The 72,089-nt window shown below is 40.9% G+C and overlaps 5 protein-coding genes across 7 annotated transcripts in view; 3 read left to right on the top strand and 2 right to left on the bottom strand.

Annotated features, from left to right (window-relative positions):
- Positions 1–11,482, top strand: part of LOC135471772 (collagen alpha-1(I) chain-like) — a 14,294-nt gene extending 2,812 nt beyond the window's left edge. For 2 of the 3 annotated variants that reach the window (XM_064751106.1, XM_064751104.1), the window contains exons 2-17: positions 775–828; positions 1,196–1,249; positions 2,402–2,446; positions 4,144–4,197; positions 4,550–4,603; positions 5,041–5,103; positions 5,895–5,966; positions 6,363–6,398; positions 7,030–7,074; positions 7,757–7,789; positions 8,070–8,216; positions 8,979–9,033; positions 9,432–9,533; positions 10,140–10,229; positions 10,562–10,639; positions 10,925–11,482. In XM_064751106.1, the coding sequence (XP_064607176.1) occupies positions 808–828; positions 1,196–1,249; positions 2,402–2,446; positions 4,144–4,197; positions 4,550–4,603; positions 5,041–5,103; positions 5,895–5,966; positions 6,363–6,398; positions 7,030–7,074; positions 7,757–7,789; positions 8,070–8,216; positions 8,979–9,033; positions 9,432–9,533; positions 10,140–10,229; positions 10,562–10,639; positions 10,925–11,121 (1,146 nt within the window). In that variant the 5' untranslated portion in view covers positions 775–807 and the 3' untranslated portion in view covers positions 11,122–11,482. Of the gene's footprint in view, positions 829–1,195; positions 1,250–2,401; positions 2,447–4,143; positions 4,198–4,549; positions 4,604–5,040; positions 5,104–5,894; positions 5,967–6,362; positions 6,399–7,029; positions 7,075–7,756; positions 7,790–8,069; positions 8,217–8,978; positions 9,034–9,431; positions 9,534–10,139; positions 10,230–10,561; positions 10,640–10,924 lie in introns of all 3 variants that reach the window. The other variant, XM_064751105.1, reaches the window with a different exon arrangement.
- Positions 11,483–18,847: 7,365 nt separating this feature from the next.
- Positions 18,848–29,227, bottom strand: LOC135471773 (large ribosomal subunit protein uL13m-like). Its single transcript, XM_064751107.1, is given in 8 exon segments — positions 18,848–19,029; positions 19,673–19,782; positions 19,784–19,795; positions 20,280–20,366; positions 22,043–22,103; positions 25,650–25,743; positions 26,839–26,962; positions 29,078–29,227. Coding segments are annotated over 8 exon segments (567 nt in total). The 5' UTR covers positions 29,099–29,227; the 3' UTR covers positions 18,848–18,971.
- Positions 29,228–31,700: 2,473 nt separating this feature from the next.
- Positions 31,701–35,051, bottom strand: LOC135471459 (uncharacterized). The gene has a single exon (XM_064750706.1). The coding sequence runs from the start codon at positions 33,584–33,586 to the stop codon at positions 32,732–32,734; it is 855 nt and encodes a 284-aa protein (XP_064606776.1). The 5' UTR covers positions 33,587–35,051; the 3' UTR covers positions 31,701–32,731.
- A 5,394-nt stretch (positions 35,052–40,445) lies between these two features.
- On the top strand, positions 40,446–42,378 carry LOC135471671 (uncharacterized). The gene has a single exon (XM_064750982.1). It carries the CDS (start codon positions 41,125–41,127, stop codon positions 41,959–41,961), a length of 837 nt encoding a protein of 278 aa, XP_064607052.1. The 5' UTR covers positions 40,446–41,124; the 3' UTR covers positions 41,962–42,378.
- An 11,239-nt stretch (positions 42,379–53,617) lies between these two features.
- Positions 53,618–68,473, top strand: LOC135469804 (EGF-like domain-containing protein 2). Its single transcript, XM_064748409.1, has 10 exons — positions 53,618–53,669; positions 58,138–58,281; positions 60,481–60,609; positions 61,704–61,924; positions 63,232–63,383; positions 63,760–63,914; positions 64,413–64,497; positions 65,894–66,062; positions 66,502–66,613; positions 68,256–68,473. The coding sequence occupies exons 1-10, from the start codon at positions 53,618–53,620 to the stop codon at positions 68,471–68,473; spliced, it is 1,437 nt and encodes a 478-aa protein (XP_064604479.1).
- Positions 68,474–72,089: the final 3,616 nt, after the last annotated feature.

Here is a 72,089-nt window from a genome sequence, read left to right as displayed (position 1 = left end):
AATATCGACTATGTTTCAAGTGTATTCAGGCTTATTTCTTAATCTGATCACTCTACCATTCCGCTTCCACTGCCTCTTACCTCCCTTGGATCCTCACGGCCACCTATAAACGTTAAAACCGGTTTCCCCGCGTTTCTGATATTAAATGTTGCTCTGAAAGAGCGAGTTCTGTACAGAGGTGTTCACTTTTGACCATGGCAGATTTTTGTGTATACCCAACTTTCTACGTCAATCTGAACAGTTGAGTACACATTCGTGATTTTAATTGAAGCGTTTACAACTGTGAAGTTCGGCAGTTTTTAGTTCTTAGTTGATTTATTTTGTAGAATAATTTATGCTCATTATTATTTTCTTCTTTGCCTATAAAGTAGATTATTTATACAGTCTTCAACATGTATTCCACATAAATTTAGGATAGCTGGAATCTGATTATCATATCGTCGTGCGGCTATCCTTCCACGCATACGCACATTCATCCTTACGCTTCTGTACAGGCCTGCTCCATAAGAGCTAACATTGATTGCTAAATTTCTAGACAAGGGTTGGCTTGGTGTCAGTCTTGTTGAATTCCTGCACTATTTTCTGTGTTTGCCCAAACCTTCGCTTACTTAATTGATCACCACTGTAGCCTAAAGTGATCCCTCATCCGTGAATCCTGGAGTCATTTATTGCGCAACACCCGCGTAGTAGGCGTAAAGAGGTAGTAGACTGTGCTTTGAACATTACAGCTTGCCTGGAAGCTGTGTAAAACATGTCATGTTTTTCTCAATCTAGGGTCCCCCAGGGCTGCAAGGACCACGAGGTAACATGGGGCCTAAAGGAGAACCGGTAAGACTGGCATCCTCTTCAAAAGAAATATCTTAAGGTTAAAATATAGCATAAGTGCATTACAGTGCAGACGGTTTAGTAGTGTTATTTCATTCTTTCAAATTAATGTCACAGTAAAGAAGGGTTCAGGTGTTGTCTATAACCTATATCTAATAGTTTTCCTTTTCATCGCTTTGTTTACCAAATCAAAGGTGCTACATGTACTCGACAATCTATCTTCTCTCTATCCCCCCCCCCGCCCCCAACACACCCGTCCGATCAACTTGATGGATTCACTTTGATAGTATTCAACATGTATTTGTCTGTATAGTTTCTTCTGTTCCAAGAAGAGACCATGACATTAACAAAAGCTCGTTACATGTAACAGGGAATCCGAGGACTTCCGGGCATCCCTGGAGAGGATGGACTCCGTGGCCTGCCTGTAAGTTGACATCACCTTCAGTGGAAATATAAACAGGAAGGACAGGAGGAAATACACAGAGAATCTCAGTTCGAAATCAAAATTTACAGAGAGTAGAGATAATTTACACAGAAGGTGTACTTGACAAAGTGAGGTATAGTTGAAAAGAGAAGGCATAGTTGACCAGAGGAGGTATAATTGACGAGAGGAGACATAATTGACAAGAGGAGACGTAATTGGCAAGAGGAGGTATTATTGGCAAGAGGAGATATAAAAGACGGAGGAGGTGTAATTGAGAAAAGGCGATATAACTGACAAGAGGAGACATAATTGACAAGAGGAGATGTAACTGACATGAGGAGATTTAACTGACAAGATGACGTAAAATTGACAATAAATGTAATTGACAAAGATTAGATATAATTGTCAGAAGAGGTATAATTGACACGGGGAGTATACTTGAAAAAGAGGAAGCATAATTACCAAGAGGTAATATAACTGACAAGAGGAGATATAATTGACTACAGGAGATATAACTGACAAGAGGAGATTTAACTGACAAGAGAACGTACAACTGACATTACGAGATATAATTGACAAAAGGAGGAATGATTAACAAGAGGGGGTATAATTGACAAGAGAAGGTATAACTGACAAGAGGATAATTGGCGAGGAAAGATATACATGAAAACAGAAGATATACTTGGCAATAGGAGATGTTACTGACAAGAGGAGATACAACAGACCAGAAGGGATATGACTGACAAGAAGGGATATAATTGACAAGAGAAGGTATAATTGACAAGAGGAGATATAACTGACAAGAAGGGATATAACTGACAAGAGGGGATATAATTGAAAAGAGAAGGTTTGTTTGACAAGAGGACATATAATTGAAAACAGAAGATGTAGTGGACAAGGAGATGGTATAGCTGACAAGAGGAGATATGACATCTTTCTTGTTTTTATCGAAACAAAATAGCATCTTACAAAATTTGTTCTATATAAAGAAAAGTTCTAGGTTGCTCCAACAATTAGAAATAGCTTTGTTGTTATCACAGAGATTTTATAGAGTACAGTAGCTTTATCGGGGAAAGATTTATTCTACTTTATACCTATTTGTTGTTTTGTGACACAACTTAATTTTTTTCTGTGGTTTTTCTTTTTCCTCAGGGTGCTACCGGTCCCCCTGGCGCGGACGGACTCACGGGAAACAGGGTAAAACGAAAATAATCGGGTTTTGAATAAACCTTGAATGAGAATATCTGATATACATGATGGAAGGGTGAAATAGTATCGCTGTAGTAATATGCCGTAACAAATATGTACAATCATTCAAACTGTTTAACAGTAACAGGTAATATATGTGCATAGCTTATTCCTAAAAGGAAAGTAAGTGGTATCGGTTTAAGACAAGTCTTCGATTTTGGATGATTTGAAAACATTGTATTACCTAAGAAAAGACGCTTAAAAGAGTAACGACTAATCGGTTAATGCATGGGGAAATGCTACATCCGGGCTACTTTCTTGTTATTTTACGCCACAGATTTTCACTCTTTAGATCACTTAAGATGTAAAATGCTAGTGGAAAAGCAGAGGTGTTTCTATATTGATGTATATTTTGGGGATGTGGTGCGTTATCCATGTATGCTACTGAATTAATATCCTAACGGTGATGTACATGATTCTTATTTGGGCTGGAGGTTGTGCGGTCAACGTTAGATCTACCAGAACATTGATATACATACACATGTGCTGACGCCAGAAAGCTGATGAACACCAGCAATAAATTGATGGAGCTTGTCGGTAGATAGGACTTTTAACAATTTTAATTTAGACAAGCTGTAATACATAATCTACTTATATAAAGTAAACTATAATTATGCTCTTGTTCAGAAGTGTAGGAGCGATCATTAATACTTTCATTAAACTCTTTTGTCGTCAAAGGTAAAAACAGTCCTACTGTGCCATATGAATGATGAAAAATGAAAAAAAAGGGCAACCTTGTTGAAACTGATTTATTGATCACCTTTACACCGGCCCCGATAGCACAGTTGGTAGAGCGTCCGCTTCGGGAACGGTAGATCCAGGGTCCTGTGTCGAGTCACATCTAAGACCTTAAGTTATAACTTCCTCACTTGGCGTTCAGCATGAAGGGTAACGACGGGTTGACCTGTATCAATATAATGGCTCGGGCGAGGTGTCTTACTTGCGTTCGGTGAGGCGTCTCAGTGAAGCAGCAGTAGATAAAACAGTGGTCGAAATCCGTCCTGCAACAAAGAGGCACATTACATGCACTTTAAGGATTCCTTCGTCGTCATATGACTGAAAAAATTGTGATGTACGACGTTAAACCCTTAGCACTCACTCTTTCACCTGTCTCACCCTTTTACAGAGGCACAAATGAGATCCTCTTTCGTTTAGGAACCTCTCCAGTCCACAAAAGTTATAATGAATGGGATCAAAAGTAGTTGCCTAACATTTTTGACATGTCACATGACACATTTGGACATTTTCTACCTTCAACGATAAAGGAGTTCGAACTCGAAACTCCCTATTGCCATGGCTAGCCTCAGGACCCTCTCTTCCACCCACCACACTTCCTGCCCCACCCCTGGCCTTGGAAGTGGTTCCCCTGCCCGATATAGTACATGTAAAGCAGCTGCAAAAACTGCAGTTCTAACTATTGACGTTTAGCACAGTGTGAAGAATGGCCCTTTCCATAAATGAACTTACATCTATTTCGTTCTCTTCGTAAGTAACAGTACTGCAGTTATTATGCAACATGGATACAAATGGTTATAGGAACAAGCCTGGATGTTTCTTCGGCCTTGGTCTCTTCTGCACTTCTGCTTACGACCAGTCTCATAACCTTACTAATTCTAATCACTGTGTATACTAACTTTTTGACAAAGGGTGACAAAGGTGATACCGGGGACCCCGGCCCGAGGGGTCCACGTGGACCAGCCGTGAGTAGCAAACACTTTGCAATCCAAATTACCTGTCAGCTTTCATCTATAAAATTATGGGACGATTTCTAATCTGTAAGGTGTACACTATTTTAACAGAGAAATGTTTCAGTATTTCTTCCGGAGTAATATATAAACTGTGCTTTAATGTGTTTATTTACATCGATATACCTTTCGTTAATACATAAAAGCAGAAATATACTTAAACAAATCAGTCTGTTCTCTAAATGCATTAGTAACTTTGTAATAAATCGGAAAGATGCATTAAATACTACAAATAAGTATATTTCTCTTGAATTAATCATTTATTTCGTACCATGTTAGGCACAGTGTTTGCATTTATTTCCTACAGGGTAAACAAGGCTTACCCGGAACTCCAGGCACTCCGGGTCTAGATGGCTCGAAGGTACATATAAAGTATTTTGAAGCACGGATATGAAATCAAACTATATACACGTATTTCCTTCGGTATGCCGAATCTGCTTAAGTTTTAAAATGACATGTTCAAGCTATGAATTTGTAGATCTATTTAAAACAAGTAGGGTCGGTGAAGCTGAAGTTATATTATACTAATCTCAGGCTTTTAAAATGCACAGCTTTGTCGATGTGTAAGCAATAAGAATTAGCCTATCACAATAAGCTTACAGTTGGTCAGTGTACAAACATTAATAATTGACCAACCACAATACATCAAAAGCTTAATTAGTGTGCAAACAGCAGTTACAAACCAGTTGCACTACAATAAATGTAAGTAGTCATCTGAATGCGTTACATTAAGTTTGTGTTATCAGTGGTCCAGGTTATTGGTGTATATATGCATCACATGTAATAATTCACCTACAGGGTGAACCAGGAACTCCCGGGGCCGAGGGAAGGATTGGACCTCCTGGGCTGGATGGAAGAGCCGTGAGTACACATTATACCTCCGAAATATCATCACCTGTAGATATGATAAACCCTAGTAACTCCCCTCACCTCCAGTGTGGTCCAGGTTAGCGTCCGCTTTGTATCTATTTCTTTCGTTGCTGTGCATTTTACTTCCTGCCTCTGGGCAGCTTTTTCCTCTGTCCAGTACACCTATCATGGAACAACTATCGGTATCACTAGTGTTAATTATTCATGCTCAGTATACAGCTATTGCCAGTCAGCTTTCGGAGTCATTTCAGTACAACTATACAGGCAGCTTTCATCCAAGTTTTTGGATTGACTTCAGTGCAGCTATCAATTGAATATATAAATGTAGCGGAATTCCACATGACTCACTGAGTCGGGTGCCGTCCCTTTCACTGGTGAATTCCACATGACTCACTGAGTCGGGTGCCGTCCCTTTCACTGGTGAATTCCACATGACTCACTGAGTCGGGTGCCGTCCCTTTCACTGGTGAATTCCACATGACTCACTGAGTCGGGTGCCGTCCCTTTCACTGGTGAATTCCACATGATTCGGAGAGGGGATTTGTTGAACAGTCTGGTTTCCTCCAGTCATATTCAACGTCACGATAAACACAAGTGGAATCAATAAACAAATTCGTCAAGAATTAAACAAAGTTTCTCTTCGCGGAATGGTTCAGTATTGTTTACAGGATACGCCTGACTAGACCAGTGGAGGTTATCGCACGAATCGATCACAGAAGATGTTTTTTGCACAGGGTACCCTTCTGAAGTCCTTGTCATGGTATGTCTTGTACGTTTTTCAGGGTCCACAAGGGCCGGTTGGTCAGCCAGGACCAATGGGACCAACGGGCGTTAATGGCAACCCCGGACCTCCGGTATGACATCATAGAGGATATCCAAGAGTGGAATAAATCAAGCTCTGAATTACTTTTTATATCAGCCCTCATTTCTGGTATATTGAATGCAATTAGACCAGAAATGATAACAATATGTTATTTACTTTGCTAAATAGTAGACTATTTAATTCGATTTGTGATTCTGTCTTTTTAAGGTTTGATAAACGAATGCAGATGATTCAGGAATTGAAAAAGGGGAACATGGTTATCATCATACATTTCAGACTTAATGTAAATTTGACCTTCCAAAAATTTTAAGAATACAAACTTTACCAAACATCTGGCCAAAATATAAGAGTATGGCCTGTTGCGCTCAAGCAATATGGCTTCAACGCGGGTGATCATTATTTCATACCGTTACTGTTTGAATTGCAGGGTCCCCCTGGTCCTCCAGGAGATCAGGGAATTCCCGTAAGTAGCCTACATCAGAATAATCAGAAAGTAGACAGTTCCTGTCAAGTGACATACATCAGAATGCTCAGAGTGTACATAGTTCCTGTTAAGTGACATACATCCGAATAATCAAAGGGTAGATAATTTCCGTAAATAGCCTGCCTCGGCAGAATCAGAGAGTACATAGTTCTGTTAAGTGACATACATCCGAATAATCAGAGAGTACATAGTTCTGTTAAGTGACATTCATCAGAATTATCAGAGAGTACATAGTTCCTGTTAAGTCACTTACATCCGAATAATCAAAGGGTAGATAATTTTCGTAAATAGCCTGCCTCGGCAGAATCAGAGAGTACATAGTTCTGTTAAGTGACATACATCCGAATAATCAGAGAGTACATAGTTCTGTTAAGTGACATTCATCAGAATTATCAGAGAGTACATAGTTCCTGTTAAGTCACTTACATCAGAATAATCAAAGGATAGATAATTTCTGGTAAGTGGCCTATATTAGAATATTCAAACGAATGATATTTCCGAGCATTCATTCCTGATGTAAACTTAATTTTGTTAAATTAATCTCCGTCAATACAAGATATTGCTGATGATGACAGATGCTATTTATAGGTTATATAATGCTGTTTTCTAGGGAACCGGTGGGACTGGTGGCTCTCGTATGGCGTACGGACCAGCGGTAAGTGGAATACTTTTTTGTCATTGCGGCTTTATGGAGAGACTGGCTCCCATACGCTTGCCTCTCTGTTGGTGTACGGAAGCGTCGCATGTGATGAACACACAACAATGGCTTTTCCCAAAGAAGACTAAGAATAGAGTAACTGTTGCTACGGGAAAGTTCACTTCCCTACATATAGTATTTGACATGTATCTGCTTAATAGCGATTGTGAACGACATGGCTTGTTCAGTAGATGCAGTACTTGATACAAGTGGGGCCTCCGTGGCTCAGTCGGTTAGCGCACTAGCGCAGCGTAATGACCCAGAAGCCTCTCACCAATGCGGTCGCTGTGAGTTCAAGACCAGCTCATGCAGCCTTCCTCTCCGGCCGTACGTGGAAGGTCCTTCAGCAACCTGCGGATGGTCGTGGGTTTCCCCCGGGCTCTGTCGGTTTCCACCCACCATAATGCTGGCCGCCGTCGTATAAGTGAAATATTCTTGAGTACGGCGTAAAACACCAATCAAAAAAAAAAAAAAAAAAAAACTTGATACAAGTAGCTAAACTGCACCAGACCAGTGAAATGTCAATGTAGCTGAAGTTTTAGGCTTTAAGTTTAGATTCAAAATAAAACTATATTTAAGTGGGATCAGCATACCTGGCTGGACACTTTAAATTAATTCACTCTTTTTTTGTTGTTGTCAGGGTCCTCCAGGTCCAGCGGGACCATCTGGAATGGTGAGCATCATGTTGACAGCGAGTTGCAAAGTGTAGTTGTGGTATCAGTCATAATAATAGACATAATAATATGGACAAGATAATGGATTCATCGGCTCAATATAAACGACAAAGAATTGTGTGCTTTGGGAAGCGATTAAATGATTTTATATTAACACTGTGTTTCTAGTTTTGACAATATTCGACTTTGGGGTGCTCCAAAAGCTTGCCCACGTGCCCATGTGCCCACTGACTCGACAGAAGTTACGTAACGCTGTAATTGTTCCTTCTTCCCCTTTAGCCTGGAGAACGCGGTGCCCCAGGTGAAAGGGGTTTGATGGTGCCCCCGGAGCTCCTGGAGTACCTGGTCTTCCGGGGTCAACAGGGCCCCCAGGGGGCAGAGGGGTTACGGGGCTCACCAGGAATGCCCGGGTTGCCCGGATTACCGGTAGGTAACCGCTGCCCAGCTACTTGTATGTACTCAAAGACAGGTTATTGAGATAAATTTATATTATGTGGAAATTTGTCATAATGCTATTTTATTGAATTTCTATTCTCTATTCACCAGCCCTCTCCTTCATTTAGAAGGTGTGTGTTCCTTATTCATCTAGAGACTTACCTGTACAATAATTAGTTACACCTGGTTGCAATCCATTTCTTTGGTTCATTAATCCGCATCAAAATAAATCCTCCACAGATAGATCTGCGTGCATTCTAGTTTGTCATTAATCAGGAAACTGTCACATTCAGTTGGTTTATCTGTTAATTCCTATCTAGGTCTTTTGTTTGTCACAGACACACATTCTTCTTCACAGTATGTCACACTAGCTGCGTACTCCATTTTGAGATCCAATCTGCAGATATGTGACCATGCTAGTTCTGTTCTTCTCCTACATCACTCCATAAGAAAAACTGCCCCAGTGTGGGTCTTTTTTTTTAAAGAATTTCCAGCAGAGAACTACAATCGTCCAACGGATGATTTGTTCCTGCTCTGCTTGTTGTATTAAACATTTATCACATCTCATTGTTAAACTGTGCAAGCCGTCGCCGAATATAGGCCCTAAGTGAAATACGCTTGAGTAAGCCTACGACGTTAAGCCGCCAGCGGGCAGATCTGTTCTTGTGAACGCCATCAGTTGAGGGGTATAGGTATGGCATGCGAATGCCGGATTGGAGGGAGGTTTATATCCCGTAATTATTTCTGCAATAGGGGACCAGTGTGTCACATACGGAGGTGAAAGAAATAGTCTACCAGTTATTGCGAGGTAAGTGTTACAATGCTGACAGAATGGAGCGTCCTCATTTCTCAGGTCTTACAGATATGCAAGGCCGTCACGTTTAGAACAGAATACAAGTTAATCCGCGCCAGCCTGTTCATCGCGTGTAACCTTGTTCCCTTTGACAAATACCTAGTGCACTGGCTATGTACATGACTTTGTATACGTGTGTGTGTTTACATTCACATTATTCTGCAAATAATGACTATTAGTTTCAAGATAATTACAAAATGTACTTTTGCTTTTCAACAAACTAAATGATGTATATATTACTACGAATGTTACACATCTTAAGTCTACAGCTTACTTTGTACATACAAAAGAAAATAAATATGTTCAGAACAGCGGTTATACATGTCACCTTGTTGAGCATTTATTTCCTGCAGAGCGCCTACAGGACTTGGTAGCCGATCTCCAAGGTCCCCCGGGACCCCAGGGGGTGGGTAAACCCGGAAGGTCGGGAAATCCGGGGCCACCAGGACCCGAGGGTAGGATACTTAGCATCTTAAAACATATAGAATTATTAAGTCTTGGACGGGTATAATTGTGCAATAAAAAAGGACATCTTGCCCACATATACCAAGGAAACCCTACACACGTACACATGTGCCATCCAGTATAACACCCTGTTTATGTCCACTTATTTCGTCAACCAGGAAAGCCTGCATATGTCCAGAAATGCTGTCAGTAAGGAAACCATGTACGTTTACTTATGCTATGGGCATCGAAACACTGCATATGTTCGCTAACTGTGCAATCGACAAGGAAAATTTGTATATGTGCATTTATGTTATCGACAAAGAAATCCTGTATATGCCATTGTCTCAAGGCTAGCACACCATATTGGCTGAAGCTATAATGGTCATTCAGTTAAAGGAACCCGGCCAGCATATGGTCTCACGAGTGCCGTCAACGCTTGTGACTGGGGCTATACGTACAATGTCGACCAAATCCTCTCTCGAAGGCCAGGGTTGAATCCACCAATGATTGACTTAGTTTAAAAGAGATCCAAAATATTAATAGTTTATATCTGCAACTAATCAGAGATTTATATCTATAAATAATAGTCACTGAAACTTTCCGTTTATAAATAGGGCAGAGAGGTCCACCCGGACTTCCGGGTGACCGTGGCTTTATGGGACTTCCCGGAATGCCAGGACAACCTGGACCTGTCGGACCCAAAGGTAAAGGATGCTCTTCCTCAAAACATTAAATAGGAGTTCCTCTGGAAGTTGAGTGTACATAGCCGTATTAAATCCCATGGCTTATTCTACACGAAAGGTGAAACTCAAAGTCCGTTATTGCAATGTAGCACGACATCGACATGGGCAATGCGTATTTTTCCTAACATTTTTATATTTAGTAAAGTTAACATCCCATTCTCAATATTCGTGCTTCAAATTCAAGTTAATGGTGGGCTGCAGATGTTGAACAACTCAAAGGCTGTTTCTCATTTATCGTAGAACGTATACATTTGCACTGGCCCTAATTCGTAATTATGTTTCAATACATGCAGGTGACATAGGTCCGATGGGAGAGAGGGGGCCTATTGGTGAAGGCAGACCTGGACCGCCCGGCCCATCAGGACCTCCGGGTACGTTCAGGGGCTGTGCCCAACGAAGGAAACGAAGGAAACCTTTATGGCGTTGTCGAAAAATGATACTATATGTTCATGTACACTGGAAAAATTAAACACACCTTAACAGGAAGTTAAATCTATTTTTTTTTTTGCTCTTGACGTTGAAATAGTTTAAAAGACTAACAAGACACATGTTAACGCAAAAGCTGTGAACTGTTCAAAAATACTGAGCTGATATACTGTTAGATGAGATACAGACTAATCAAGTGTTGTTACATCATGTGTTGTTCTCTCTTTCAGGGTCTCGAGGACCCCGCGGTCAGGGTATACAGGGCCGGCCCGGGGACAGAGGAGCCCCGGGTACTCAAGGAATTCCTGGTCTTAGGGGGTCACCGGGTCAGCCGGGCCCTCCAGGATACTGTGAATTCTGTAACTTTGCTGCTACGGGTCCTCAGTACCAGCAAGTACCACGAAGGAACATCATCAAGGGACCTTAAGAATGAATCAAACCTGATCTGTTCACACTTGCTTATACATGCACCAGGGCTCCTGTAGCCAGGCGACCATTCTCCTTCTCGTGGCGAGTAACCAATCAGAGCCGGCGGTGATATTTAACCCCAGGTCTAACCAATCTGATTGGACGACATCGCATTAACGTATTAACCTTGGAAGGAGAATGGCTCTCCAGCTCCAGGTTTGTCTGTCTGTTGAGGCTGTGGTTATCCCCCCTTTAACCAAAACAATGCCCTCTATCACCAACCTACCTCTTCCCTCCCTTCACCTGCCCTGAATCGCCTCATGTCCTCTTCTTGTCTGCGAAGACTTTCCACATCGTGTCCTTTTGTTCACTGCATGTATTAGTTCGCCAGTAAATTGACATGAGATTTTAACAGCATTAATTATCATGCATGATGAAATGGCGACAGTAGACCTCTCTTGTCTGTTCCATGTGACAAAAACAGAATATCAGGTTAGTATCTGAAACTGCGCGTACAGGGTTTCACTCATAACCGTAGATTTGTCTTCAGGCTAAAACTAAATTGTTTCATTTCGTACACGTACGTTCAGCGTGTAAAATCATTCGAATAGTGCTAACGGCCCTCACATTATCCTGGCACGCTGTCATTAGGCTGGGAATCCCGATGCACTTTCGGTGTTGTCGCCAGTTTTGTTTCATAAACAAGGGCACTAACCCGTACTCTGACTAGATCCAAATGATAAATTCTCACCCCATATCTGATTTAATTTGTCTATTCGTTAACGGCACGTGCATCCTGTAGATCATTAGTTCACTGCTCATTATTAATCCTGGACAGCTCATCAGCAATCCTTGACGGCTCACCATTAATCCTTCCGGATTCATTAGTCCTTGACGGCTCACCATTAATCCTTCTGGATTCATTAGTCCTTGACTGTACGTCATTAATCTCTCGCAGCTTCACGTTCCACACACGCAAGGTGCCTGAGTTTTTCACCCGGGTTTGAATCATTATTAAGGTTCCGTGATTGTTTCCTGACAAGTCCGCCTCCAATGGGTATACAATGGTTCACCTGACTGACAAAGAACCATCCACCTCGTCGAGATAAAGGGTATTTCAAGAAAGGATTAACGAACTTTAAATTATCCCTCAAGAGAGAATGTTTGGTGATTTCTCTGAGAGCTAGTGCCATTTTTTTCTCGGGGCTGCAACAAGGTCATCGCTAAGACAATTTGTCTGAGGGAAGATTTCGCTTGCCTCCAATGACATAGAGAAATCTACCCGAGGAATACAGTCATTTCCACAATATGGTTATGTGGGTGCGCCTTGATGAGGGGGCAGTGAAAATCTATACACTTCACGCGATACGACTTGTGTTACTCCGGTGCTATCAGGTCATAAGCGGATTCCTACCTTCCTTGAGCAAGATATGCCCACAGAGTGGGTTGGTGTGGTGAAGTAATCCTGCCTGTATTCACCACTCTGAGCTCCATGAAACCCATAGTCGTTTTCGCCAAAGTGAAACAGATCTCGGGTAGAGCTCCATGAAAATCTTGATTCATGTCAGAAGAGGCGTATATGAAGGAATCATCATGGTGCAGGAGAACGACATGTAGAAGCAAAATTAGGATAACTTAGCAGACTGTTATATCAGTGAAGAATGGCGATTTTTGGGGGTTTTCTAAGTTTTCTTTGGCCATACTGTAAGAAGAATCAGAACACTGTATTTGGTGTCTGAAAACAGATAGCCAAAAACTTAAGATGCCTTGTGTAATGTCATTTACTCACGTCCGCACGAGCTCTGAATGAACTCAAATGAGACTTTCTGCAATTGCCGGCATTCATTTCCGGCGTAAGACTTGAAAGACCGGAAGTCTTCCCACACAATTCACTGCCATCACCGATCCAGGGAAATAAATGTGCCGATTAAGTCCTCGAGATTTTTGCGCATTTGAAGTACACGATTTGAAACTATGTAACAGCTTTTATCAGACATAATGTTTATATATCTATATAAAATATTTTTTATTGTTTACCATATTGTGCTTATTTATGTCTAGTAGCGTATGGTAGCGCAGGGTAGTGTACGTTAATAGGACTGAATCATGTTTTTCAAACCCTGAGGTAATGGCTATGGCCTTACTTAACTATTCATTTCACTTTCCATCTGTATCGCAATTAATAATCATGCATGTAAACTGAGCAAAGATTTCAACTGGTACCGGGTACAGAATTACTTTTAAAACACAAAAAGTAGATTGGATAATGTAGCATTTATACACCTGTGGGTTGTTTTAAGGCTTACTGTTGTTAATATGTAGCAAATCTACATTCGGAAGACATCGGATACGCAAAGACAGATTCCTATCTGTAGACTAGCGCGGAAAACGGTTAGTGTCGGTGTATATGCTTTATTCACCCATGTATTTAAAAAGCATTTACCTTTTGTAGTCGAAATAGAAGCTGATTTCTTTTAAGTTAGCTTACTGAGTTACGTTTTTTTATAGAGAAAACAGGGCAAGAAATCTGAGTTTGTACGACTTCTTGGTTCAAATTATAAACCATATTACGCCAGAAATATGCTTTATAATAAATCGTACATGTACACAATCTTTATAAATATCTTTCCTTTGTTTGTTGCAAGCGACGGATCCTGTATTTTAATAAGCATGAACCTACTGAAATGGACGTTAGAAAATTATTTTTTAGTCAGAGATCTTCAGACGTGGGAGATTTGAAGGACATCACCACGAACTTTAAAAGCAGTAGAAGACAAAAGCAGTGTACCGGGCATGTCTCGATGAGAGTGTGAAAATGTATTTATTTGGTAGGTTTTGATACTGGAGAACATTTCACTTACATATTGGTCAGCAGGAAACCATCATTATTATTTATTGGTTTATTTATTTGACTTGTGTTTTACCTAGTACTCGACAATATTTCAAGTGTATATACGACTGCCAGCATTATGGTGGGTGGAAACCGGGCAGAGCCAGGGGGAAACCCACGGCCATTCGCAGGTTGCTGTAATACCTCCGCACGTGCGTAAACCATCATTTTGTGGTACCCGACAAGCCACCTGGTTTAAGGATGCATCCCTACCAGTGACAGCTGGATTCCTTCAAATCACACGGTGTAAGGCTGCACCTCTACCAGTAACATCTGGATTGCTTCAAACCACACAGATAAGGCTGCACCTGTACCAGTAACGGCTGGATTCCTTCAAACCACACGGTGTAAGGCTGCACCTCTACCAGTAACGGCTGGATTCCTTCAAACCACACAGGTAAGGCTGCACCTCTACCAGTAACATCTGGATTCTTTCAAACCACACAGGTAAGGCTGCACCTCTACCAGTAACGGCTGGATTCCTTCAAATCACACGGTGTAAGGCTGCACCTCTACCAGTAACATCTGGATTCCTTCAAACCACACAGGTAAGGCTGCACCTCTACCAGTAACGGCTGGATTCCTTCAAATCACACGGTGTAAGGCTGCACCTCTACCAGTAACGGCTGGATTCCTTCAAACCACACGGTGTAAGGCTGCACCTCTACCAGTAACATCTGGATTCCTTCAAACCAGTAGTATAAAGCTGCACCTCTACCAGTAAAAGCTGATTCCATCAACCCGCATGCCGTAAAGCTGCAGCTGTACCAGAAACAGCTGGATTTCCTCAACCCGCATGCCGTAGGGCTGCAGCTGTACCAGAAACAGCTGGATTCCATCAACCCGCATGCCGTAAAGCTGCAGCTGTGCCAGAAACAGCTGGATTCCATCAACCCGCATGCCGTAAAGCTGCAGCTGTACCAGAAACAGCTGGATTCCATCAACCCGCATGCCGTAAAGCTGCAGCTGTACCAGAAACAGCTGGATTCCATCAACCGTAAAGCTGCACTAGGTGCACTAGGTTGATTCCATCAACCCGCATGCCGTAAAGCTGCAGATGTACCAGAAACACCTGAATTCCATAAAGCCTCTATCAGTAACTCCTGGATTCCATAAGGTCACCTAGTGTAACGCTGCACTTCTACCAATAACAGCTGGATTACTTTAAATCACCTGGTGTATTTATTTTATTTATTTGATTGGTCTTTAACGCCGTACTCAAGAATATTTCACTTATACGACGGCTGCCAGCAAAGTGGTTGGAAGAAATTGGGCAGAGCCCGGGGGAAACCCATGACCATCCGCAGGTTGCTGAAAGACCTTTCAACGTACGGCCGAAGAGGAAGCCAGCATGAGCTGGACTTAAACTCACAGCGACCGCATTGGTGAGAGGCTCCTGAGTCATTACGCTGCGCTAGCGCGCTAACCAACAAAGCCCCTCACCTGATGTAAGGCTGAACCTCTATCATCTGGATCCTGACAAGCCACCTGTTGTAAGGCTGCACCTCTACCTCTATCAGCTGGATTCCGACATGCCACATGGTGTAAGGCTGCACCTCTACCACTATCAGCTGGATTCTGACATGCCACCTAGTGTAAGGCTGCACCTCTACCACTATCAGCTGGATTCTGACATGCCACCTGGTGCAAGGCTGCACCTCTCTCACTATCAGCTGGATTGCGACATGCCACCTGGTGTAAGGCTGCACCTCTACCACTATCAGCTGGATTCTGACATGCCACCTGGTGTAAAACTGCACCTCCAGCACTATCAGCTGGATTCTGACATGCCACCTGGTGTAAGGCTGTGCCTCTACCCGTAACAACTCGATTCCGTCAAGCCACCTGGGGGTGGTAGTCTGAACTGAGGCACTGGAACACTCTTGCCCAACAACAATCACACATGGACTGAAGGTTATTTTGTAACACTATTTGTATGACACAATAAAACATGGATTTTTGGACGAATTCATACCCTTATTTCAATGCATGATAACAATGAGAAATTCGGCGGGCAAAAACATTTCTAATTGGAATTAGAGATGAACCATGTCTCTTCAGCCAACAGGTGACTCGATGATGTATCAAACGCCATCAATCTCGTAAATGTAGCTTTCTTTTGGAAATACATATATGGTAGGCAACCCATGGACAGGAAGAAGCTTACTGTGTTAGGATGCACAGTCATATTTCATATGATACACTAAGGCTGTACAGTATATCCACTTCACCTTAGGACTGAAGGTAATGCCCGGGGCTTGTGATCTCTTCATACCATATCAATAGTACATCTCTTTTTGACTTCGTGATCTTCATGTCTTGAAATGCAGAAGCATTTCAGATTAATCCACATCATGCTGTACGTGAAAGCAGCCAACAAATCTTTCCCCTTTTAATCCTTTGATCGTTGTTGAACGTCTCACTCAAAAATTCCTCATGTATAAGACCGTCAGTTTTATGACTCTTCCCACAATAATAATATATAGTAATTTTCATCACATTTGGTAGAGCGTCCGCTTCGGGACCGGTAGATCCAGGATCAATCCTTGGTCGAGTCACACCTAAGACTTTAAAAGAGGAAGTTGTAACTTCCTCGCTTGGCGTTCAGCATGAAGGGGATAGTGCAACGACTGGTTGACCCGTATCAGTATAATGGCTCGGGCGGGGCGGCTTACTTGCCTTTGGTAAGTCGTCTCAGTGATGCAGCACTAAATAAAAGAGCGGTGGAAATCCGTCCTGCAACAAGGAGGCACAATTACACGTGCATGCACCCTAATGATTCCTTCGTCGTCATATGACTGAAAAATTGTTGAGTACGACGTTAAACCCCAAGCACTCACTCACTCACTCATCACATTTGGTTAAAACCATTCTCCCAAGGCACGAGTTGATGACACAACCTGTCTGTGATCAGCCTCAAGTTTACGTAACCGGTCAATGGAGAATAGTGGTTACCTTGAGGCTGATGTAGTTCTGGCAGGTTCGGGAGAGTGATGTAGTTCTAGTGAGTTGGAAACCATGGTTACCGTGAGGGTGATGCAGATCTAGTGGGTTGGAAATCATGGTTACCGTGAGGGTGATGTAGTTCTGGTTGGCTGGGGGCTGTGGTTACCCTGAGGGTGACGTAGTTCTGGTTGGCTGGGCTGTGGATACCTTGAGGGTGATGTAATTCTGGTTGGTTGGGGGCTGTTGATACCTTGAGGGTGACATAGTTTTGATTGGCTGGGGCTGTGGTTATCTTGAGGGTGATGTAATTCTGGTTGGCTGAGAGCTGTGGTTACCCTGAGGGTGATGTAGTTCTGGTTGGCTGGGGCTGTGGTCACCTTGAGAGTGACGTAATTCTGGTTGGTTGGGGGCTGTGGATACCTTGAGGGTGACATAGTTTTGATTGGCTGGGGCTGTGGTTATCTTGAGGGTGATGTAATTCTGGTTGGCTGAGAGCTGTGGTTACCCTGAGGGTGATGTAGTTCTGGTTGGCTGAGGGCTGTGGTTACCTTGAGGGCAATGTACATATAGTTCCGGTGGGTTGGAGACTGTGGTTATCTTATTAAAAGGTGATGTAGTTCTGAGTTGAGAACTGTGGTTACATTGAGGGTAATGTAGTTCTGGCGGGTTGAGAACTGTGGTTACCTTCAGGGTGATGTAGATCTGGTGTGTTGAGAACTGTGGTTACCTTGAAGGTGATGTAGAGAACTGTGGTTACCTTGAGGGTGATGTAGTTCTGGCGGGTTGAGAACTGTGGTTACCTTCAGGGTGATGTAGATCTGGTGTGTTGAGAACTGTGGTTACCTTGAAGGTGATGTAGAGAACTGTGGTTACCTTGAGGGTGATGTACTTCTGGTGGGTTGAGAACTGTGGGCGAGGGTGATGTAGTTCTGGTGGGTTGGAGACTGTGGTTACCTTGAGGGTGATGTAGTTCAGGTGGGTTGAGAACTGTGGTTACCTTGAGGGTGATGTAGTTCTGGTGGGTTGATAACTTGTTACCTTGAAGGCGATATAGTTCTGGTGGGTTGACAACTGTAGTTACCTTGAGGGGAATGTAGTTCTGGCGGGTTGACAACTGTGGTTACTATTTATTTATTTGATTGGTGTTTTACGCCGTACTCAAAAATATTTCACTAATACTACGGTGGCCAGCATTATGGTGGGTGGAAACCAGGCACAGCCCGGGCGAAACCCACGACCATCCGCAGGTTGCTGTCAGACCTTCCAACTTACGGCCGGAGAGGAAGCCAGCATGAGCAGGACTTGAACTCACAGCGACCGCATTAGTGAGAGGCTCCTGGGTCATTACGCTGCGCTAGTGCGCTAACTGACTGAGCCAAACTGTGGTTACATTGAGGGTGATGTACTTCTGGTGTGTCAAGAACTGTGGTTACCTTGAGGGTAATGTAGATCTGGTGTGTTAAGAACTGTGGTTACCTTGAAGGTGAAGCAGTTCTGGTGGGTTGAGAACTGCGGTTATCTTGAGGGTGATGTAGTTCTGGTGGGTTGAGAACTGTGGTTACCTTGAAGCTGATGTAGCTCTGGCGGGTTGAGAACTGTGGTTACCTTGAGGGTAATGTAGTTCTGGCGGGTTGAGAACTGTGGTTACCTTGAAGCTGATGTAGTTCTGGTGGGTTGGAGACTGTGGTTACCTTAAGGATGATGTACATGTAGTTCTGGTGGGTTGGAGACTGTGGTTACCTTGAGGGTGATGTAGTTCAGGTGGGTTGGAGATTGTGGTTACCTTGAAGGTGATGTAGTTCTGGTGGGTTGGAGACTGTGGTTACTCTGGGGGTGATGTAGTTCTCGGGTTAGGATGTAAGTATGAAAAAAAAAGTAAACTAAGAACTGCATTTTTCCCTGGTTATTTTTTTATCTCTAAAGCTACATAAACATGTACGCTATGCAAAATAAAAAATAACAAATCACTCACAGCATGCCCAAATCTGCGCATACATATGTACACCATTCAACTCTAAAAGGAGGTCCCCATACTACTGGCTCGGTTTTCTCTCACTGCTCTCTTTGGATGTTAGCAAAAAGTCTTCTGGCCTGTAAAACACAAAGAGCATAACATATTACTACAAATAAGACAATGAAATAATACACAACCAAATTCCTGAATATAAACTACGGTGATAAAGCAAGAGCAAATTCTCCACACTACATGATAAAGGTAATACATAATAAAGGTAATACCTTAGATACGGCACCGAGTCTTGACAAAACACAAGGGATTTCTCCAATTTTGTACCTTATACCGGGAATATCAAGAAATCTTCAATGTCGAATACTGCGAAATGCTGGGTGGTATGTGAAATTTTGGAAATTGTATTTTTACAATATAAAACTGCACGCCAGCCAGACAAAAATCTGAAGTCATGATCAAAGAATCCATTTCAATGCAAACCATGTTTTCAAAGCTGTGGGAGGAAGGCCATAGCCAAACGGTAATGCTCCTTGCTTTTCAATTTGAAGGGCACACAGGGTACAGGTTCAACCCTGGCCTTGGACTGGTGATTTGTACTATCCCGGCTCTTAGTGTTCATCCAGCCACAACAAAAAATCTGCCTACCATTGTAAATTAAATATAAAAAAGTCCTGAGTATGGTGTTAAACGACAATTTAATGATTTAATAAAACAAGATCGCATTTTTCATTTCAGCATCATATGCAAACAGAGTTGAGTACTGACCAATCAAAGAGCTTTGGGAAATCTTTGATCTCCTGCTCAGTAAACTCGCCCAGTCTCTTGGGTATGATCTGAACCTGGCGGATTTGATCTGACACATTCTTCAATACATCAGTCCGGTATATCCTGAAACCAAATGTACAAGGTATACATGTACATATTTACATTTAAAATATTGCCTGTCATTGTGCTCATGCAAAATGACACATTTTACAGAGATGCATCAGTATAGATATTTGTTGTTCCGACAGTTTTAAAACAGTGTAAAATCCATACATGTAATAACAAGTTTAATGTTCACTTTTAATCTCAAAAAAAGACAGCATTCCAGATTCCTGTTGAAAGTGTAAAGCCCCTGAATTGAGGTTTTGCCTGAGACTAGTGAACTGAACAAATCTGTTGACACACATGATCTCCTACTCCTAACTAAAGATGTGTATGATGCTTGCAGCTTCACTATATGTAGTATGCCTCCCCGAGACTTCTTCTGAAATACATACAGGTCGGTAATTAATAAGTTCTGGCAAAAGAGAAGATACACGACTAAAGAGTAACATGCACTGTAGATGTATTTTACACCTGAAACACTCATCTGTACACTCAAACTTACATCTTCAGGGTAAAGATGAAGGCGTCTCATCATATTTCCTCTTAGAAGGTTTCCTTTAATTCTTGCATAGATTTCTTTGTACATGATCTGGTGAAAGAAGACATTAAACAAATATATAATGCAGGGATATTTAATACAGACACACTAAATATATCTATGGTTGATGCTCTACATGACACAGAAGTGATAGCACAGTGATATAAGCTTGGTCCAATGACCTTGTGAGTTCAAATCCCCATTCCACTGACACAGTTGCAGGTTCTGGTTAGGAGGTTTATCCTCATTATGGGTGATGGTTTATCCTCATTATGGGTGGTGGTTTATCCTCATGATGGGTGGTGGTTTATCCTCATTATGGGTGGTGGTTTATCCTCATGATGGGTGGTGGTTTCTCCCAGGCTCTGCATAGTTTCCTTCACCTACAAAGCTTACCATTGTTGAACCAATGAAATTCCCTTATTTCCAGCAGAAGTTCTGCCTTCTGACCATCTACTGTGTTCCTACATTCGCATGGACATCCACTCATGAAGTAGTTGTTTGCTTAACATGTGTAGACACTGTCCACAATCTAAACCACCATTACAAGTACTTGGCATGCTTCATACGTGTACAAGAGGATGTTCTGCAAGTGTGACTTTGTCACATCTGAATGTCAATGGACAGACTAATGGCTAATCCTGCCAGTAACTGCCTTCTACTTTTTCAAATTGTTAACAGACACCACCTAAAGATACTAGACAGGATGCTTTCACAAAGCCAAACCATTTATAAGACATACTGCATAGGGAGTAAAACCAAAACCCCTGATAAATGGTCACATGCAACTGGTGAAATACATCCTCATGTCAATTTATCTCAGTCAGGGTTTTGTTTTAACTGTTCTTGTGAATGCATAAATTACACGCCCCCAGAACCATGGCTTAAGCAGAATTACGTAAAAAAAAATGCAGTGATGTTAATTACACTTTAATAGTCGTCTTTTGGCCAGAGCCTATCTCTGCATGTATCATTTGTTGGGCCTTAAGCAAACGAAGGCATTTATATGGTCATTTGAATAATCTTACAAAGGACTTTACTGAGGCATTTGCAGTCTTACAAAGGCTTTTACATGACCATTTCCACAGTCTTACAAAGGCTTTTACATGACCATTTCCAAAGTCTTACAAAGGCATTCATAGAGCCATGTACAGAGCCATTTGCAAAGCCTTACAAATTTATTTACAGGGTCATCTGCTGAGTCTTGCAATAATTTATTGACTTACTTATTTCATTGTTATGTAAATGCCATACATAAGTATTTTTCACTTTTTTTAAGATGCCAGGCTGTTTTATTTGTGGAAGAAACCAGAGTGACAGGGATACACCACCGACATTTGGCAAATCCCTGCCGACCTTCACTAATTTTGCCATACAGATAAGCATACCATCTTGGTGGTAGACATGTATCTTTCAGCAAACATTAGACCGTGTTGTTCACTGCTTATTGTTTACGTACCATGGCCCACAGGTAGTCAGAGAGCAGTCAGGAATGCAAATATGCCCTGTCTAATCCCAGGATTGAACCTGAACGGCATCTGTTCTAGTGACTGAAAGACAATTCCCTTTGACCACTCTGCCATAGCCTGTTCCTCATGTCCATTAACAATTACTTGTCCAATAACATGGCCTTCATATATGGCCAGTGGTTTTTCTTTGAGGGCATCTATTTTCCTCCATGCTTAAAACAAAAATAAACACGTGGGTAAAGTAGAAAGGTGAAGTACCTTAGTCTTGTCAATTTCGTGTAGCCTCCAGGCTGAGGTCTGAGAGAATCCTCCTGGGTACCTTTAACCAAAAATGAGACCGTGAATTCCTAAAAATTGTCCTCACCTGAATTGATGCATGATGTACATTTTGAGCATATTAACATGTATGTATGGTGGGCAGTTGTTTCTTCACCAGTAGTATTTTATTTCTGAAAAGCCTTGTAGTTTGAAAATTCTTTGGTCATCCTGGGACATTAAAACTCCACTGTAAGGATTTCTTCCAAAGATTTCTCACCAATGAGAAATACAAGTATATTGTACAAGACAGGATAAGGGGAGACAACTTGTACATCTTTAGCATGCTAAAACCCCTCTTTATGAGCAAAATTCAACATTTTGCCTTGTGTACATGTAGGCCGAAATAGTGAACATATTTACTGTTTTTTTTGATAATCATTCCATATTTTTCTTAGAGATCATTCAAGTTAAAACTCTCAAAAGTTCAAAAATTTGGGAAACGTTGATAATCTTTTATTAACGTATTTAAAACTATAAAATGGTACCGAAAATTTCCGAGTAATTTTTTAGTTTAAAGATTAAGCTACATGCGTGCAAAATTTGAAAGCATTATATTGAAAAAATTTAAAGTAAGTAAATGGAAAAACAAAAAGCATATAGCAAATGGCAAGGTCTTTTGTGATGAAATTCTTTGTTAACATTTCTACAATTTAATTTTAAACAAGAACTCTGCAGTCAGAATATCAATAGATAAACCTAAATGAACTTTTATTAAATTTACCATTCCCTGTCCAGGAAAGCATAGATTTGTGTTTTATCTGGAGAGTTACGCAAAAAAGCCTGTTTCAGCATGTTGATTATCTCCCTCCTGTATGTCACCCTAGTGCCTGAGGTGACGATTTAAGGCTGTGTTTTGTTAACGTGTACGTAAGTTGCCAATGCTGCCCTGGCAGAGGTCTGCACAAGCATTGATGAGATGGTTACAGACAAATGTTAGCAGGAGAGTATGAACATTTAGCAGAGATGTGCATTCAGAGCAGGTCATCCACTTCAGTGAGTTCATTCATCAAGTTAACAACAAGTAATAGTTACAATGTATACCTTTTGTAAAATTTAAAACATTTATAATCTAAGTTTCTTTTTCAACTTTAAGTAAGAGGAATGTGAAATACACGTAAAAAACAAAATGTTACCCCAGAGATCTTGTACATGTAACAAGGTATCCTTACAGAAGAGTATGACAACATATGGGTCTTTTTGATACCTTGCAAATTTAAATTGTCTCAGTAAACTCAGGCCAATCTTTTCCCTGTATTAGGACTGAAAGGTTATTAGCTAAGTAACCATTTCTTATGATTTAGCGTTTAGCATGATTATTTCCTGAGATACGCAGTTAAGAATTTAAAGATTCTCATGTAAAGTATTTAATCAAATATGCAGATATTCACTTATATAAAGAACAAAAAAACCATTTACTAAACAGATATGTCATGTTAGAATCTGACTCTGATGCATAAAATGATATAAACAATTAAAGCCACACATCTCAACACCTCATAACTTTGTGGCATTTTTACCTAGTACAGAGATCTTGGAAGGTGGAGAAAAAGTAAAAATGACAAAGTTCAAATGAAAGAGTAAGAAAACTTAGTCATTAATGTGGCCTTTAATATCTCTTTTGATGTTTCTTTAAAGAGAAACAAAGATATTTAGAAATAATTTTTGTATGGTGGGTATTTGGGGCCACCTTTTGGTAGATATTGTATAGTGGGTATTTCGGACCACCTTTTGGTACATATTGTATGGTGGGTATTTGGGACCACCTTTTGGTAGATATTGTATAGTGGGTATTTGAGACCACCTTTTGGTACATATTGTATGGTGGGTATTTGGGACCACCTTTTGGTAGATATTGTATAGTGGGTATTTGGGACCACCATTTGGTACATATTGTATGATGGGTATTTGGGACCACCTTTGGTACATATTGTACGGTGGGTATTTTGGACCACCTTTTCGTACATATTGTATGGTGGGTATTTTGGACCACCTTTTGGTACATACAGTCGATGCGTAATATTATGTTATAAATGATGATATAACACATGTTTAATAAACATATCTGCAGCAGAATTTGTTCTTCTCAGCTTATAAATGTTTTCGATTTGGATTCTGATCATATTTTCACTTTTAATATATCCATAAATATGACCATAATTCAGATTAAAAGCATATGTTTGGATATCAATAACAAATTTACATTCCGATATATTTATTAGACATGCATCACATCCTTTTGTAGAACATTATTATGCAATGGTGATAAATAGCAATGTGGTCCCAAATATCCACCACACAAAAATATTTTCAAATACCCATTTTTCCTGAAAAACAAATCAAAAAGCACATTAAACCATATTTGCAAAACAAGTGTTGCTCTTTCATCCAATTTTTATGTTTTCTTCCCCTTTAAGAGATAAAATGAATGCAGGTTTAAAGTAAAGCAGGACAGACACATATAAAATGAAAAGTTGTGGTCACAGATTTCTGTTAATTTACAACACTGAACAATGTTGTCTAGTGAACACTGAACAGTCAACTGCGGTAGAGTTCTGCTATGTAGTTTGCTGAGACAGGTTACATCTCAGCTGATACAAAAAAGATGTGGAATCCAATAACATGCTGTTTGAAAATATAATCGTCCATTCATACTGATCATTTGTTTGGAGTTCAACATCATTTTCAACAATACAATGTTGATTAGTCTTAATATAATGGTGTCCCAATGTAGCAGATTGGAAAATGTCTGTAATTATGGTGCTGCCCCAGTGGAATGCCAGGACACCACACATGACACTCTAACCAGTAACATTATACTACCGCCTCCATCCAGCCACTCTACCAACGCACCCTTTCAGCCACTCTACCATCGCACCCATTCAGCCACTCTGCCGCCGCACCCATTCAGCCACTCTACCGCCGCACCCATTCAGACACTCTACCGCCGCAACCATTCAGACACTCTACCGCCGCACCCATTCAGATGACCTTCAGATTACTATATATGTCTCACCAAAAACAGGTCCAATATTTTCTTGCTCATACATGTCATAGCTTTCAGCAGGTTTAATGATGTGAAAAGTCTGAAGTCATCAGAGCTTTTGACGTTTGAGGTCAGGGCAGGACTTGATGCTTGTAGTCAAAGCTTGACGTTTGTAGTTGGAGTTTGACGTCTGGAGTCAGGGCTAGACATTTGAAGTCAGGACTAGACATCTGTCCTCAGAGCTTCATGTTTGTAGCCAGAGCTTGACGTTTGTAGCCAGAGCTTGACATTTGTAGCCAGAGTTTGACATTTGTAGCCAGAGCTTGACGTTTGTAGCCAGAGCTTGACGTTTGTAGCCAGAGCTTGACGTTTGTACTCAGGATTTGACATTTGTAGCCAGAGCTTGACGTTTGTAGCCAGAGCTTGACATTTGTAGCCAGAGTTTGACATTTGTAGCCAGAGCTTGACGTTTGTAGCCAGAGCTTGACGTTTGTACTCAGGATTTGACATTTGTAGCCAGAGCTTGACGTTTGTAGCCAGAGCTTGATATTTGCCGATACTTACTGAGTATGATGGAAATACTTCCACCTTCTCCAGTGATCTCCTTCCATGGCAATGTGTTTAGTATTGAACACTACCACATGGTCCCCAACGTCACCTGTACAGACAAAGTAAAATCACTAGTTAGAAATAAAGAAAACTCTGAAGAACATGCCTTTATACATACGTCAGAGGTTGCACAATCAAATCTGGGTATTCTACATAAACTGGTTTCATAGAGGTTAGCGATGTATTAACAGAGAAAGGAAAATGTTCATCAAAGGCAGCAGATCCTTGCTATGGGACATGTACACCACATAAACACAGGTTGGGGATTATAATACACAGATTAATGACATGATATGTACACAGACACGTTATACCTTTTTTAGTGTGTCTGAACATTGATATTACAGATCAACCGGTAGTTCAATTAAATTAAATGTCAAACTGGAGACTTTCTCCTAATAACTTTAAGAATATTTTCTGATAATCATAATTTGGTATCGCTGCTCTTTGCTTACAATGATTCTATCCTGCATCAGCTAATCTAACTGACTGGTTTGAGGAGAAAAACAGAGCAAGAAGGCTTCTCCATCACTTATTTGTGCCATGTCCTTTCTCATCAAAATGAGTATCAGCTCATCATCATGAATCGGCTGATGGCACACTTCAACAAAGAACGCAAGGATGTAATTCGAAAGTGCCATTTCCAGGTTGCCAAAGGTCTACGTGTTGTCTCTGTAGTTGCAAACTGTCTTGCACCCCATTTCGTACCCACATGTTGAGTGCACTAGTACTCGGTGGTAACAGATTTGGCACAAACTTCCTGCTCTCTGTTCCTTCCAAAGACAGTGGTTAAATTAGCCAATGTGCGATAAAATGATCATAAACACAGGGCAGCTAGATGCAAATTTCTAAGAAGTCACTTTGTTGATTTTTTTTAACAGAAAACTGGCTTGGAATTTCCTTCATTAAACACTGACATTGTCAATATCTCATGACATTTAATTTAAGTGAACCAGCTGAAGGGTAATTTATGATGGGTTTAGTAAAGTTTACTAATAAGACATCAGGGTGCAGCAAACTGGATCAATGGTGACACAGAGCAGCTTTTAAACATGGCTGGTTAGTGTCACATGACACCCCTGGAAATTTCCTACAGACCTCAAAACCTTTCTTATCCCAACAGTGATTAACACTACAGCCTTACTGAGAGGGTGGTAGATAGGTTTGTGAACTCCCATCAGGTACTTGACCAAGACGTCTCCAGATCTGTGCGGACATTGGTGAGCTGCGTCATATATCCACCATGTCCGGGCGAATGTGGCCCATTGCTGCAAACAGGATACACAACAATAAAATGTCAAAAAATAACAAGAACAAAAACAAAAGAAACAAAAAAAAACACACACACAAAAAGTGCACTTAAAGTACTAGTTTTGTCTTCAGGTGTGCTGCTCGGTTTTAAAACTTACAAAGGGTTTTGTATGATGCCTGCAAACACTATGCTAGACTGTGAAGTCATTCAAGCAGAACAGCAAGTATCATACAGTCAAGGCTTGCTTGCTAGAGGTCCATCGTACTCAGTACCCCTGTAGTGGTTGAAGAGCTAGTATCATACAGTTGGGGCTTGCTTACATGTGCATTCACCCCTGTAGTGGTTGAAGAGCTAGTATCATACAATCAGGCCTTGCTTACATGTGCATTCACCCCTGTAGTGGTTGAAGAGCTAGTATCATACAATCAGGCCTTGCTTACATGTACCCCTGTAGTGGTTGAAGAGCTAGTATCATACAATCAGGCCTTGTTTACATGTACCCCTGTAGTGGTTGAAGAGCTAGTATCATACAATCAGGCCTTGCTTACATGTACCCCTGTAGTGGTTGAAGAGCTAATATCATACAATCAGGCCTTGCTTACATGTACCCCTGTAGTGGTTGAAGAGCTAGTATCATACAATCAGGCCTTGCTTACATGTACCATACAATCAGGCCTTGCTTACATGTACCCCTGAAGTGGTTGAAGAGCTAGTATCATATAATCAGGCCTTGCTTACATGTACCCCTGTAGTGGTTGAAGAGCTAGTATCATATAATCAGTCGTCGTCATATGACTGAAAAATTGTTGAGTACGACGTTAAACCCCAAGCACTCACTCACTCATACAATCAGGCCTTGCTTACAGGTACCCCTGTAGTGGTTGAAGAGCTAGTATCATACAATCAGGCCTTGCTTACATGTACCCCTGAAGTGGTTGAAGAGCTAGTATCTTTTGTTTTCCATTCTTTAATCCACAGGTCTGTCCAGTTTAGGTAATTTTTATCAGTTCATCCAGATGAACTGGGTGATGGACTCAGTGTTATACTGAATGTCAGAATATTAAAGCAGCACACCGAGTTCATCAAGATGGACTAGATTTTTAGAATTACAGTCAGAAAGCCCTTTTGCCAGAACACCATCTACCTAAACACCCTCTATATATAATGCATGTTCAAGCTAAAGGCATGGGCTTCCATGTATGTCCGTGATTATATTGTATTCTATATATATATATATATATATATATATATATATATATATATATGGCCCATAAAAGTTGTTAAATGTTGGTATTGCATAATACACATTTTAAAATTATTTCAGGACTTAAAAGTTTGTAACAAAGACATTTCTGACAAATATTACACAGTTAGGGCTACTGATAGTTGTCAAATACTCCCAAAAATACCTAGGCTTACAGGGACGCGTACATGTCACTGATTGACCAGTGTTGTTGTTGTAGACCGTCAACTGCACACACACTGGATCCCTGACGTTTAGGTAGAGGGTGTTCAGCCAGAGGGCGTTTTGACCTGATCCAGCTTTCATTTTCAATTGATGAAAATACTCAGGTCTTGACAGCAAGAGAAAGTGATTTATCAGGATAATATAACAATATGATACCAATAAAGGTATTTTCTTTTTATTAATGTTTTGAAAATTGATCCGTGGGGATTACTGTTACGATGTCAAACATTACACTATAGCCAACGAACAGCAGTGGATTATTTGATTTGGTGAACGAGGGTCATTGACAGCGCGGGGTTTTAGCAGTCTGGCACAGGAGTTCTTATCTACCAGTAGCTAAATCTTCATCAACTCATACAATATGCCTAGCCCCGATGTGCTCTAACTGCTTTTTTAAACTGCCATAAATTATGTGTAGAGAGACTAGGCCTACATGTAGGTTAGACTACGAGTAGATTAGATCTCCTGTGCTCTGTCTGGTACTTTTTGGAGCGTGTGAACAGCTATCATCCAGGCCTAAGCAGGCAGCAAGCTCATAGTCCTCATAGAAAATCACATTTCATCATCTGTGTGATGACTTGCTTGCGATGGCCTTACCAAGTCACCAATTTCCGTGACGACATCATGATAACAAAATACATTTGCGAGATACAACACACTTACTAAAACTCGGTTGTGGGCCATAGCAAACGCGTTGGGATCCCAGTTCCCTCTTGAGTAGACACATTCAATTACATAATTTACCCGCAGAATTAATGTTAAGTTACGCTTCAAACTTATCTCAGTCTCATTAACGAACACCGCATGCACATCTACATTAAAGACTGTCAGTCAAGGGAGACTAATCTGCAGAAGTCTCACGCATCCTCCATGTGTGGCACAGAGACAGTGCGTAGACTTAACCTTAGCCTAATTGATTAGACGTTGTACATGTGCCTACTATAACGATACACCTTGTAACGTCTAGTTAATTAGGCTAGCCTGCCGTTAGACCTACGGCCCGATGTACCTATGGATATGTATGCGTTTATGTATGTATGTATAACAATTTTTCAGTCATATGACGACGAGGCGTACATATAGGCCTATTGTCTTTTCCTGTGTCAATGCGAGTCCATGTTGCGAAAATGCTGTCGCATCTGAAGTATATCATGCCTCTTGCATGATACCGGCCCTGAAGGTAGAGCGTCCGCTTCGGGAGCGGTAGATTCAGGACCAATCCTGGGTCTCACCAAAGACCTTAATGGAGGGAGTTGTGACTTAGCGTAACTATACGGGATAGTGCAACGACTGGTTGACCGTATCAGTGTAATGGCTCTGGTGGGCCGGCTTACTCAGTGAAGCAGCACTAAATAAAAGAGCGGTGGAAATCCTGTTACGATATGCAATCGGTTCCATATTAAGTTCAGATTTTAAGATTAGCCTGTAATGAGAATATGTTAACAAATCCGTGCTGCAAGAAGGAGACACATTACATGCACTCTAAGAACTCCTTCGTTGTCATAGCACGTTAAACCCCAAGCAAGCACTTACACTCTTGCATGGCACCGAGAGTTGTTTGGTCACAGCGTGATCGTAACGGTTGAAGAATTTAGGCCTACACATATTCCTCGATACCGGTAACTAAAACTGTTTTTTAAATGCGTTTCGGTTTTGTGTGTGGAAAGCTTTAGTTTCTATGACTGACCGAAATACAAGGTATCGGGAAGTGCATATGGATGGCTTTCAACGTACACAGAAAAAGTCGTGTATTTTACTCCTCTCTTTGATTCACGTTACCGTTACTATAAAGACAGTACGTTCTCAGGTCAAGGGAGATAACAAGGGTATTGGAACTGGGGAAGAGCACCCAAAAGTAGCGACTGGTGACCGTCTTCGAGACCGCCAACGTGGAATACTAGTACGTCCCATTGGGAATACTTTTCAACAACTCCTCTGCACACCTCATTGTGCAAGGAAACATGACTGGTTGACCTGGTATCAGCATATTGTGACTGGGTTGGGTGTCTTGTCTCGTACCTTAGTGGCGGCAGCACTTCAGTTGACAAGTACGTGTACCTGTGGTTGGTAATACTTGCTACCCATGATGCAGTGTAACAGATTGGTACCTTACGGGTAGCACTGTCAATAATTATGTTGTATTTCACCATTGCCAGTAATTCTGTTCCCATTAACATTTATTTACTTCCACAGATACATATTTGTGTAAACAGACTTCCGTCTACAAATTAATAAGAGTCTCTTCTTGTTATCTCGGTCATTTAACGCCTGTCCTCCTTGATAAGTTCGGGCACAAAAATATGGTTGAAATTCCGATTGAATGCAAATATATCAAGTTACGGGCACCTCGATGCCAAAGGTCAAAAAACGTGTTTGGGTCAGGCTTATAGCCATAGTGTTACACACACATGTATTTATTAATGGTCATAATGCACTCCGTAAAGATTACCCATAATGTAATAATTATTAAACTCGTTATGAAATTATGTTGCCCTACGAATGCTACCCACAGTGTAATAATTATTACATTACGGGATTTTATTGCATTTCGGTCATATACACAGACCCCATAGCAGTTATGTTACTTGTGAGCCAGTGAATTTGGGGCCCGAGGGAAGGCGTTCGTTTATGGCCAAATAAGCTTTATTTTCGAGATGTTTTGTAAATTTATTGTGATGACATGGTTCAAAATACATGTACGGGGCTTCATGATGCTATGAGTGAGCCCGTAAAAATAGGCCTATTCGTTTCCCTATGAAACATAAATACAGTTTGGCTTTACTTTTTACTTTTCGATTAAAATGGGCATCATAAAATGTTTCTACTGACTTCTCCTTGTGTATAAAATAGCACCCTCAGTACGGGAAGCGGATATCCGCAGAGTGACGCCCAGCTCTCTTTGCTGTCATTCCTGTAAGGAAATCGTTATACCGACTGCGACCAATGTGAATAAATAGATGCGCGTGTTCCATGGCTAAAATCTATATTGTATCTTGTGAAGTAGAATTATTTTTATTGTGAAAATGGTTACGCCGATGACGCTCATCTGCATGCCAGCCCAGTTTGGACTTCTGTCATCGGCATCCATGTTTCATGATTAAACTATGCATTATCCCAGATTCTTGGTAAGCTGAATGAGTTGTATTAATTAAACTACTTGAAAGATTCAAGAATAACCATACCGGTATATATATAAGATTCAAGAACACAGGCTTCATTATTACGACGACTTCAATCTACGCCACAGGTTTAATTATTACGACGACTTCAATCTACGCCACAGGTTTAATTCCGAAACTGGTTTTGTCAAGGACATCCCATTAAACATTTTCAGGTTGCTTAAATTACAATCATGTTTTACAAGAATCATCCAGTATGCTATACATATTGACAGAATGTTTTGTGGAATATCCAGTTTATTAATATCTTTCATACATGTATGAATATCTAACAACAGTGGCTATACTGTCAATGTGCTTATATGTACAGCTGAGATAAAAATGCACCAGAGATAGGTTTATACAACTATTTCCCAGTTTGCAACATTTATGGTCAGAATTCAGCAGAAACTACATTTACGTGGCCAGAATTCAACAGATGCTACATGTATGTGACCCGAAGTCAACAGACGCTACATGTATGTGGCCAGAATTCAACAGAAGCTACCGGTACCTTATGTGGCCAAAATGCAATAGACGCTACATGTATGTGGCCCGAATTCAACAGAAGTTACATATATGTGACCAGAATTCAACACAAGCTACATGTATGTGGCCAGAATTCAACACAAGCTACGTGTATGTGGCCAAATTGATGTTTCCATGTACACTGTGCTGTTGATTCATCCATATATGCGCAATTCATATACCAATGGGATTTCTCTAGTGAGCAAGCATTAAGCCATGGAGAAATGTGTGTTATGCTCACGACACAGATCTGCCACCCTGTTATAACCTACGTATTCTTTAAGAGTCTAGGATGGATAAAACTAGAACGATTTCAAGAACAAAAGAAAATATATACCCTAGTGGTTGTCACAAAACGATATACAACATAGCTTGACGTGTTCATGTATCCGTTTTACAAGTCGCGCTTGGCTTTACGTCCAAGACATAGTGGAGACGTAAACGTCACAGTGGAAAATGGATTTGGCAACAACACTGCGGCAACTTTGTAAAACAGTATCACACAATCCTTATCCCAGAATTAAACCTTTAATCATCACTGATCTTTTGCAACGACCAGTTTGATCCCACCATGACATCTTTCCACTCTTGAGCTTGATTCAGTTATTTTCACCCAACTTCATTCCTTAATTCAGGGGACTAAATCCTGTGTCCCTTTACTTTTCGGTTTTCTGTTGGTTTGTCGAAGACGTTGGTTTCGCCCACCTGTCTCAGTACTGGACAGGTATTTCTCTATCGCCTCCGGTCCCATTCGGCAGATTTCCAAGGGAGGGTGAATGAGTGGATTACCCTCCAGAGTAGACGAGGTGTAGCGGACACCCCAGTCCAGTTTACGGAGGTTTCCAAACCGTCTTGGGAGTTGCTGGATACGGTTGTTCCCCAACCAAAGACAGGTCAACTCTGTCAGAGAGCATAGAGTGTCCGGGAGAGATGTCAGGTCATTGTAACACACAAGCAAGGTCACTAGCTGCTTCAGTTCTCCAATCTCCTCGGGTAAACTGATCAACTGATTGTCACTGAAGTCCAGAAACTCCAAGTTTTCCAGTTTACACACTTGGAGAGGAAAATCCCTGAAGTCGTTATTTGCCACATGAAGGCTGGCAAGTTTCCGTAGCTCGGATATTCCAACCGGTAGTGATGTCAGGTTGTTATTACTCAACGCCAAGCGTTCCAAATTTTTCAGCAAGCACATTTCCGGCGGAACTTCCAGTAATTCGTTTGTATCGAGACAAACAACCTTTAAATTCACAAGCTTACCGATTGCTGCTGGGACCAGAGGCAGCTTGAAATCAAGACAGGATTCTCTCTCGGGTGTTAATTCTAACACCTCCACCCTTGCCAGGGTGAACAACGACGGGGGTATATTTGTCAGATCTTTACCTTTGATTTTAATCTTGTTCATACCAGGGAAGAACCTGTCATCTCGCTGTAGCAGCATTCGGAATTGCCCCTGAGAAACCACGTGTCTCGGAGATCCTTGCATCATGGATCTGTAGTATAAACAGCGAAGATGTCGGCGGCAATCAAATACACCTGAACTGGGTTCTCTGTTCAATGTTGCCCTCCGTCGTTTAGATGGGAAGATAAATATCCGCTGTTGGTAAGACCCATGCAATTACTCAGGATGTATGACCCGGCTGGATATTTGCCTTATCATCAATTTGGACTGGAAACTGTACTCATTTATTTCTTAAGCTTAACACATTAAGCTTAACGTTGGCAATATACACACAGACTATATCCGAAATGAATGCTGTAGATGTATGTTCCTATGTGAATGGTATCTTATTTGAGTTGATACACGGTGCATGTATACATGTGCTACAAGCAGTACACGTGATGCAACAGCCATCAATTTTACCACAGGCAATAATCAGGCTAAAGCAAATAATTACATGGCTAAAAGTAAATAACGACTGTACCACAGACAGTAATTCAACCAATTCTACCAATAATAACTAGTGATTCTAACAGCTACACCACATGAAATGATTGCTACAGTTGTACTATCTCTAAATCTCCCAGACGGATTGTTCTGCTATATGGCTGCAGTCGTTCATCAGTGGCACTGTCATAAAACACGACAAACCCGGACGGTTTCGAAGGCGCACAAGGAATAATCACAAATACTATACACTCATGCCACTATATGTCCATGCTTTGGCCAAGAAAATCTCCACTGGGCGAACAGCTCTTTGCATTGGGTGCGATCTTACTGTGGTTCATCCGCGGTTCTTCAAATCACCACACCGGCGAATATATCAGAAACGTATGATTCATTCATTGTTCTGATTGATAGCTTCAGCACATCGTCGTATATAATGGTGTCCGTTTTTAGGTGAGCAACGACTACTGCTGATATTGCCAGTTACCAGGACAATCCTTGGGTGATAATGGGTTTACTACGTCCAGCAACTGAGGAACAGTCTTTCTCTGAATTCTGAAATAAATCACGTCAGCTGTTAAGGTGAAACGGTTGCAATGTGTAAAATGCCGTGGCCACATGTGCATAGGTACTGTCTCAGCAATAGGCCAGTCCTTCCTCTTTCTGAGTAGAGTAGGTTAGATAGGTTCTCCCGGGTCATTTCATCACAGCTTTAGCGTCCTGACCTGATTTGTTTCCTGGAACCAGTTAAAATATTCACAAACATTTCTCCAATAACACCATTTCCGTGTTGTCACGAGGTACAGGCCTCACTGTACATGTACCTAAGTGATTATAGCCTCATATTCTCGGCTCAAATCAACTCGTGACAATTCCGATTGGTTCAGATAAGTTAATCATCTACTTGACAATTGTATTAAAAAGAGATACAGGCCTTCGTCAACATGGTTCCTCTACAAGGCTAATGTACAGAGCCAGTCCACAGGTTGTGCACGAAGAACGTACATTTTGCGTGAATATAGGAGTCCAAAACGCTATGCTGAACACTTATCACACGATATCTGCTTCTCTCTTTACACGTCGCTGGTGTGCTTGTAACCCTATTTAGGTCATTGGGACGTTTTTCTTGTGTGTTGATCAATATGTAACGGGTCTGTTAGACTTTCTATGGTATCTATCCGGTTGCCACTACAGACATGTCTATACACAGGGCACACCCTGCATACAATTGTGGCTATTCATTTACCGCTACAGATTTTTAATATCCGGGTGAAACCGTCTCCGATGACAGGGTTATAATTATGAGATCGAAACATATAGTGTGATCGATACACCGTTTGTCACATGGGCAGTTTCCACAGGTCGGATGTTCACATGTATTTGTCGGAACACTTTGAACGTATTTACATTATTTGCAACGTATTATGGAAGCACTCAGCTCTTTTTTATTCGTTTTGCAGCCGAAGTAAATAAAGCTCCACTAAATGTAATGTTAATTTACAGCAAGGCGTGAACGTGTATAACGAAGGAGCTGTGAAAGATCGTCTCGTTAGCTTCACGAACGTGATGTAAAGTTATAGCTAAAAGCTAAAATGAGAGCAAGTACTGCTACAGCACATCTAAGCCAATAATCTATGGCTGCAACAGGTAATTCTTACGGTAGTCGTACATAGTTTATCTTTGTAAAGCATACAATCATTTTCCCCATCGTATGTAAATATTTTACAAACATGTACAGGCATTTCATACAATGCAGATAATACACGACTATTGTATAGCAGACTATCAATAACTTTATATGTAGAGTATGTGTATTCTAACAAAGAACAATCATAATCTCTAGGGAAACTGTTATGTAAAATATGTCAGTTGTTCTGGGGATTATGAATGTCCTTTCCTGAGTCGGATAGTCTTGGACAGTCAGCAAAATCGTTATTCAAGAAAACGTGGACTAAACGTTCAAAAACTCGTCTCCGGTGATATTACCTCATTTATGTTATACGACGATCATTCAGCTAAGATTCCGACAAAAAAGGAATATTTACAACAATTTTTATTTGTACACACTACTGACATACGCTCATGACTCGCTGTGACTAGAAGCCCTTGACAAATGGGTCCGTGTGTTCGATTCCAGCTGTCGCTGTTTCGGCTGTAGTTTATTTCGGGCAGTCCTGAGTTCCGCTGTCATATGTAAATAAAAAATTCTTCTTAAAAGAAAACTGATCTTAAATAAATCAATAAAACAACATTAATACAACTGTTGGTAAAGGTAAAGTCGCGTTCAGACGGCGCGATTTGTCCTACCGACTGACAGAATTCAAGCCTTAACCTAGGTGTCATAATGATGGACTTCGTGGCCATCGCATTATCATCTCTGACAAGCAACAGACACATGACCAAACGAATTTTGAAACTTACGAATGCACGGTTTGATCTACAGGGCGTTCTTTGGTGACAGAGGCGAGTTTCAGCCTGGGTTATAACCTTTCTCAAATTGCCTAATCGTAGCGAAGATTTATGAAATTTCCTTCAAACTTTCTAAGATGCCTTTAATAAGAATTAATTGTTCCACTGAAAAACAAACGCAGAGAAATGCTGGTAAAGCCTAGATGTTTCGATGGCACTCTTTTTGTCTTTCTTCTAGTTGCATTCTCAGAAATTTAAGAAACTAGACTGTGGCAACAGGCTATCGGTCAAGTCGTCATTACTGTCAAACCGGGCAAGCGCCATGTCACAGTGTTGGATGCATGTCGGGGAAATAGAAACAGTCGAAAGCGAGCTAAACGTGTTGATACCAAGGATTTCACCGTCACATTTCCCTAACAGGGGTGCATCAGACTCTTTTACACGTAGGTAGAGCAAAGTACACTCGTTCCTGTATTCTGATAGCGCCAACTCTTTCCGCACACTCATATGGGCAAGACGAATAGCTTGTGCGCATGATCCAGATTTCATTGATGCGGGACATGCAGATCCACATAACCATGTTAAAGCATTATGATCTCAGGCAGTTGCACATGATTCATCAAAATCCGTGTATTTCGTTCCACTCATTGTGACATCTGAGAGTTCGAGGACAGTTTCAAGTCGAAAATTTAGAAAATATATTTCAACAAATTGGATAGAAGCTGAATTCTGCGCTGTCGCCGAAGACTGTAATGCTGTACGACTGGGATAATTCAGTACGTGCTTTTGCTTATCCCAAATGTGACACGTTACGCACATGCGTACTGAGGCACCGCTCGAAGCAACTATCTGACTTATGGGTATGTGTACATAATAGATAAGATTAGGACAGACCTCCACGGTAATACAATCAGGCCCACTGCATTCATTTATTTGATTGGTGTTTTACGCCTTACTCAAGAATATTTCACTTATACGACGGCGGCCAGAATTATGGTGGGTTTAACCGGGCAGAGAAACCCACGACCTTCCACAGGTTGCTGGCAGATCTTCCCACGTACGGCCGGAGAGGAAGCCAGCATAAGCGGGACTTGAACTCATAGCGACCGCATTGGTGAGAGGCTCCTACGTCATTACCCTGCCCTGGCGCGCTAGCCAACTGAGCCACGGGGGCCCCCAGGTCCACTGTAAAAGTAAGACTTCAGTACACATTTTGCAAGGTAGAATATAGAAGAAAACGGTTGAAGAAGTCTTTCGTTCATTAATGTACAAGTTATTAGATACTTTACTTGTACAGATTAAATCGTCACTTCAGTGTTGAGGCTTTGTGATGTCTTAATGCCATCAGTTTAAGCCAACTGAGTCAATTGCTTTATAAGGTAACTTGATCGATTTTGTTTTTCAGCGGCTTCAGTAAAGACAGAATATGTGTAAATATAGCATCGCTTATCGGAGCGCTTTATTTGAATCTAACCCTGCTGGCATGAACCTAAATGATTTATGGTACGAGGACAAAAGCCTTAAAGGTCTCGACTAATACATGTACTTAATTTGGCTATGAGCATTTGTAGGGTAACGGGTGTGGTTTACGCACATAGGCCACACAAGAGAGATTAACAGGCCAAACTTGATTTATATAGCATGATTTAAATCATTATGTAAGTAAATGAACAGTCGTACAGAAATGAGCAGTAGGTTGCATGGTGGGGACCAGGACTCAGGACAAGGTTGCTGATGTATCTAAGCTATACTTGTACTCCACGTCGACTCAAAGCGCAGTTCGCTAAAGTCACAATCTATACGATCTATCTCATGGCAAAGATGTTTTCCTCGCGTCCGTTTTTTTCCGTACGACTGTGTCCTCACTGGCAAAACAGAAATTCAGATATCAGGTTAATAGATTAAGTGACTGCTCAGAAATGTACATAAATTGATTACCGACCACTGATGGACGAAATTCTCCGTCACTATTTCGATGTATTGATCGTTATTTCATTGTTGTGCAGAATGGGTGACATAAGCCGTTAATGCTTGGTCTTATTGACTATTATCGTTGTATAGATTCAAAACCAATAGGAAGCAGGGACTCGTCGGCTCAGGTTGCTGGGTCGCTGTTACAACCTCCGAGGTCACACGTTCAAATCCAGCTCTCGCTGTTTCGGTTGCGGTTTTGAGTCGAGGGGTTTGCCGGGTACGTGTACCTGGATATAGGTCTGTGTCTAACTCTGGTTTCCTTCACTCATAAATAACGACCGCAGTTATATGTGTGAGCACGACATTGCGCACTGTCTTAAAACTCAAATCTAAAATATGACTTTTCATAATGATAATCCACAATTTTTTATCGACTTTTGGAAAATATGTATAACATTAGGTTAATATTTGTGTTTAAACTTTTACATTTTACAGAAGGATTAAAAACTGTTGTAAGATAACACCATCTTACATGTGTGTCAAATGAACACTATGATGTGTTGCCTTCCGCATTATATATGTTAAAAGTATGGTATTCTTACATTACATTGCAAGACGCAAATAGTGTACAAAAGCAACATGTTAAGATATAGGCACCCATATTTCTACAGCTTTTAACGTGTTATATATCATTTTAGCACAGCAACAATTAGATAAATAAATGCATGCATTTTGAAGGCACTTGGTGCGAGGATAGGTAACAGGAAAGCGCTTTCAGTTTGAATCAGTCCATATAATGTAACGGTTAGGCATACATGTATCTTGTGTTCAGATGAAAAACTGAAATTTTGAAAAATATTTATGAAATCCCACAGGATGAGTATGCAATCATGGATTACAACTACGTGTCTGTTTGTTTACGGCATGCAAAAAAATGCAACTAACTCTTCTCCTTTTGTGAGCTGTCAATATGACCAATGAATTAATAACTTTACAATGTAAAATACACAAAGGACATCTCGGTCTAACTTAGAATTGACAGACAGATTGACGTTATCTGTTTACATAACGCGTGGTAGAAACTAAACTTTGAGACTACTGAGGTGAGTTTAGGTTTCATTTTACTGGGATTGTGTTTGGACTTGTTATCACAGAGCGGGAGTCTCACCCGCTGGGTCTCAGTGGTATTTTAGTGTGTTTTCTACGACCGTGAGGGCGGCATTGTTGCCTTGAGATGAACGATTAAAACACATAACGGAGGCCATAATGTGATCGTAAAGACACAAAGAGGTAAACGACACATGTGAAGCCTGAACAACTGACAAACAATATGTGTTGCCTTTGCCAGAACTTTGATGTGTTGTCATTGTCAGAACTTAGATATGTTGGTATTGCCAATATTAACATGAAGACACGTTGTTAGCCAGTTGTACTGCCATTAGATTATGTATTTGGTCAAATTTAAATACATCTCGATAGCCTATGAATTACTCGATAGGTGATAACTTCTGTGTTTGCGTGTTTTCTCTCATCATAAGACATTTATTGCTTTATTGCAGCGCATTTTACTCCCGTCGGTCTTGAATGTGTCTTGCGCATACTATACGACCGGGTAAGTGTGATTCAACTATTCTTCCCTGATACACACCCAACGCACACGTCCTGTTTTAATCGTCACACTTTCTCGAGGCACACTTCCAGTAATATGCTGCTGTCTTCTTTGTTCAGTTGGTGACTGGTAAAAAAAATATGGTTAATGTGAAATGTAAGCAAAAGAAAAATGGCAAGTTATAGGATTAACAGTACATCTGACACTCGATCCAGCAACTAATGAGTGAATAAGTATGGCTTAGCGCCACATCCACAAAAGTCCAGTCATATCGTGGCGACGAGCCAACAACGAGTGTCCCATTTTAGACTGAGATATGCCCAGTATGAAGGACACAGGTGTGCCGACTTCGGCTCACATAAAAGTGAATCTGGCCGAATGATAAAAAGAGTGTTAGGACCCTCCTTTTTGTGTATTTACTCTCCACTCTTATCAAATAAAGTCCCTCGTGTGTTGTTTGCACCGGTAATTGCCAGACGTGTATTGTATTGGTGGGCGCCCAGAGGCTATCGAACGGACCTGCCAGATTTGCTATTTCTTTAAACTGTTTGTGCGCCCGACTAAAAGGTTTATATCTTTACAACAAAAGCGGTCTTTGACGGCCTCAAGTTGGCAAGGTGGCGACAACTGAAGAGAACCGCTGTTTGTAAGGGTTCTGCTATTTAACATGAGTCTACACGGTTGTGTGTGTACACAACCCGATTGGTTATGTACCTGCGCTTACAACAGCGTGCCGTAATACAACATTGACAACAAACGGGAGGGAAAATCTTTAGGAACGTGTTTGGATTCGTTGTATAGCCTCGACTATCCTGCTAAATTAGGCCTCTGTTATGTGCGTGTTAAAGCCCATGACAACGAGGCGTATCGGCTTATACAGATGGTGCCGGTAACTAAAAATCGAAACCTGTTATAACATTATCCCTAAAGACTCCAAAGTGGATTTCACGGAAGCCAGTCTGCAGTCCCTCGGATACAATCGCCTCGTCTGGAACAGGCAAATATTACCCGAAAACAAAGTATTGGGGCAGGACATTTCCCAGGATATTGTCTTAAAAGAACTCCAGTCTGAAGTGGGTATGGTGAGTCGCATGCGTGCACTGTGAACGACTTCAGCTAACTGGAAGGTAATTTTTTAAGGAATTATAGGAAGAGATTCCCGGTATTTCCTAGCTGTTTCACAGAGCCCAACGTCCTACATGCTGAAATGGCACTGTCTGTGAGGCAGCTTCGGATGAGGATAGACTGTGACGATCCATTGTTCTATGGCATGAGAAAACTTAAAATTCGTGGCCGTGATCTGACTAATATTCCCAACTCTTTATTTAATCTGATAGACTTGGAAGTTCTTGATTTAAGCCCGGAACGTCAGTCCTGTCTTGATTACAAACTAGCTGAAATTCCACCAAATATTGGCAAACTGGTGAACTTAAAAGTTCTTTGTTTGGATACAAACGAGTTACTAGAAGTTCCAGTCCAAATTTGCCTGCTGAAAAATTTGGAACGACTTGCGCTGAGCAACAACAACCTGACATCCCTTCCAGCTGGGTTTGCCGATTTAGAGAATCTAACGAGTCTCCACATTGCAAACAACGACTTCACAGAATTCCCTAAAGAGGTCTGTCAACTTAAAAATCTGCAGTTCTTGGACTTGAGCGACAACCATTTAGTCAACTTACCCGAGGAGATAGGAGAGCTGAAGCAGCTAGTAACGTTGTTGCTGTTTTACAATGATCTGACCTCCCTTCCGGACAGCCTATGCTCATTGACAGAGTTGACCTGTCTGTGGGTGGGAAACAACCGTATCCAGCAACTGCCACGACGGTTTGGAAATCTCCGGAAACTGGACTGGGGTGTCCGTTACACCTCCTCCACTCTGGATGGAAACCCTCTTATCCACCCACCTATAGAAATCTGCCGGATGGGCCCAGAGGCAATAGAGAAATACCTGTCAAGTGTTGAGGCGGGCCGTCGCAGCCAACGCAGTCGGCATACGGAAAGACGCTCGGACAGGCAGACGCCCCCAGCTGCTAATGGGTATTAACTCATTATCTGAACGCTGCTGTCAGTATGGATCAAACTTTCGGTTATAACCCAATTTCAATATAAAGGACAAGAAGTTTCCCAAACCATCCTCTTCCCCTTTTCTAGTGCCGAGAATTAAAATAGATTGATGTTGTTGCTCGTACTTTTTACATAGAGTCTCGGTGCCTGGTTTAATTTTGTTTGTGGTAATATTATTTGTCCGTGTGTGTTTACACCGTCAGCTGAGTGGGAATAAGTCCAGAAGTGGAGAGTAATTTCCCTTGGATCTTTGTGGGCGAAGGTCAACACAAGCCTTTCACAGTCTATAGTGATACCATACGTGTATATTTATACTCCATGCATGTAGCATAGTGCTTAATTCATATTTATTAATGAATACATGTCCATACATGTAGAGATATAAAAATCGATATATAAAGGGAAATTCCAAACATTTTAAATATCACTTCGTTGAATATGTTGTTTTTCTGTTTCTCAGTTCGTGCGTTTTGTCATAAGAAACTCGAAACAATGATTGCGAGTAGGTCTTTATCACAGCATGTCATTTTTGTCATGTAAACAATGATTGTGAGTATGCCTATATCGCAACATGCCATTGTTGTCATATAAACAATGACTGTGAGTAAGCCTGTATCACAACATGCCATATTTGTCATATAAACAATGACTGTGAGTAGGCCTGTATCACAACATGCCATTTTTTGTCATGTAAACAATGACTGTGAGTAGGCCTGTATCGCAACATGCCATTTTTGTCATATAAACAATGACTGTGAGTAGGCCTGTATCACACCATGCTATTTTTGTCATGTAAACAATGATTGTGAGTAGGCCTATATCGTAACATGCCATTTTTGTCACATGCTCTTAGCATCAATCTCGAGACGAGTCTTTCACAAGAAATCCCTGTATTTCTGTCGACCTTATCTGGGCCGCATGAACAGCAACCATTGTGCCAATTCAACTCAGTCCACCTCAGTCATGCCAGTTCATCTCAGTTACGTCAGGTCATCCCATTCACGTGAGTTCATCCCATCCACGTGAGTTCATCCTACTGACGTCAGTTCATCCCATTTACGTCAGTTCATCCCATTCACGTCAGCTCATCACATTCACGTCAGCTCATCTGTCACGTCAGTTCATCCCATCCACGTCAGTTCATCCCATCCACGTCAGTTCTTCCCATTCACGTAAGTTCATCTGTCACGTCAGTTCATCCAATTCACGTCAGTTCTTCTCATTCACGCAAGTTTCATCTGTCACGTCAGTTCAGCTTTCACGTCTGTCCATCTGAGTTAAGTTAGTCCGATACAGCCACGTCAGCCCACATGAAGGCTGGCTCTCGTAGATCCGCCGGTGGTTGAGTGTGGCAGGAACAGCGGTTTGAGTTTGGCGGTGTTCCAGCAACCCGCGGATTGTCGTGAGTTTCCCGCGGGCTCTGCACGGTTTCTTGCCACGATAATGCTGGCCGCCATCGTAAAGGTGAACTATTTTTCAGTACGGCGTAAGACATCTATCAAATAAATAAGTACATAAATTCTTCGGCGCCGACCGGGAAATTGAATACGTTTCAACATCGCTCGCCAGTTCACCTTAATCATTTCAATCCATTCAGTTACGTCAGTCTCGCTCAGTCATGTCAGTCTAGCTCAGTTACGTCAGTCTAGCTCAGTCACGTCAGTCTAGCTCCGTCACGTCAGTCTCGCTCAGTCATGTCAGCCTAGTTCAGTCACGTCAGTCTAGCTCAGTCACGTCAGTCTAGCTCAGTCAAGCTTCCATCCATTTTACTGGACAAGTAAATACTATCATGATTGATTAGTACCAGTATGCCGAGGGAATTTTTCTAAGACAATATACTGAACAAAAAAAGAGACTTCACATTTGGAGAAATGAATCACAATGAAAACGGGTAGAACAAGGCACATGTAGTTAAGTCTAACCTGACACCACCGACCATTGCAATTGTGCTGAAAGACGCGGATTACATGCAGTACACTCTTTGTGGAAACTTGACCCTACCATTGTGCATGGTCACGTGACCAAAATTTTATGTGGCTATGCACCAAGACGTGCAGGTGATTAGAAAAAAAACACGCTAACAATCCTTGAGAGATAAACAATTTTCATGCCATGCTTTGCACATGTGGAACGTCAACGTGGCTAGTACACGTGCCTTGAGATGCAGTAGACGGACAATTCACACCCTAATGACACGTGTGCATCAAACGGGTACGGCATCTGATCGCCTCAGGTCCGGACGGTCACGTGTGGCGACACATACCGAGGACAATCAAATTCGGCTACGTCGTTTGCGTAATAGTTTTCCGACCGCAACGTTAACCAGTAAAGCTTCAGATTTTTCTACTATAACAACCCTCTTCGTTCTATATCGGTATCTTTGGGACATAAAATATAGCATTTGTGGAGTTTCTTTTTCTGTTCAGTATAGCCATAAAACAAAGTAATATTGATCTGTTTGTATTCTAGGGCGGCTGACAAGTCATGTACAACAACAACATTAACACCAGCAACAACAACAAAAGTGTTATATCTCAATCACGCCAACACATTGTGCTAAATCGCATACTACAAATAATATGGGAGGTAACTTTCTGCGTGTGACTTCCCTGGCCAAGGGATTAGTGTGCTTGCTTGCATAACACAGTTGCTCAGGAGTCAATCTCAGCTCTGGTGATCTTCCTCTCCGGCATGTCAGCTATCTGCGGATAGTCGAGGGTTTACTCTAGGTTCCGTCTGCCTTCCCGCTATTATAATGCTGGTCGCCATCCTAACAGTGAAATCTTTTTGCGTAAAGCGCAAACCGCAAATCAAGTAAATAAAACTCTTCGCTGTTTCAGAGTTTTTTAACCACGATAAAGGTTACTGATGTTATTCTCGTAATGTAGCAGCACAAATCGACTTATCACCAAGCTGCTTCACGAATCTCAAAGTAGTCAGCCAGGTAAATGAGAATCGAACACCTCCATTAGCATTATGAGTGTTATTAACACAAGCCAAGGGTTACGAATAGAGCGTAGAGCGGCGTGTCTCGAAATTTGCCGCGTTGACATAAAGCTTGTGGCGTCAATAACGTCACCGCGATGCCCGGCGAATTTTAACTATATGCCGGGTTAAATGCAGGCTGAGACGTAAAGGTATCAATGTAAGTTTAAAAAGAAGTCAAATACTGCCAGACCCATCCAATGTCTAACATTAATCCAGCCAATGAGGCATGTGGTTCGAATATTAAACATGGCGGACGCCTGTTTACCTTCTTCATTCAAGGGATTCAGCGGCCGGCTTGTTATTAGAAAATGGTCTACCGGTGCAAGCTTTACCAAATGTAAGAACGTGTTTGAGCTGTAAGGAGAAATTTTCCTGGTGTGCGACATGGGAACATATGCTGGGCTCTACCTTCGTGTAGGTCTACTGTGTCAAGTGCTTGTCAAGACCATCTCGATGCACACATCGGAAGAACTATCGTTTACAGCCTACAGTGTACAGCCTAAACTAAACAGACCAAGAATTTTTATCACTGTTTAATAATCTGCACAGTGAGCGGGAATTAAATGCATTTCCTCCTCCCCCCAGCCTAAAATACATAGCCTAAAAATCCGTATCCTGTCAAATGTCCGTGTAATATGACTCCCTAGTGTATGGCTTATTTTTTGGTGAGTTTTAGCGAATGATCTTGGTCCCATATGTACATATATAGAGTAAGGTTGTGGATCGTTGCTAATCGATCCAAGCGCGGACGATAAATGTTTCAGGTTGTGATTATTGACCTACTCCAGGCACATGAAAGTTCTGTCATTTGGACATTAGATATTGATTTAATATCATCAATTATTACATGCGCTTAGATACTCTTTCCTCTACTTCATACGAACTATGTCCTTTCAAATCTCAGAGGAGGAATCCACTTTCAGCAGCTCTAGAAACATTTATTTAGGTCGACATTACAAGAACAGCTCATTGCGAACGTTTGATAACGCATCGAATACGTGTACCTGATAATATACCTTTTCTACCTGCTTTATGCCGCACAACATTTGCTACAGTACCGCTCGATCCTAACGATATATCTGATACGGATATGGGTCGGAACATCGGCGAAGAAAGGGCATAATATCACAGGAAGATGTTCACATCATACGCCGATCATACAGCCAATACGAGTGTACCACCTGCGTAGGATGGTCGTAGGACCCAACCATCATCCACGTGTCTACGAGACACTACATGTACCGGCCTATAAAGATCCGCGTAAGACGCAATCAGGATAATGCCAGCAGCACAGATTAAATCATTTACCTTAATGTGTAAACGATGTCAACGTTTCGACATTTTTACAATCTAACAGACTACAGTAACTGTGTGCTTTGAATCCTTCAATTCTTATTTAATGCTGTATAAATGTACATTATGGATCCCGCTCGACATTGCGTCTTTCATTATAGGATAATGTTTCTTCTTCGCAATTGCTTCATGCATTAGGAAACGGTGCGTTTTAGGGATTGCCCATTGCTTCAGGATAATGTTTCCTTGGGACCTGTTGTTAATACAATTATAGATGTTCAGCATAGAGAGTAAAACTAAAGCAGCGACGACAGTTTGATAGGCGTACAGCATAGAGAGTAAAACCAGAGCAGCGATGACAGTGTGATAGACGTACAGCATAGAGAGTAAAACCAGAGCAGCCACGACAGCGTGATAGACGTGCAGCATAGTGAGTAAAACCAGGGCAGTGACGACAGTGTGATAGACGTACAGCATAGAGAGTATGGCCAGAGCACCGACGACAGTATGATAGACGTACAGTATAGAGAGTAAGGCCAGTGCAGCGACGACAGTATGATAGCTGCCCCCCTCCTCCCCCACACACAGTTTTGTGATTTTCTTATGCCCTTACCTCTGCATTATAAAATATGTACAATGCACAGACGTTAGTTGGCGAGTTATCAATTTATTAACAAGCGCGTGACTGACACCCTGTTCGCAGCACGATCCGTCCATCGCTTTATATCGGAGTCTCCTGCATATCCAAACATCAGCAAAATGTTACACGAATCTTTGACACGTTTCTATTTGCGCTCGTTCGGAGAACGTATCACTTGCGATCATCCAGAGTCCAAGACTCTTACGTGTTGTTTGCTCGAACTTACGTCACATGGATGTGTTATTTGAAAACCTGCTAATACCATCAGTGATGGCACAATGAAGTTATGAGGGGATTTCTTAATATATACTATTTTGTTAAGATATATATCTAAGTGTATTCAAATTATTTTTCTGTGTGTTCAAGACACACTTGAGTTAATCTGGTAATCTAAGAGTTTTTACAAAATACACATATCTAATCACGAGCAGACAATTATCCCCATAGACCAACAGTGAATTTGCCAATATATATCTGTTAAACGATTATCGGAGATACATACACGTTTTATGGTCACACTGCATTACCTCTTGAGGCATACGTATTTTCCAGCTGAAACAGATTTATGTCACAAACTCTGTTAAATTATGGAATACGCTTTTTTGACTTTACGTCAGAGTACTTTCTTCTGTTTCATTCAGTTCTTCTCCGTACGTTGGAAGACCTGGTAGCAAACCTGCGGATGGTCGTGGGTTTCCCTCGGGGTCTGCTGGCCGCCGTGGAATATCGGTGTTTTACTCTGGTCACCCTGGTTTCCTTCCCCATAAGCCTGACCGCTCCCATAAAAGTCAAGAATATTGGGCACAAAAGTACGAATTAAGCAATAAATCAATAGCAAAGCTGTTTAATTAACGTGTTTTAAGAGGTTATTTTTTACTGTGCAAACTCCCTTGAATAGAATGTACATGTAGGCAATCAGATCCTGGGTGAGCAACGCTCCCGTACAGAGTATAAATGTCTCTCAGTGGTTTGTGGTTGAATCACCCCGACATCCGCTGTTAAATGGTGTTACAGATTTATTCCCCTTTATTCGATCGGCGAGACACTTAATAGTACACACACACCCATTACGACTTCCGTTTTTCAGGAGTAATGTAACTAATGTAATTCTGTGTATTTTAGGGAGTAAAATCTTTTTTGCTGCCAGCCTACCGTTTCTGGTGTACAGGTGCATGCTTGGAAGCAAAATGCTGGAAATTGTCTAAGCTTTGAGCATGTATGAGTTTTACTGAGGAAAGTTTGAAATTCTGGGTGAGAGGACACAAGGATATAGTTGTGATTAAGCTGCGAGAGTCCTGTTGGCGTTGCAAGGCACCCCTCCCAGCTGCCGGCAATGAAAGGTCCAGATTTTGACGGTCTACCTATGTCAAGATTTTAACGGCTTATTTCTCACAGGCTGGATCAGGTATGCACCAAAGCTTATTGGCCACGGAATGTTTGGGGCTGAGCTACAGCGCCAAACGTTAACATTGTCGATTTATGGAAAATTAATGGGGGTTTGTGGCCTAACAAAGATCAGCTTCGCCATGTTAGTCACCAGAGTGGCGACTCTATGTTGTTTATACTTACAAGGATAAGTCTTTAAAGCAAGTGTCTCACGATATTTGTATACAAACAACAGCAGTGGCTCGATCATTTAGATCATGTACTGACATCTGGTTAACGCTGGGTCTGCAGCAGCTTTATGCCATGAGGTTTGTCAGGTACCTGGCTAAGAGCGGTGTTTTATGCCACTCATAAACCTCATCGTCGTTGTATAACGGAGCACTTTTGAGCGGGGCGCTAAGCAGCTATCAAATAAGTAAATAAATAATTTTAATATTTAGTGAGGTTGAATGTTTGAAACCAGCTCTTGCTGTGTCAGGTGCGGCTTAACTCTGCAGAATTTTCGGGTTAGGCAAACGTCGATGGTTTACTCTGGACATTCTGATTTCCTGCACCCATAAAACTGACCCCCGTATCATGGGTAATCTCCGATTTGCGACGATCTATGAATTGTAATGAAGCGTCAAAATATCGCAAACGCCCAATACGTTATGTTGATGCAAATTATTAACATCGCAGTGTTGTTTTCAGAGAATTGATTTGGCGGCGAAGAATATTTTGAGTTTAAATCACAACACGGATGAAGTCAAGACTAAACCGACAAAATGATTTGTACGCATACATGTAGATTACGAAAACCAAGAATGCTTGATAATAAATGGACTGTGATAAAAAAGAGTTGTTTGAATTAATAGTATGGAAAGAGTTAAAAGAGAAAATCCGCAAAATTCGAGTAGGCATCACTAAATAGACGACTTAAAACTATAAATAAATATACTTTCATTTATTTGTTTAGATTTTTGTGAGACAAGTTAAAGGCATACAAACATATGAATTATAAGGTGGGCTTATAGGAACTCTGACGTCACTGAGAGTTTTCCAACTGTAATGTCGACACTAAGCGTTGGAATGACTGTTTCACCCATGAGTAAAAGATTACTGAAAAAATGTCCCTAAAAATTCCTTCCTTCTGATGAACATCAAAAACAAGGGTACTGTGAAGTCAGAGTTCCTACATAACGTCAGTATGGTTCACTAAGCCCACCACAGTATTCAAATATTTGACTGCCTTTCAACACTCTTAACACTCTTCATATTTTAGCTTTCTTTTACTATAAATAGATACAGCTTTGTAACCTTCAAGAACCTTCAAGTTGATGTTGATATGCCTGCATACATTCTGAATGAACGTTTTGTTTGTTTTGCATCACTTTGAACATCATTTTCTTAATATCTCGATGGCGTATCACTCCAACTGGCGATCCTCATGGCGAAATGTTTATGGTGTTGCCTTACCCCGAAACCACACCAGTCACGTAACGATGTCTCACGGTAGCCAGTCATTCACAATGTTGGCATATTTGTCATGCCCGTTGCCGATGACAACAGACGTGACAGTCGGTCGCAGTGTAGTGTCATAGATCCGATCAATACATAGACCTTTCGATGATGAGAACAGCTCGTTTTTACATTACACCTTATTACAAGATGACTGGTCAAAGGCGCAAACACTGCCTCGCTAAGACGGTTGGTTATACAAGTACTCCATGTCAGTCAGTGCAAATCGGCCAACAGGCAACGCCCCTACATTCACACATCTTTAATGAAAAACTCAGAACAGACCTGCCGAGTCATTTTGCACACAATGCATCCCTAGAATTTTCTTTAGATCTAATGCAACAAAACTCCACGATAAATGTGTGGGATAGGCAGGCAACTCGCTCGTATATTCCGTGTAGAAAGACGTAGTGGCACTACACAAATGAAAACCAGTCGAATTTAATATAGAGATGACGTTATATTTTATTTTCTACGGAGCAGTAAAAGTGACATCGTCAGTGCCATTATGTTTTTGCAAATTAACTGTTGTTGTTTGCAAATAATACCTTCTCAGTCCCAAAATTCCCTCTTTGACGACGAGGAACTCCAACAAAATCCAGATTTATAGCGGTACCTCCAGTAATCTGGGATTATTATTCATAAATTAAACTTTCAACCAAATAATACACTCATATAAACGATAAGATTCCAACTTATGGCTGCAGTTTTTAAACCTTTATACATGTGGCACAAAGTTATGGCCTTTGGCCCTATAACACATACATAGAGCTCGCCAAAGTTCCATCCTGGCTGGACAAGTACACGTATTCGAATGGTTTATTTATTTATTTGATTGGTGTTTTACACCGTACTCAAGAATATTTCACTTATACGACGGCGGCCAGCATTACGGTGGGAGGAAACCGAAGAGAGCCCGGGGGAAACCCACGACCATCCGTAGGTTGCTGAGACCTTCCCACATACGGCCGGAGAGGAAGCCACTGTGAGCTGGATTTGAACTCACAGCGACCGCATATTCGAATGGTGTCTCACATTTAGCTGTTGCAGTTGAGATTGAATGATGTCTCACATTTAGCTGTTGCAGTTGAGATTGAATGATGTCTCACATTTAGCTGTTGTAGTTGAGATTGAATGATGTCTCACATTTAGCTGTTGTAGTTGAGATTGAATGATGTCTCACATTTAGCTGTTGCAGTTGAGATTGAATGATGTCTCACATTTAGCTGTTGCAGTGGAGATTGAAAGAGGTCAACTGTACAAGGGCGGGGCTGCAAGTTGTATTTTGTATTTTTTTTTTATTTAGTCCACATATGTCTTTTAAAATTTGTGAATAAGCTGTCTCGTTGATAATGGGAAATGCCTTGTGCGCCAAGAACAAATTAGTTTGTAGCGGACTACTCTTTGGTTCTTTTAGCACGCAACTGTTTCTGTAAAGGCCTTGTTTTACTCCTCAAGCAAAGACGTACAGGTATATGTATAGTTCACAAGCACTGCAGCGTGGCGGCTGAGAATGATGTGTTTTAAACAGACTGGAATTGACCTTTGCAGTCGACCCGGCCCACTGCAACCCTGTTCTTGATTTAAAATACAAGTTATTCATATTATGGTAAGACTTTAGTTAAAATATGTAGTTATTAGTGAGAGATGCGCGACTGTGACTGTCATATTGGCTGTTGATTAGAAACGACCTGTGATAAATCAGGGCCCCTGTTTTCTCTGTTCCAATTTTTTTTCACCGTGTCATTTCTTTTTCTCTTCCCCCCAAATTTTTCCTCTAATTTTGAAAAATATTTTTCACCATGTTTTTTCTTTCTATTCCAAAAATTTTACTTTCGCCATGTCACCTTTACGGCTGCATAACTTTCAAGCCAAACATGAGCAGAAATAAAAACAGAAAGTCCCTCGTGAAAACTATTCTTTCTCAAAATAACACAAGTGAGGCAAAGCAAAGGGCACAGCAAAAAATTTTCTTGATCTCTTAGATGTCCAACAACCTCAGTTGAAACTCGTTGAATTCTTGTTTTTCACGCCATATTAAAACAGACTACAAGTGGCCACTTAACAATTTGCAGTGAAATAATACAAACATCTAAAATTTTTGGACATAAACGTCACTCGGGAAGAGTGTCCAGTCCAAATCTGAGGCTGGAATATTTCCAAACTAATTTGAATCATTTGCCCTCGACATTTTGGTAATAAGAAACTGTCAATAGATATCTTTTAGGGGATCTTAGATGAAGTTTGCTGAAGACCGGCTTTCATCAAACTATATGAAGTGTTTCACGCGCGGCCAAGTTTGTCAGTAACTTGCCAAAGGCCAGTGGTTTACTCTGGGCTCTCTGGCCAAACTCCAAAGAAGTAAATAAATAAATGACAACAGCCTAGGTGAGCATCAGCGTTCGTTCGTTTCGTATTTGAATAAATGCTCATCAAGTCCACACCATAAGGAAATTTATGTCCGTCAACATCTAATCTAAATATAGCTGCTAAAGCAGTAATGCAGGGGTTCAAGTTGTATTTCTACCCTACACAACTTCACTTCCGGTTTATCAAATGGCGTCTTTATTCATTGGGAGATGAACAACTAACTTAGGAAGTATACATTGTTCCTTGCCATCAAGCACATGTCGATATTTTACAAAGTATAAGCTTACATTTATGCCAAACATAGTAAATCGTCTTTAAACATATTCAAGTCCTGTATTTACTGATACAGGTTAACCATTTAAGACATAGACAAAAGATACATGGCCTTTTGAACGAAGCAAATTTGAACTAAAACAATTTGCCGTCACCTGACCCCCAAATCTGAGAAAATTTTACTTTTTCACACGTTTATCGCAATTTGCGACAATGCCGTAAAGCACAGAAAAGAAATAACACCCAATTTGTGATCAGCAAGTCAAACTCCATCAGGTACGCATAATAATGAAAATCAAATATTTCGATCACGTGATAAATTTGGTAATCTGTGCTTTTTCACAGTTTTCAAGATATAATTGTAATTTTTGCAAACTCAGTTTATATGAACGTAGTGTACATGTATCTATTCAATCGAATTAGCCGTTCTCGAGGAAAAAAAGATTCTAAACGTTCTTTTTTTTATCGATGACATGCATTATTGTGGCCAAAATAGATAACCCATCTATGCATTGCACATTAAATGCTGTTCTTCTAGGTCTCTAGGGTCATTTGTAAAGGGCATTCCTTTATTTCCATTATTTCGACGATGTCATTTTTGAGTTGCACAAATGGTCACTCCTTGCCGTGGGAAATCTAATGTTGTTTCTCCAAGGTCTCTATAATTATTTGCAAAGGAGATGTGAAAACTTCCGGTTTTGATCATGTCACTTCCGGTCTGTTAAAATGATAAATAAGTTTATATGCAGTTTATTATTAATCCACAGTGTGTGTAAATCGTATGTGGCATTATTTTTTGCTTTGCTTTTCTATTTTGTTCACTGCTATCTTAAATTCCCACCTGGTCATATCCGGGCGCATTTGTAGTGCAGTTTCAATCCAATTCAAATCTCTGTGCAAATTAAGCCATCCATTAGTTTAAATACGTTTATTGGTCACACTGTGATGTTTACAAACATTTTGCGGTATTATTGTTTTTAGTTCTACTTGCATATTATACTAGTTTTGGCCTTTTATCGAATGATCTCTTTTATAACTGTATTCACCACTCAAATGAAAATTAACGACGAGCGGAGTCTATCTTGCCAAAAATTACTAGGAGAAAAGTTCGGGATACAGCAATTCGTGTCTGTAGGTCCAGTATACATATTGGTAATAGTAATAACAAGTGAAAAGAGATCGAGTAAAGATGGCGGCAAAAAAGAAGAGAAATGTATTGGATTTAAGCCGGAACCTTCCAGGTATCACACACATTAACTCGGCTTGGTCTTCTGCTCCTAGCCAAAAACAAAAGACAGAAACAATACATTGTTGGCTAGGTTCATTCCGTTCCCGCGCTGAGCTGCAGTAAATATATTCACACGGTCTTGCACGAAGATCCCATGTTAAGTAGGCAAGTTAATTTTGGTTTCTGTTTACAAGAAAACTACACACAACAGCGAAAAAGTAATTACACACTCGTGTTCCCGACATCAAACTATACTGGACAACGTTTTATTCTGGTTGTCTTAAAAGGTTATTAAAATTAGCCTACTGTTACTTAACTTCAAGTCATACCCTAAAGCATACTAAAGTTTCGTGAATTTGTGAGCGACCGTTTTTGCCAAGAGCGTGCCACAGTTTTGCCCAGAATATTTATAATCTAACAATAACAGTAGGACCTCCTAATTATTTTGTTTCACTAGAAAACGAAGACGATTCCATGAAGTCATCAAGTGCCATTTACACAAAGATGTCGTACCTGATCAATAATCGCACATATAGGACAATAACACCATAATAGTGGCACACAAAGTATCGAACGACAAGTGTACAAGAAAAATGTTGTACTCCGCTCAGTGAAAGTTGGCCCAGTATTTCACCATGTGACATATTTAAGATAATACAATCTTCTATAAAAAGGGTGCCTTTTAAAGGACGAGTTAACAACGTTTGCAGATGCTAAATGTATTTATTTATTTACTTATTTTATTGGTGCAATATGCACGACGGACTGCATTGTGTTGAGAGGAAACCGGGCCGAGGGATCCCACGACCATCCGCACGATTGTGGCAGACCGTCTCACGTGCGGCCGGAGAGGAAGCCAGGACAACCTGACAGCTATGGCATTGGTGAGAGGCTTCTGGCTCCTTGCACCTCGCTGGCACGCCAGCAGTATCACTGTTGCAGCTCTATCAGAACCAGAATGATCATATAAACAGCTTTGAAGTCAGTAGATTATTTCCTTAGTTAATGGGCGCATGTATTTTGACACTCTCCAAAATTCAAACTTGTTCTGGTCAAAACTAAAACTTATTTATCTTGCTAGGCAAATATTATCGGTTTAATGCACACTATTACTAAACAATCCAATCTGAAGAATTTGCTGTGTGAGTAAGCTGAGAATAAAACATGAGAGAAATTATCATTATCCTAAACAATTATTAAATATAGTGTTATTAAACTTTAAACACACGATAAGCCTAGCCATGGCTATATTATAGATCTCGCAATTGACCACTGAAGTCACGTGTTGCTGCAGCTTTAAGCCAGGAGATTCTACAGGTTCGTGCCGAATTACGGCTGCTCTCCACATGCTTTGGTATGTTTTCTCTATTTATAAACGTGACTACCGGGCCATAAGTGATGGTTTTCAGCTGTGGCACATACACGCTTGTCAGCTGTGGCACATACACGCTTGTCAGCTGTGTGCACATACACGCTTGTCAGCTGTGGTACATACACGCTTGTCTGCTGTACCGTGTTAAGTGTTTGATGTGGTTAATACATAACAAACAAATCATTTGTTTCCGCTGGAAACCAGCAAGCAGATGCAACTGGAATGTTATCGTGCTTGGAATTACCCTCCTTAACGTGATACTAGATTTAATTATTCTTAACAAACTGATTTAAGTACTAACCCAGTGATTTTCAACTTCAGGTCACTCTTTATCAGACCTATAATACCAAACAAAATTTATCACTAATAGCTAACACTGAAATACTACTAGGTTGGCGGAGCGTTCTCTCCCCAGACATCAATAACAGATTAGCACGTGTATGTATAGAACCTCCGTGCTTAGATTATCTGTGAGTCCTTTGTCCATACCGTACAAAGTTAACAAAGGCTTTATAGATAAATATGAGCGGGTAAGAGTTGTCCATACATGGTAGTGCTGTACTCTTGGAATTATCGCCGTACACATTTATACGCACACACACACACACACACACACACATATATATATATATATATATATATATATATATATATATATATATATTTGGAACACAGTATGGGTATGAGCGATTAGTGTCTTCAATAAGTCATTAACATGATAAATGTTGTTAAGGCCCATGGCCGTTATTTTCAGTGTATGTCTCATTATAAGTGTAAGCGAAAATCGGAAGGCTTCAGTTCAGCTCCGAATTTTGGCACTGTGAATACGGCGAAGCCTGACTCAGAGTTAAAGTAAGTTAATTTTAATGTTTGTATAAAGCGGAAGCTTTAAGGAAAACAAATGGTTTAATTTCTTACGAAGGCAATATTACATGTACGTACATAATTCTCAGAGATCTATCATACCGCATAATTTTAATTTCATTTTCTCTTAATTTGGAACTGTTTTACTTTTACTTAAATGGTCAATTCTGTGTGGAGCACTGGGTCACTGCGGCCCACTGTACCCTATCGCCAATGAGGTTAACGGATCAAATCCAGTTCGGGGTGGATAGGTTCGGGTTTAAGTTCGGAGCTTTTGCATGTACCTGAAAGTGGGCAGTGGTTTCCTCCACCCATAAAAGTGTCCACATATATATATGTGAAATATTATAGAGTACCACGTATACATAAAACAAATGAATACATAAATCAGTCGAACTGGAACAGTATCATGTTAAATAGATAGAGACGGATTTAGGATATCAACAGAAGCTAAGAAATCGTTTAATTGAAAACGTCTTGCTCAACAACAAATCGTGGATCGCCACTGAATGTGAAATCATAGAGGATACACTCATAAAAGAGTAAAAGGGTTTCAATCAGCAACATTGAGCTCATTATGTGAATTATAACGCGTGGAAACGCCATTAACCGCTCGGCCATTTGTGATGTTAAAATGTCGCACATATTAAAAGGTGTTGACATGAAAATGTCGTGTTAACGGGTATTTTCAAGACTAAATTATGTATTTTCAGAACATCATGAGGGTGACGTCAGTCTTTATCATCCTTCTAAGCCTCATAGTGGGTAGCGGTAAGCTGGTTTATTTATCAACAATTTCTGTCAGATTTTCATCATTATCGTAAAATGAAATAGTTGTCAGTTTTTCAGGATTTTTTGGGCAGATTTTTTTTTAACACAAAGACGATTTCGGTGGAACGAGGTAAACTAGAGACTTTAACGTCTGAAATAAACACCTGCCTGTTAATTTCTACGTGCCTGGAAAAAAAGGTTTTAGTTTTGGGGGTATATAATTATTACTTATCCACTTTAGATTTTGTTTTCTAGTTAAAATAAAATAGGAATAAAATAAAATAAGTATTGGGCAATAACACTATTACTATTGATGAAAAATTAGAGTTCACTTATTTTATGTTCTATACATTGTGCAAAGCTGAACTAAACTGAACCCCGACACACAAACGGGCTGTGGAATCCGAAGGAGGATTGGATTCGTTATGCATTCACTTTGTACCATGGGATAAAAGGGGCGATACGTTCGCTTGGATAAATGCTTTGATTGCAATGCCTTTAATCAAATTCCACTGTCCGTGGGAGACGTTTTCTACACACTAGACCACTATATATGGCGTTCGTCTATACGCACAAGTTCAGTTAAAATAAGCTTTGTGTGTCATGACTTTTCGGGCACGTTTACCTTCTGACCTCAGTCAGTAACTCGGTGAAACAACAGAGCCAATGTGGCTAGTCTGCCAAGCAACCGGCATGGCTTCAAAAAATATTCCATTAACGAATAATTGGAGCAATACCCGCTGGTGTATCAAAGGAGAAAACTAGACCGCTCCTTACATGTTAGCAAATTATGGAGTTACCTAAATATACTCAAAAGAGGTCAATTTGATGGGTCGTCTTCCTTTCAGAGTGACATGACTGTGCCACCTAGAACTCTCTTTATGAACACAGAGGGCAATAAGTATATAGGCGACCTGGGATAAAATTAAAAATAAACAACGAAAGATGATGAGATAATTCTTCTAATAATAATGCTTGACTATAAGAATAAACATTTCAGAATGTACTAAATCAAAGGCGAAACATAGATTAACAGATTAGAATCGCACTGTTGACACGCATAACCGGATAGATAACCGGAATTTGCTCACTTCTTAGAATAAAGGGCAGAATGCCTGGGTGCGGGTAAAAGGTTGGAAGTGCTCGGTCCGCCATAAATTAAAGGTACTGAGAAACTGGAACACAAAATCAATGAGTCTAATGACTCTTCCAAGGAAATTTACACTTGCTGCCTCTACAGATGCACAGCTTTTCAGATAAGAAGAGTATTCTGAAGTGAAAGCAGCATCCATGAATAATAAGCAGGGAACGCTTTTCAATTTCAAACAACTTTCGAACTCTTCAATGATATTGCCTTTAATTTCACATCATTCTGTGTGACTGGAAAAAATATATGGATTCAATGTATATATTCTATGGAAAGTTATATTCTTACGTGCATGCAAATACTTGTATTTTAAACACGCTCCATTAGCTGCCCAGCGGCCTTACAAGCCATTCAGCTGCCAGCGCGTTAACTCTCCATGTGTGGCCGCCAATGGGGGCCAGTGTCAGCCGGACGGGGTTTGCACATGCACAAACAATGCCTTTGAAGGATACAACTGTGGACTGGTCGCTGGTAAGTACAGAGATGACGAAATGTCCCAAAGAAATTATTGAAACATTTAAGCAGGATGTGACACAAAGTCTTGAAAACGGTTGTGCGCACATCAGGAAAAAAGATCAATATATACGTTCGCAATTAGCCCTTTTTCAAAGATTAAAGGCAAAGGCTGTCTTCGATCGTTTTTAGATTTCAAATCATGGTTGTGGGGAGTGTGCTTGTGCGCCTTTTCCCCAAGCCAATTAGAAGATTTAACTGAGGAAACACGTTTTGACTATATAATCGCCTGCAACAATTGCTTTAGCTCTTGTCAGTACAAAACTCGAAGCCTTGTTAAAATGCATATTTATTTGTTTGTTAAAGCCGTTGTAAGTAAATTACAGGTGCTGTTGGCTCTTGTTTGGCATCAATCTCTCACATCAGACGCTGAGTGTTTAAGTCCAGCTCATGCTGGCTTCCTCTCCGGCCTTACGTGGGAAGGCCACGCAGCAACCTGCCTATACGCGTGTGTTTCTCCCTGCCTAGTCCCGGTTTCCTCCCACAATAAAGATTGCCGTCGACTTATAACTCAAATAGTATTGAGTGCGGCGTAAAACACCAATCAAATACATAATTAGAATAAATTATCGTTTGTCAAGGCACTCTGTGCACCTGAACTTCTCTGTTGTCAAAGCCTATGTAAGCTAATCCCTCGTACTGGTACTTCTCTGTTGTCAACGTTAATTCTCCGTACTGGTACTTCTCTGTTGTCAACGCTAATTCTCCGTACTGGTACTTGTCTGTTGTCAACGCTAATTCTCCGTACTGGTGCTTCTCTGTTGTCAACGCTAATTCTCCGTACTGGTACTTCTCTGTTGTCAACGCTAATTCTCCGTACTGGTACTTCTCTGTTGTCAACGCTAATTCTCCGTACTGGTACTTCTCTGTTGTTAACGCTAATTCTCCGTACTGGTACTTGTCTGTTGTCAACGCTAATTCTCCGTACTGGTACTTCTCTGTTGTCAACGCTAATTCTCCGTACTGGTACTTCTCTGTTGTCAACGCTAATTCTCCGTACTGGTACTTCTCTGTTGTCAACGCTAATTCCCCGTACTGGTACTTCTCTGTTGTCAACGCTAATTCTCCGTACTGGTACTTCTCTGTTGTCAACGCTAATTCTCCGTACTGGTGCTTCTCTGTTGTCAACGCTAATTCCCCGTACTGGTACTTCTCTGTTGTCAACGCTAATTCCCCGTACTGGTACTTGTCTGTTGTCAAATCCGATGTAAACTCATTCCCCGTCCAGGTTCTTCTCTGTTGTCAACGCTAATTCTCCGTACTGGTACTTCTCTGTTGTCAACGCTAATTCCCCGTACTGGTACTTCTCTGTTGTCAACGCTAATTCCCCGTACTGGTACTTGTCTGTTGTCAAATCCGATGTAAACTCATTCCCCGTCCAGGTTCTTCTCTGTTGTCAACGCTAATTCTCCGTACTGGTACTTCTCTGTTGTCAACGCTAATTCCCCGTACTGGTACTTGTCTGTTGTCAAATCCGATGTAAACTCATTCCCTGTACTGGTACTTGTCTGTTGTCAAATCCGATGTAAACTCATTCCCCGTCCAGGTTCTTCTCTGTTGTCAACGCTAATTCTCCGTACTGGTACTTCTCTGTTGTCAACGCTAACTCCCCGTACTGGTACTTGTCTGTTGTCAAATCCGATGTAAACTCATTCCCTGTACTGGTACTTCTCTGTTGTCAAATCCGATGTAAACTCATTCCCCGTCCAGGTTCTTCTCTGTTGTCAACGCTAATTCTCCGTACTGGTACTTCTCTGTTGTCAACGCTAATTCTCCGTACTGGTACTTCTCTGTTGTCAACGCTAATTCCCTGTACTGGTACTTGTCTGTTGTCAAATCCGATGTAAACTCATTCCACGTACCGGTGGTTCTCTGTTGTCAACGCTAATTCTCCGTACTGGTACTTGTCTGTTGTCAAAGCCTATATAAGCTAATGCCCCGTACTGGTACTCCTCTGATGTCAAAGCCAATGGAAGCCCATTCTGCGCACCGGTACTTCCCTTTTGTCAATCTCATTGTAAGCTAATTCTCTTTATCGAAAACTACTTTCCATTATCAAACCCATTGTACGCAAAGTTCCCGTACTGGCACTCTACTGTTATGAAAGCAAATGAAAGTTTATTCTCCCTACCGGTACCTTTATTTTCTTTGATCCAGCGCAAAGAGTAACGACTGTGTGTGACATCAATTGTGAAAATAACGGTATTTGTTACAACGATGGGGTCAATGGCCACCGATGCTTCTGTCAACCAGCGTTTTATGGAAACAGGTGTCAGTTCAACAGAGGTAAGCATGCGTGCTATTTTCATTGCGCTGGACTTTTTGTGGAAATGACGTGTTAGTCCGAGAACAGGACGAAATACAGTGGTACCACTGTAAAATACATGAATCCATATAGGGATCCACTCTCATTGTAGTCTATTCTCAATGTCAATATAATTAACAAATGTCTGCAAGAAAAGATAATTTCATACTATTAAATGTCTATATTGCTACATTTCCTCCTTCGTTGTTTGGGCCGGTAATATTTAGCTGCCTTAGATGAGCGATCTAAGACGTTCTCCTGATAACACGACACGTAACGTGCCTGTAAACAGGTTTACCTGAAGGTTTGGTGTCTTTATCAAGTTAGAACAAGCCATGTTTTCTCTCAACTTTGTCTCATTTTCCCCAATTTTAATTTCCTTATTTCTATGATTGTCATAACAAATGGCAGAAAGAGTTCATACCTAAAGTTCATAGTTGCCTGTGCAATACTCGCAGTTAAGTATAGTATTTCTTTAAGCTACTGAGCTTATAAAATGTTCAACAAGATTACTAAACAAAATATATTCAAAATTCTCAGGAGTGTTATCTTTATATTACTTAGTTATTACTAATTTATTTCATTGCTGTTTAGTCCGATATTTTGAAATGGAACACCAAAGACGTTTCCACAACAGAGTGACGGCTAGTGTTAAGGGCAGAGGTAACCGGCCTGCCGCTGGTAACATCACTGACAATTTGGCCATTGATTTACAAACTTTCCCACTTACCGAAAACTGCTCCAAGAGAAATGTTTACTGCTGTTGTCACTAACACTCCACGAACAACGAAATGACTTTATTAACATTTCAAATGTTATGTGTGCACGGCAAATAAGTCTTCTTTGCTCCAGTGTCTTATAATTATGAATGAATGAATGAATGGATGATTATGGATTAACGCCACATTGGCAATATTTCAGCCATGTCATGGCGACTTATAATTAAGAAGCAGCAGTATGTGGAATGTATCTTACGAGCCATGGTAATTATTATAGCATGTGAGGACAAATTTAAATACGGTTTCTTTTGGGTAGAATTTCAAGGGCTAAGATGTTTATTATGTATTACTTTCAGTGGCTATCCTCGGTTGTGACGACCAAACGATGACCATATTAGTCAATCCTCACGAGACGGGTTTGTTTAACGGTCGAATTTACGTCAGAGGTTTGTCTAATACCCCCCAGTGTGTTGTGGACGTCCCGGCTGTGAGCCCCAACCAGGGCTTCACAAAGACGCTCAGCCTCGACACGACCGTGGGCACCACTAACCCATGCCGATCCGGCATGGAAATTTTGGTAAACACTTGTGCATTGCAGCTTGATATACCCGTTGTTTGTCCCCCTGTTCTTCCAGAAACGTTGTTAGGATAATTTGGAAGTTGGTTTTATAACAACGTTCAGGCACCGGGCTATATTTTCCACATCATCGGTACGTCTTAAGGACATTCATGAAATAACGCCACAATCATTTATTACTTCCCAGTGTTATGTTGCCACGATGTCTCTGTAATAATGATTGATTGGTTCATTAATTTATTTATTTCATTACTGTTTAACAGTAATACTCCGTACCCATACTCCGGCTGTAAAAATGCCCATATGGCTTGAAACCATACACATTCAATCCTGCTCAGCGCGTGGTACATCGCTACGATATGTCTGTAAACATTTCCATGTGGCATGAGCAGTTACCATTTCATCGCGCCTCTGCAGTACGTGGCTACGATATGTCTGTAAACATTCCCATGTGGCATGAGCAGTTACCATTTCATCGCGCCTCTGCAGTACGTGGCTACGATATGTCTGTAAACATTCCCATGTGGCATGAGCAGTTACCATTTCATCACGCCTCTGCAGTACGTGGCTACGATATGTCTGTAAACATTCCCATGTGGCACAAGCAGTTACCATTCATCTCTCTTCATCAATTCCTCCTCTGTGGAACACGCATGTCAGATATAACGCCAATGTTGGATGGCTTCAATCACTTCGATTCTTTTGGCTTTTTTCGGACTATAAGCTTAGTTTTTCAAGCATAGCCAATTAATGCACAACGTGAGTCACTGAAAGATGAGTAGGCCCCTGTCTACACGATGTGTACGATGGACGCACTTATCTTTGTTTTAGCTTAGAGCGGCGTTAACTAAGCGAAAAAGAATTAACATGTGCATGTGGTTTGCGAAAAGATGCAAAAGATAACTTTTCTGTGTGGCTGCGGAAGATCATACCACTTATAAGCTCACTCCATCCTACTTTCAAATGTCGTTTTTGTCACTGTTCATAATTTTTATATGTGACGTCATAGATCCCTGTATACTGCTAACCATGTTTTAATGGCTATATTTCCACATCAAAAATACAGTCCAAGGGACAGCACTACGAATATATTCATCTTTAATCAAGACATGCAGCACTAAAAGCTAGTTTGTGAACTGGAAAAAATCTGTAATGTAACAGTGCCTCAACTTGTTCATTATCATTTATACGGATTTTACTGAGTTATACAATGTAACGTGCAGCATGAAATGGACGCTGCGTATATGTACTTTCCTGCCAGAAACTGAATGAAATATTTAAATGAATTACATGTGCTGTGTTAACAGGACAGTGGTAACATCAAGCGCTACACTGTAATTGTGCAGTACGACCCAGCGTTTATAGCTTGGCCTGATGAGATCCATACCTTCCAGTGCTCTCAGTCCGGTTCTGGCCAATTCATTGGTATAGTCCTGAATGGTCTGACATTTAACACCAAGTAAGTGGACAGTTACACAATCCACCAAGGTCCTGTTTGTTGCTTGCATAAGGTCTATATAACGCAATTGTTTTCTAACCTATGATTTATTTACCTATATACATCATGGTAAGGAGTACATGAATGTCGCCGTTCCACCGTTTCCAGTAATTGTACACGATTTGGGTATCATGCAGCGAACGTATATTGGCTCTTTTCACTTAGTTTTTCACCAAAAGCATGTACTTTTAAATATATTGTTTTGTAGTTTCAGGACTGTGATACTCATTGTGAGCAAGATATAGTATTAGTTTTATTTTGCCTTGACGCACTTTTTAGACTAAAGTTTTGTGAGAGATTTCCCTGTGCATATTCCATAGCTTTATTCTTTTCGCAGCACGGACGATCGGTTAACGGGATTGAATGTCCAGGCCAATCATATCCCGGCTAACATAGCAATCACTCGCCAGCCGGATCGTTCAGTACTGAATACCGGTATCCTCATGGTAGGAGATGACCTCTTCCTTGAGTTCTCCCTCATAGGAACCACGAGTAAGTAGAGAATCGTAAGAACAAGACATTTATGCTTGCTTCGAACAGACGAAGCCGCCGGGAGAGGACATCGGACCCCTAATCATTCTCACATCAACTCAAACAGAATAAACTTTGTTCCGTTTTTTTTTTAATGTGAATAAACTAGTTTTTTCATTTTTAACTTTCTGCAAACCTGCATTGTGTATTATGGAGGAACATTGCACATTTATCGTGCCTATAAATTGTGTGTCAGGATTTGGTTGTCAGTGAAGTTAATAGACCAAATGTGTATCTAAATGAATCTTGACAAGCAACCACGTCCACCCACACCCAACAGCCACCCCTGTATGTCATATTTGTGCAAATTAGTTCCCTAGACCTTTATAATGAAATGCTTTTCCATTAAATGACATAAAATCTCAATGTTGAAACAAGAGTTAAATGTAAATATTCTCGAAATATTTATAAAATTTACGTCTTCTGGTGTCTTTATAGTGTTTTCCCTTGATGTTACAGCCTACACCACGCTGCGGGTAGACGAATTGACGGCATTTGACTCCAACATCAACCCTCAAATGGAAAAGGCCTTAATCAGAAATAGGTATCTATAGGTTGACAACGAAGCCCCACAAGCAAATAGAGCGGGGGATCTACTTCTCTGTATGAGGCCACTTTTGTACCCGAATCTCGTGTAGGATATAGTGGTTGAAAGGCAGGCGTTTCTAACCACTAAGGCAAGGGCTTCTCCCAACCTCAGGGTTGTAAAGCAGTCATCTTGGGTAAACGTGACATGAAGGAGGCTTGGAATGCGAGTATCACTGTGCGCAGGTTTTATACTGGTAACAGGTGGGCCTTCAAGGCCGAAGTGTTTTATAGCGTGCCAGTGCGTAATAGCCCAGGAGCCTCTTACCAATGCGGTCGCCGAGTTTAAATCATGCTGGCTTCCTCTCTGGTCGTACCTGGGGAAGCCTGTCAGCAAACTGAGGATGGCCGTGGCTTTCCCCCGGGCTCTTTCCGGTTCCCTTCCACCATAATGCTGGTTTCCGTAGTATAAGTAAAATATTCTAGTACGACCTAAAAAAACCCCAATGAAATAAATAAATATATTGGTTAAATTAACCGTGGTATTTAATTGAAATGAATTAGAAAATTTGCTTTATAAATTAGAAAAGCAAAGACGGCTTAATAAACCTACACGTATGCTATGCCTTTTAATCATATTCCTAGAGTAAAAAGTGTCCATTTCGTAACTAGTTCCTCCATCCCCTCGTGACCTCCAGACAAATTATCTCCCGGCATTAAATACAGGACAACCGGGACTGATTCTTCGTCTGTCCATTTCATTTTGTCAACGCAACGATTTCAAGCAAACTTTCATGAACATTGTCACTGACAATAGGTCCCAATAACTTGAATTATTGTGAATTCTTGAAAAACGTGCGATTGTCGTACCGCACGTACGGGGACACGCTGTGTACTGAGGAAACTCTTGTGGATTTTTATTATAACTGTTTTATTACGCACGACCCAGGAGTCGTCCTTTAGAATCTATGTATTGTGACATCTATATGACGGCTTTCCGGTTTCTAAATGCTCTTGAAAGAAACCATGTCCAGAAAGTTAACAATCCCCTTTATTATCACACATTATCACAATATAGACGATCTTATAAATATATGGTGTATTGTTGCTCTCCGACAAAGTTATATTTTAAAGTTTAGTTTTGTCTGTTAACGTGATATATTCGATCATTAGGAATTTTTACAAATATTTTGGTTTACATCCTTCCAAATGTGAGGGGGCATGAGGAAATTGAGAAGTTCTTAGATGTTATATGTCGATGAAATTGAGTTCCGGCATGCAGAGACATTCCAGATGAATAGCGTTGTTAATTCTAATATGGCACTAGTGATAGCTGGTAAGCTTTAAATGCACCCGAAACCCCACAAGTGGTACAACTATTATTAAACTCAGTGGACTTCTTGTTCTATTTCCAGCTGCCCTGTGTCCCTGACAAATGGCATCACAGTATCACCTCTGCAAAAACCCAACCCAGGCCTGGTTCTTGTTCCCTTCAAGATGTTCAAGTTCATGACAACAAACTCCGTGTACTTCTTGGCCTCAACCACAATGTGTACAAGTGCCAGTGCTGCCAACTGTGCCCCGGTGAGTCGAAATGACTGATTGCCGCTGTGGATCAGAATGATCTGCTGGTCAAAATGCACCATCAACCAATCAGAACACTTGGTACATGTTTGACACGCCTATTCTACCCGACAGGTTACCCTGTCAATCGAAGAGGTTTGAATGAAAACACGTTTGGTGTGTAGGTTTCTTACAGGTGTGTCGACAGGTTATTGCCAGGGACAGTTATCATTCAGCTGAAAACACAATTTCAGCCATGATTGATAAATCCGATGTCTGCAGTTTCACTTGTGGTATCTGCAGTACTTTTGACCCAAACTCTCATCAAACATTGGCATCAATTAACTTACAGTGTTTACAGTACAAATGATTTTGTGTCAGTTTGCAGTTACGAACGACTGACGCTGTATGTCCCTATTCGTGTCTGACACCCTTTGTTCTTGTGTTTTTCTTTCCACAGTTGAACTGTAATGGCGTTGCCAATGGATTCGGCAGAAGAAAGCGAGAATCTGGCACGGAGCGCGGAAATCTCACAACTCGCGTGTTTGTGGTAACACAGGGTGATACCGAAGGTAAGTTTGTCATCCAGTGATGCGTGCGAAGCACCTGGGTGGGTAACTAATGTGTAGAACAATGGGAACAGTGTGATGGAACACCATTGATGTTCTACTCGCACGAGGTGGGATTATGCCCTGTAATGTGTCTTGGCTAAGCAAAAGTCGTTCTGTCTGTCTCCAGTCAGTCGATTGGTCAAACTTGTGCGTCAACGGGGACAATTCATTATTTCTATAAATTATATATTAGGCTGTATCTCCACCACTACTGCATCTACAGACATCATACTTAGTACATTAAGTGTCATTAATGTACCAAGTATAATGTCTGTAGGTGCAGCATTAACAGAGATAGGGACAAGACTGCTGTTCAGACTGCTATTCACAGAAGCGTCCAGTGGGGCTGGAATCGAGAGTTATTGGCATCAAGTTATAGCACACATTAAGTGTCATGGATAAACCAAGTATGATGTCTGTAGGTGCAGCATTAACAGAGATAGGGACAAGACTGCTGTTCAGACTGCTATTCACAGAAGCGTCCCCTGGGGCTGGAATCGAGAGTTATTGGCATCACGTTATAGCCCACATTAAGTGTCATGGATAAACCAAGTATGATGTCTGTAGGTGCAGCATTAATAGAGATAGGGACAAAACTGCTGTTCAGACTGCTATTCACAGAAGCGTCCCCCGGGGCTGGAATCGAGAGTTATTGGCATCACGTTATAGCCCACATTAAGTGTCATGGATAAACCAAGTATGATGTCTGTAGGTGCAGCATTAACAGAGATAGGGACAAGACTGCTGTTCAGACTGCTATTCACAGAAGCGTTCCCTGGGGTTAGAATCGAGAGTTATTGGCATCACGTTATAACCCACATTAAGTGCCATGGATAAACCAAGTATGATGTCTGTAGGTGCAGTATTGGTGTAGATATAGCCTAATATATAATTTATAGAAACAATGACTTGATCCCGTTGAACAGCTAAAACCACCTACTGAACTTCACTCGCGTCAAACACGTGACATCTTATCTTTCAGCATGACCTATTCTCTTAACGGCTGGCCTAAGTGCAAGATGACATTGATGTTTGCGGGATATCGCAGCTATAGTATGGGATTGGTTTTTGTTTGGTTTTCATTTTTCATTGTATAACTATACTATGTCAAATGATGCAAACTAACTGATTGTAACATTCCCTAATATCAGACAGCTTTTTTAATCAGGTACCTTATTTATAGGCTTGTGTTATGTACAAACAATTGTCAGAAAGGTGAAATAACCAATTATGTCGGAATATCTGCAATGGTGGAGATACCTGTCCAAATATAGGTTCATTTAAGATGGACCATGTTGTCGGCAAGTAGAGTATGTCTCTTTCATCGCCACGACATTAGAGTTTTGTTTTAGGATTCAAGTGTTTTATGGTATATCATGGTGTCCCTCAATCTTACCATTTTCCGGCTCAAAATTGTGAGGATGCATAAAAAGTCTAGGCGTATAAACCATGTAGTTATACTAATTACAAGGCTATTAGATAATTACAGTAACCATTATGTGTGGCATCCGGTTGACCTACATGCAACGACATTGATTGGGATTATTCAAAGGCGTGTCCTTGATTACGTGTCGCCCTTTATACATCTAAGTTATTTTTCCAGTTGATTTGGGGACCTGTGGCCGGGATCCTGTGAATAGGTTAAACACTGCGTCCTGCTTCCAGAATTCCACCTTCCTCATCGTGGCGTCTCTGTTCGGGCTGTTGCTTATCGTGGCTATCATCATTCTGGCTTTGGTTTGTGCGCGTGCTAAGCAGAGGCACAGTGATGAGGCGCGTGAATTCCACACCTACAGCAACTGCGGCTTAACAAAGATGTAAATCGACCTCGCAGCTATGACACAGACGCAGAGAATTACCTCCCTTGAGCTCCCTTGAAATGGCGCGTTTTTAGCGACTAGACGTGGTTAGGTGGGAGTTGTGAAAACGGCTAAAGGCTAGTAACAAAATCAGTTTAAGCTAGTGGCAGACCTGTCTTCTCGACAGGCGGTAATTTTGTAAGCCGCGTTGGAAAGTCCGTGATAAACATTGTACAAATTTTTTAAACTAAGCCGATGAAGCACAAAAGTCTCTTATTGAAATACATATATAGCGGTTAGCTTCAGCGACCTCCATTAAACATTTATGTTTTACATAAACTTTATTTAACTTCTCTTTCAACGTTTCCCATTAGTTCAGGTCATGTTTCTCTACATTCTTTGGCCTTCAGGATGGCTGCCTTTGTCATGACATATTCTACATCCTTGAGGTCCCACTTGCTTATCCACTTCCCATCTCAAAAGCTATTCTCCCAATATGTCATAGCAGTTATCGTGTTACAAGGGAGGTAATTCAGAGGAGGCCTGTTGATGTGTGTCGTCTTCCGTGGTCAGACAAGCACTTGACGTATGACGTCATATAGATACATAACCACCTTTTCATGTGAATGTAATGTGCACCTCGTATGCTCATCTCACTATAAACAACGCATGTTTTTACAAATGTAACCGCTTTTTTGGATGTGATATTGGATTTCTTAATTTTTTTCAGACGAACTACTTTAATATAGGATAATATGTACATCTTTTCTTTGTCTTTTTATGTTTTTTTTTTGCATTGATAAGGACGGAAGGTCGGTTTTTATTAGTGCCAGTTGGTTTATATATGTCGAAAACGCAACTCAAGGTAGAAACCCCAGAAAGTTTTTTCTGTTGATATTATTGGTAATCCTGTTTTGTAGCGAATAATTATCAGAAACATTGCCACAAGTTCAGATAATTCTGCCGACGCAGTAAACACGATTTAGGTACCGTAACTTGATATCCAGGGGAATTCCATTTAGGGTTAAATATCTTTAGACTCGCAACTGTACAACTACATGTAAATACACTTTAACTGTCATTATGATAAAAATACTCAGTTTTAATAAATCCAACTTTTCTCAAACGCTGTGTATTTTCCTGGCGTGTCATTTTACAATTTTGTGGCTGTTTATGTTTCTTTTACCGTTCGAAGCATTTTTAATGCATATATGTTGTCTACATTATGCCGTTCATACAATCCACATTAGAGTATCGGAATGCTGGTTGCTCTACAAAGTCGTTCCGGGCCAAACCTGGCCTATACAGGAATACAGCGGATTCTGTTGCGCACAAAGCCACCTGGAACATATCGGAACATAGCCACATGCACATGTATGAAGAGCTGAAGGGGACGTACGTCGGGTGGACACTAGTGGTACACAAGACAATATGTTGAAAGAGTATGCATTTGAATCGTAACAAAAAGTACTTGTACTATAAAAGATATCTAGACACTTCGGGCTAAGACTAAGCGATGACAACGATAACAATGATGATAGCTATGGTGACACTAGCTATAGTGACGTGCCTGCTGCAACAACCAACGGGAGAGTTAGTAACTATTTACATGTACACAGAGTGCCAGTTAATCCTGTAAACCTGTAGTCAATTTCTTGAAAACCGTTCACTTACTTGGTGTGCACCTTTGCCGAGGGGCGGAGGTTTAGTACGGAGGCTCCGGTTTCCTTTTCTTTTAAAACGGACCCTCATCGTGTAAAGTGGAATATTCCTGAATATTGCCACATTTATTGATATATATTAAGTCATGAAATGATTAAATGAAAGAAATAAATGAATTAATTACTTTTACGCCATACCCTAGAATGTTTCATTAATATGGATGGCTGCCGATCATGTTTATAAGTAGAAAACCAGAGAAGTCTGGAGTAAAACCACCCCTGTTTACCTGCCTAGAATCTTCTTACTTAAAGCCGCGGCCAAACTTTGACAAACCAGTATTATGTGGCTGGATATGGTCAGTGTCATGTCTGGTGTCTTCGGCATTATACTTCAGCGGCAGCAGGATCTTGGCGGCATGCACTAGCCCTTCCACAAGAACACACAAGAACACCATAAATGGATGTTATTAGCAGCGGCTAACACATGAGCTGACTACGATCTGAGTCACGTAAAACGTGAATGCTTCAAAGCATGATATACATGTGAAACGCCACCCGTTTGTTTTGTAACATAATATGTTGATTTATTGGTTGGTTGATTGATAAACTTTGTTTACAAACTCCGTCAATAACGAATAGCTGACCTCAATTCCAGTCACTCATTCACGCATGCCCGTGCACACACACGCTGACATTCAACAACAATTGATTACAGATATAAATCAGTACAGTCATACATTGAGGATTAAGGACAAAAAGTATTTATTTTGGGATATTTTTAAAGATTTAAATTTGAATCACAGCGATGACAAGTCAGCGTTACCAATGCTCTAACCAGGCTGTGCACACCTGTACTTGATACTGAATATTCGGTATGAGCCAAAACACATGGCTGGATGTTTGCATGTGGTGTCTGGGCTGGATGGGGTGAATCAAGTGCAGCGTAAAAGAATTGGGTGTGGTTTCAATGGGTCAGGACGCCTCAGAGCAGAATAGAATAAGAATAATGCTGTTTTAGAACAACAGTGACAGCTGACTGCACTGACGTACCTACACTGACGTACCATCAACAGTTCTCTTCAGTCCCCACGATGTTCAGGTAGAATCGATATTACATCCTCTGTGTATATATGCTTATCACGATCGCATTTTGCACATCTCGCCATAAGAGAATATACTAAGGTGTAAAACTGAGTCGTACTGAACGACTTCCTGCTAGTCAGGTATCCTCCTTAGGTATTTACTTTTACTCAGACGTGACCCCTATCTATAGTCGTTACCCTACCGCATGATGAACTACAGGTTAGGTACATGAGGAGGTGGCAGGGAGGGAAACGTTTCACTGACGTTCTCCACAAAACAGGCGAAGTGCATTTCAACCAGGGGCTGGAACTCAGTGATGAGAATATCTGCGCAACAGATGCGCCCCGTTCCCCCACTTACCCATTCCCATCAGTCACGTGACTTACTGTACTCACTGTACATAATGCAATTGACGTACTACGCAGTGCACAAGCACTTGCGAATGCGCAGTATATAAGCTGGTTACGAACAAATGACAAATAGACTCTGAGGGAAATTAACAATAGGTGCCCTCACAATCAGCAAATAGACTAAATGCCATTAACTACAGGTGCCCTCGCAATGAGCAAATAGACTCTAAAGCTAATAAACAACAGATGACCTCGCAATGAAGAGACTCAAAAGACACCAAAAAAATCACATGTAAGTGTCTTCATTGGCTCATTCGTCAAATGCGTTGGCTCATTCGTCAAATACAGAAACTGTGGTCTAAAGACACAAACTGGGTTAGGTGGGAGTGGTAGGGGTTGGGTTTGGGGCTGTGGTAGTGGTTAGGTTGGGGGGGGGGGTGAGGTTGGATTTGGGGGAAGTGGTGGTGGTTAGGGGCGGGGGGGTTCTGTGTTGAGAGGCGTAACCACGTCTGATCCAAAAGAAGGAATTAGTTAGTACACATGT

Source organism: Liolophura sinensis, chromosome 7 (assembly GCF_032854445.1).
Source record: "Liolophura sinensis isolate JHLJ2023 chromosome 7, CUHK_Ljap_v2, whole genome shotgun sequence".
Taxonomy (NCBI): Eukaryota; Metazoa; Mollusca; class Polyplacophora; order Chitonida; family Chitonidae; genus Liolophura; species Liolophura sinensis.
Note: the sequence above shows the minus strand (reverse complement) of the source record. Positions and strands in the feature narration are given on the sequence as shown.

Excerpts from the sequence above, each read along its gene's own strand:
- LOC135469804 (XM_064748409.1), top strand. The coding sequence starts at position 53,618 with ATGGCGGCAAAAAAGAAGAGAAATGTATTGGATTTAAGCCGGAACCTT. Across the intron at positions 63,384-63,759 it reads GGTCTGACATTTAACACCAA|CACGGACGATCGGTTAACGG; the intron begins GTAAGTGGACAG and ends TTCTTTTCGCAG. Across the intron at positions 66,063-66,501 it reads GTGCTGCCAACTGTGCCCCG|TTGAACTGTAATGGCGTTGC; the intron begins GTGAGTCGAAAT and ends TTCTTTCCACAG.
- LOC135471671 (XM_064750982.1), top strand. The coding sequence starts at position 41,125 with ATGGCACTGTCTGTGAGGCAGCTTCGGATGAGGATAGACTGTGACGAT.
- LOC135471459 (XM_064750706.1), bottom strand. The coding sequence starts at position 33,586 with ATGATGCAAGGATCTCCGAGACACGTGGTTTCTCAGGGGCAATTCCGA.